The 72,089-nt window shown below is 38.3% G+C and overlaps 1 non-coding gene and 1 pseudogene across 1 annotated transcript; one reads left to right on the top strand and one right to left on the bottom strand.

Annotated features, from left to right (window-relative positions):
- Window positions 1–40,367: 40,367 nt before the first annotated feature.
- Window positions 40,368–41,721, bottom strand: LOC149816865 (auxin response factor 19-like; annotated as a pseudogene).
- A 5,949-nt stretch (window positions 41,722–47,670) lies between these two features.
- LOC149816864 (small nucleolar RNA R71) lies at window positions 47,671–47,773 on the top strand. Its single transcript, XR_016427798.1, has one exon. It is a non-coding gene; the product is annotated as a small nucleolar RNA R71 (small nucleolar RNA).
- The last annotated feature ends 24,316 nt before the right edge of the window (window positions 47,774–72,089 follow it).

Below are 72,089 nucleotides of genomic sequence, written 5' to 3'. Positions count from 1 at the left end.
TCGAAATGGAATTAAAAGTTTCAACTTACATCTAAGTTCCATCTACTAAAGCTTGTGGAATTATCCAAACAACCTAACGCATGCTTTTTCTCACTTTTTGAGCTCATTTTTATGCTTTTGTTCATTTGCTTAGTTTTTCAAAAATAGAAATGTGCATATTCATATTTATGATTTAAAATAAATTCTAACATGTATCTATCATCATTTCTTCGAAATCCGCATAAACAACCATAATTTTTAGATCTATGTCAGAATTTTTTTTTCGTGGGGCTTAAAAATCCTCTAAAAACATCAGATTTGAAATAACATTCATATAAGTTCAAACTTTTTCTTTAAAAATCTACTTTTTATGAGAAATGTGTAAACATGTGCAAGAACGTAAACAGAAATATCAAGGTGTGCAAACTACACCCTCCCCCATGCTTGAATGACACTGTCCCAGTGGCACTCCCCCATGCTTGAATGAAACTAAGTGAATGCACATGAGAGAAATAAATGAGGGAAAAGAGTAGAATGACCTGACATGAATTAAAAATACACGTTCTATGAATGTAATGAATGCAATGTATACATGACAAAACATGAAACTCATGAAAAAGATAGAAAACGAAAAATAAAACCAAATAAAATCTATAAATCCTAACAACAACTGTAAAACTGTACAGAATATGGGTTGCCTCCCATAAAGCGCTAAGTTTCACGTCCCCAGCCAGACGGATCCCTGGAAAAACCTTCATCGTCCATGAGATCAATGGACATGAAGTCAGACTCAACCGAGCTCTATGAAGAAAAGAGTGTCATCTGTGACACTACGCACTGTGTTTCCATCCCTTCTACCTCCAAATGTAGTATCATGACTCTCTTGACATGAAGAATAGAGATTAGTCTCATCTGAGAGACTGGTCAAGGAATGAGAGTCTAGGACCGACCGAGTATCAATGAATGCAACTTCAGACAAGTGGTGAATATGATCAGGCTTGACTTGGTCAAGCACCTTCTGCATCTGCACCTCTTGCTTACTCAAAATGATTGGTGATCCTAAAGGCTGAGCAAATGGGGCTTTATATGATGAAAATGTATGCTGTGAGTAAGGCCCCTTCTGTTGAGGTATCATGGAGATCGACTCATCAGTAGAAATGATATGAGGTTCATGAGTCGATTCCTGAGTAGAGTGACACGCCTTCCCATACTGAAGGAATGTAACAGATTTGACTTGCTCATGATGTGAATCAGTGGGTTGCAAGTCAAATGACATGGAATCCTCTCCCTTTGAGACAACAGACAGACTATGAAGGTTCCCCTGGCTTTGCCTACTCAATGTCTGAGCTAACTATCCCATTTGAGTCTCTAGCTTGGCTATTGACTGCGTATGGGAACAAAGAGTGGCCTTAATATCAGAAAAGGCTTCTAACATCTTCTCTTGAAATGATGAACTTGGAATGGGCTCCTGAGGAGAAGGTAGACAATACTGGGGATGAACCTGTGGAAATATAGGATGCGAGTAACCTTGTGAAGGGTTACTGGGTCTATACTGTGTCTGGGAGGGATGATGAGATGAGGAAATAGACTGGTTTCGCCAACCTGGGTTATATGATGATGTAAACGAATCAGGCATGGGTCTAGCAAAACCTTGGGCAGCATTCACCTGCTCCTGAACGAATTCAGGATATAATGGCGCTGCCGGACAATCCGCAACACAGTGTGCAGAGCTAGCACATATCTCGCACACTCTTTCTACTGGATTTCTCAAAGAATTGGCTAGGAATTGATCTAACTTCCTAGTCAATTGGTCAACCTTGGTACGCAATTCTAATTCGGATCCAACTTCGGAAATCCCAACCTTCTTAGGACCACTAGACAGAGAAGTAGTCCTATCGAGCCGTGAAGACAAAGCATGATGCATCTGGTTTTCACTCAAGGTCTCGAATAGAGACCACGCCTCGTCCTCACTCTTGAGCATAAAAGTGCCCCCACAAGACGAATCAACCATTTGACGATGCTTCTCAGTAAGCCCGTCATAAAAATACTGCACCAACTGCCAACGAGGCACTTGGTGATGGGGACACTTGCGGAGAAGATCTTTCAATCTCTCCCAAGACTCGTGAAATTGTTCTCCCTCAATTTGAGAAAAACTGGTTATAGCTTTACGAAACTGGTTTGTCTTACCAATTGGGAAATATTTTTTTAAAAATTCTTTTTGCATTCCTTCCCAGGTAGTAATACGAACCGTCTCAAGAGATTTTAGCCAGTGCTTGGCTTTATCTTTGAGAGAGAACGGAAACAAAGTCAACCGCATAGCATCATCTCCAAAGTTATTGATTCGCACAGTCGAGCAAATCTCAAGGAATTCGTCGAGATGACGATATGGGTCCTTATTGCTAAGGCCATAAAACGAAGGTAACATTTGAATCACACTGGCCTTAATCTCAAAATGGCTTGCTCCTACATCAGGTCTCGTGATGCAGGAGGTGGGAGTATACGTATTTGGCATGAAGTACTCCCTCAAAGGATGGATCAATTGATGATCGTCAGCCATTGCGTACACCTTGGAGTAGACCGGTGTAGCACATGTCCTAACTTTGGGTTTTCTACCGAACTAACGCACTAAGCGGCCAAACCACGCAAACCACAAAGCGAGTAAACTAAAAACAACAAAAACTAAACAAACACCACGCAGTTACACATAACAGAGATTATGCATAAGAAATATGAAATCTATGTGTACGGTACCAATCGTACACAGTCACCTCTAAGGGAATCCTAATAGGTGGGCTGTGCAGAAAAGTAAACTCGTCTCTAAGATATGCACATACGTGGTTCTAAACCTAAATGCACACAAACACTAGGCAATAAAGTGAATACTAATATTACGTCGTTCCCCGGCAACAGCGCCAAAAATTTGATGTCTTCTTTTAAATCGTTGTAATTTTGAAAAGATTTTTAAATGAAAAACATTTGAAAACCAGACATCAAATAATAAAAACCGGTTCTCACTAATGGATGAGACCGGGTCGAACTCAGGGAACGTGAATATATCGTATTCAAGCACACAAATCTAAACTAATCTTTATTGCCGAATTATTTGAAATGTAAAATGTTCAGAAAAGTAAAAACAACTAACTATTACAACAAATGAATACCCTTCGCAGAGGGCGTAAAGTGCAATATTTACGAACCCAATTTCAAATTTCTAATTCTAAACTAAAAAAGTAAAACGAAGTTTTATTCTTCTATTCTTGCACTTCGTGTCACGTAATCAATTACGCTCCAGTTCTGTGCTATCCTGCACAATTCAAATGAACACGAGCAGTACCAGAGATAGAACATGAAAGAAATGATAAAAGGCATCTAAATGACTAATTACAATTAAAAAAAAAACTAATTCTAATTAAATCTACTAATCAATTAACTAATTAGAAAACAATTAACTAACAATTACTTAACTAATAACTAATGTTTACCGAACCAAAAACAAGAAAATGAACTAAATTTACACTCAACATGAAATCAAAAGAAACTTAAGCAAAACATGAATTTACACTGAATTGAAAGCAAACTGAAATAGCAAAGACATGAAAATTAAAATTTCAGCAACACTAGTTAAAAGAATAAAAAGAAAACAGGAAAAATGTAAAAACAAAACTAAAACTAAACTTGAAAATGAATGTAAAAACAAGCAATATCAAGGAATAAAAACAGGAAATTAACAATTGCAACAATTTGAAATGACTTGAAATAGTAAAAAAAACAGAAAATCAAAGCTGGATACAGTAAAACAAACAAGATATTACCAAGGAAAATGCAGGAAATTCAGAATTTGAAAACAACAGGAAATTCCAGAACTATTCAAACAGGAAATTAATAAACCGAAATGCATAAGTAACTAATGAAAAAGAAAACAACAACAGTAAACAAGAGATTCAAGCTTAGATCTATGCTAAAGATGAAAACAGGATCAAAATAAAAAAAACAACTAATGAATCAAAGTGAAACAGGAAATCAGAAAATCAATTATCAGAATTACGAATCACACACAAAAAATCAAAATTATGCAGTTACAGAAAACTAAAGGAAATTCAAGAAATCAGAAAATTAAACATATTAAGAACAAAATTATGAATGCATCAAAGAAATCTAACTAAATCATAAACTTCAAAATAGAAGATCGGACTCGTTTTTTTTCAGTTTTTTTTTTTTTTTTTTTTTTTTTTCATTTCTCTTTACAGAGTTAATGGAATAAGATTGGAATAAGAAGATGAAGAAAATCTGAAGGAGAAGAAGAAACTGAAAATCGGATCAAGAAGAAATAAAGATGAAAGAAGAAGAAGAAGCTGCAGAAGAAGAAAAAGATGCAGAGGATGAAGAAGAAGATGAACTGAAGAAATCGGAAGAAAAAGTGGCGACAGAAATTGGAAGAAGATGAAATAAAAAAGAAAAAACAAAATATCGGCTGAAGAAAAAGAAGAACTGAAGGAGAAGAGGAAGATTACTCAGCACTCACCGTGAACCTGAGGGATTAGAGAAGTTGGCGACCTCCACCACCACTGCCATCGCCGGAATGAGGAGCTTCCACCACTGCCGCCGGCTGGAAAGAAGAAGAGGAAGAGGAAGAGGAAGAAGGAGAAATTAGGAAAAAGGGTAGCCACCGGCAATGGTGGAGGGAAGAGAGAAGAGAGGGAATAGAGGGGAAAAGGGGAAAGACGGCTTCAGCCGTGAATGAGAGGAGGCGCCCTTTCTTTCCCTGTGTTTGGGGTTTTTAAAAACAACAAACCGGCTGGAACCGGTTTGAAACAAATGCAAACCGGTTCAAGCCGGTTCGGTTATTTATTTTTTTTAAAATTCAAACCGGTTCAGCCGGTTTATTTATTATTTTCTCAATTTTTTTCCAAGAAACCCAAACCATGTAAACGGGTTGGTTATTTTATATATATATATATATTTTTTTTAACAAAAACTATTAAAACAAAAACTATGTAAACTAGTTTATTATAAAGTTTTCAAAAATCTAAACTTATTTATAAAGAAACTAAAAAAAACTATTCTACTAATTTTTTTTTTCTAAACAAAACAAACACTTAAAATGAAAAAATATTTTTCTATATTATTATTTTTTTTTCATTTTTAATTGCAAACTAAAACTAAACTACTTATGAATATAACAAAAACTAAAATATGTATAAAAATGTAAAAATAAAACTATTTTTCATGCATTTTCTATTTTTAAATCATTTTAGCACATTTACTCAAAAACTCACATAAAATTGGGTTTTTGAAACATTATTTTATAAAATCATGCATATTTAAATGTTAATAAACCCTGAATTATATGCATGATCAACATGCCAATGGGAGTCTTGAATGCAGTTCTATATACCCAGAGTGCATCATCTAAGCGATGGGACCAATCCTTACGGTCCAGGCGAACTGTCTTTTCTAAAATTCGCTTAATCTCCCTATTGGACACTTCAATCTGTCAACTAGTCTGCGGATGATACGGCGTGGTGAATCTATGATTGACAGAATATCTTCTCATAAGAGAAGCTATTTGTATATTCCTAAAATGCTTGCCACCATCGCTAATCATCGCATGTGGCACCCCAAAATGACTGAAAATGTTGTGCTTAATGAACTTAAGCACTACTCTATGATCATTGGTTTTGGTTGCCACAACCTCGACCCATTTGGACACATAATCAACCGCCACCAGAATGTATAAATTTTCGAATGAAGGCGGAAATGGTCCCATGAAATCAATGCCCCAAACATCAAAAATCTCGACTATCAAAATCGGAAGCAAGGGCATCATGTCCCTCTTGGACATGTTCCCAATCTGCTGACATCGAAGGCATCGCCTACAGAACTCATGAGCATCCCTGTGGAGTGTGGGCCAATAAAATCCTGACTGCAAAACCTTTGCAGTCGTCTTCCTACTGCTAAAATGCCCTCCACAGGCTAATGAATGGAAAAAATTCAGAATGGGCTGGTACTTGTTATCATCGCAAAAATTTTCCCCTCCCTTGCGAGAGAGAAACGAATTTGCGAGTCAAACTCGACCAAAGTTTTGAAAATGATTTTGAAAATTTACTCGCCTCTGTTTTTAAAATTTGCGGGAAAATTCCGTGGAATGGGATCCGCCTGTCGGTACGAGGTTCAACCGTTCCTGGCGCCTTTACCAGGGGTAATTGAACCAAGGATCAATTACGTGCTTTAATTTGACTCAAATAGCTAAATTATGCTCTATTTTTCCTAGAATGCACAAAGACTCAGGCTTCTGCTATGAAATTTTTAAAAAAATGCAAGTTTGAGAAACTATGATGTTTGCTTTGGAAAATTAAAATGCATTTGGAAAAATGATTGGAAAAGTGCTTGAAATTGGAGTTTTTGGGAAAATCATTGAATTTCATTGGAAATCAGAAATTTGCATTGAAAAGTGATTTCTCAGGAAAGCTTGAAAAACTGAGAAAATTGGTTTTGAGATTGGAAACTTGGAATTGCTTTTATGAGAGAATGGATTTGAGAATCTTGAGAAAATCTAAGAAATTTATTGGAAAATGACTTGAAATAGAAAATGAATTCTCAGGAAAACTGGAAAATATGAGAAAATCAATTTCTGAAAACTTGGGATTTTGAAATTTGAGAATTTGAAAACATAGGAAAATCTTGATTTGAACTTGGGAAATGCTTTGAAATGTCATTTGAAAACTTAGGATTTTGAGAAAATCAGATCCTGAGAAAGACTTGGAAATTCTTGAGAAAATTGAATTTTCTGAAATTGAAATTGGAAAATGAGTTTGAAAATAATGCAATTTGAATGATATGAATGAATGAATATGAATTTGAAAAGGGAATTTCATTGAGGAATTGGGAAATCCTTTTGAAACTTTGAGAAATGCAGTGCATTTTTGAAGTTAGCCTAAGAGTGTAGGCTGAATGTGGCTGATATAAAGATCATAAATCTTGGTTTTCTTCGTATTCTGACTATGGCCATAAATACGAATCCCACCGAGTTTATAAACTCCATAAAATCTTGTGCACGTGCCATTCGTGTAAACCATAGTGGATTTGAAATAAATGCACATGAATCATACATCAAATATCGAAATTTGCATAAATTAAACTATATGCAATGCAACCCTATTCTAAGCAGAAAAGTAACTCTTATTCCAAATTATTACATTTGAGGTTACATTGAATTGAAATAAAAAAATAAAATCTAAGTCTTCTTCTTGAATGTTCCTGCAAAACTAGAAAACAAGGTTAGCACAAAAATGTAGGTTATTCTGAATTTATCCGAAAATATGAGAAATTATCGGATATTATTCAGATATAAACCCAAATTCATACCCCCCTTTGATATAAACATAATAAATAATGAATAAATTTTGAAAATAAACTTGAAAATTCGAAATTGGGGTTCAAAATGACCAAAATACCCCTGATGACCTTGAAATCAGGGTTTTATGAAAGAATTTTTGTAAATTTTGGAATTTTGAAAATCAAATGAAATAAATCAAACATAATATGATAAAATATGATGATATGCATGAAATTTTGGAGAATTAGAAATTGAAATTTCGAAATTTAGGTCAAAATGACCAAAATACCCCTGATAACAAGACTATGGCCTTGAAACCAGGGTTTTCTGAAACAAATTTTGCAAAATTGAAAAATATGAAATGCAAATGAGATTAAAATTAACCCTAATATGATTATACATGCTTATGTACATGATACAAACCCTAACATGGCGAAAATATCATAAAATATCGAATTTAACTCGATTTTCGCTTCTGAATTTAAAGATAAACTAACACATGGAGCAAATGAACTTGGAATTAAACCAAATTTGGCATGGACAACTAAAATAACCCTAGAAACATAATGAATCTCTAAAATATAATTTTTTTGTATTTTTAAATATGGAAATTCAAATAAAAACCCTAAATTTTGTGATTTTTGCCTAAAATGTTGATTCTAAAGGGGATTTAGGATATCAAATTTCCATAAAAATTTCCCAAATTTTATGGGGTGACAGAGGACAGTAATTCAAGGATTTTTGATGTTTTACACTTTCTGGTTTTGACCTATGGTTGGAGCTGTACCACTCCGGCAAGTCGGATCGGAATCCGGCGACTCTAGTAAATGAAGGAAACAGACAGGTTTTGGTAGAAAATGTGGGAAAAATGGTAGACAGATGGGAAAATGGCTGAAATTGTAGAAAATTTTTCCTGACAAACAGAAGAAGATTTGATCTTTTGACATCATTCGAATTAGGGTTACGGTTTGGAAAAGGCCATACTGTTATCAGAGACCTAAATCTCTGGAATTTCTGGACATTGGAATCTGTTAGACAGAAAGAGAAAATCCGAGAAAAATAATGAAACAGATCCAACAATTCCCAAATTTTGGTAAATGATAGGAAATTATGTTAGAAACAACTTTTATGTTGAAAGTTTTTGCAGACAGGTTACAGATTTGGCGGACTTGATGCATTAGGGTCTGTCTATACCCTGACAAAGGAAAATCGAGATTTTCCCAGAGGTCTGGGAAATCCGATTTTTGTAAGAGGGCAAAACTGCTTGGAAAAACATAAAAATTTCCAGATCACAAGTAGATTCAATTATGAATCCACTGTGATTTTTGGAGGACGATTCAGATCTCCCACAAGGGCGATACCGTAGGTTCTTTTCTGCTAAAGCAGAAATTGAAATTTCTGGATGACAGAAAACCCGATTTAGGGTTTGATTTATTTAGAGGGGTTCCGAAACTCGGATTGAATCAAATTTTTGACAGTGAGACAAAGACATATGAACCTAATTACTCTGAAATATACAGAATTTATTGACGAAAACTAAACATACAATGATAACTAGATTATCATATACAAATCAAGAATTTATTAACAAATGGACAAATAGCAACAATCATGAATTGGACATGCTATTTCTATGAAATGAACTAACTATAATGTTTAAAACAAATAAACAATATAAGAATAAAACTTAAAACGAAAAAGAAAACGGAGATATGAACTCTTTTTTTTTTTTATTTCTTTTGACTCTCGAAGTGAGAGGTTCGATCCATCGAATGGATGAACCTCATCACTCGTTTAATCCCCATACATAAGATTATAATCTTTCTACAGTTATTAATTTAAAACCATGGCAAAAAAAAAAAAAACTTTCATGTAGCTGTAGATCTAATCCTTGGTCTGATTCAATATTTCCTATTACGAAAATGAGATTTAAAAACCCATATCAAGAGGCGACAAGGGTGAGTATCATAGAGCTTTAACAAGGACTAATGAAAAGGGTAAACACTCACCTTGGGGTCTTTCTGCAGCAAATGGAGAAGGCTGTCTTGTTGCTGCTGGGAATCGATTTGAGATGGCTGCAAGGTGTTGAAGTGGTGCTGCCAAAGTAAAAGGCTGAAGGAGGTGTCTTGCAGCTGCACCAAAGAAGGAGGATGATGGTGGATGGAATGGAGTTGGTTGCTGCCGGCTGGAGGCTGCTTCAACGTAGACAGATCGGCTGGAAGTGGTCTTGCGTTGTGGCTGCAGCTGCTACAAAGGGAGGATGATGAAGGTATTGATGCTGTAGCAGCAAAGGAAGAGGCAAGAGAAAACCAAAGGGCGTCAATGGGCTGGAGAAGCCAAAAGTGCCCAGCCGTATGACCCTTTTGGTTGAAAACTTAGGAAAAAAAATGATTTTCCTAAGTTTTCATGGAGAGATAACCTTGATGAGGAGGGAGAGAAAGAGAGAGAGAGAGAAAGAGAGAGAGAGAGAGAGAGAGAGAGAGAGAGAGAGAGAGAGAGAGAGAGTTGGCCCGCCGTATGGATCTCTTTCCTCCTTATGACAACTTAGGTTTTGATAAAAATCAAAACCTAAGTTTCTAATATTGTTTCATGAAACAGCCTACGTGAATTGGCTGTAGCCTTCTCCCTTTGAAAAAGATGGAAAGGAGGTAAGGAAGAAAGGGGAAAGAAGGAAGGGAAGAAGAAAAAGAAAAGGAAAGAGGAAGAAGAAGGGAAAAAGAAAGAAAAGAGAAAAGGAAAAGAAGAAAAGGAAAGAAAAAGGGAAGAAAGGAAAGAAGAAGAAAAGAGGGGCTGGAGGTTTGGGTGACCATCTTGTGGGTCCCACCTCTCTAAAATAAAATAAATAACTAAATAAAAATTAATAAAAACAAAAACAAACAAATAAAAAAAATCCTTTTTTTTTAAACAGAAATGTAAATGAATGGGCCATTTCAGAGCGGGTCCAAATTTCAATTTTGAATTTCATTATGAAGATTAGAGGGGTAAAATAGTCTTTTCAGAAAGTTTCCAGACGAAACGAGCTATTTTTGGCAGTTTTTTAAACGAGCTCAGATTTTGAAGTTCAATACCCCATTGCGAAGCAAATCTAGTATAGAATTTGAAAATGTAATTTTGAAAGAAATCCAGATTGTTTTTCTCAAGAAAATGCTTCCAACAAAATGAGTTATTTTTGGCAGTTTTTGAAACGAGCTTGGATTTTGAAGTTCAATACCCCGTTGCGAAGCAGATCCAGTGTAGGATTCAAAAATTTGAGTTTGAAATAAATCCAGATTATTTTTCTTGAGAAAATATTTCCAAATTTAGACTCTTGGGGGTAAAAATGCCAATTTTGGAAACCCAGGGTTTGAAATTGATTTCTGAAAGCTTTTAAAACTCGATCTGGATTGAAATTTATAAAACTGAAGTTCTGGACTTCGAAAATGAAATGAAATGTGATGAAATGTTATGAAATGCTGAGAAATGATATGAAATGATGAGAAATGACATGAAATGCTATGTGAAATGCTAACCTTGAATAAAGAATTTTGGATGTCAGACCCCGATTGACACTTGTATCAGTTTTTAAAAAAACATTAAAATTGATAAAATTTGCAAAATAGCTCAAGAAATGGTTTTTGGGACTCTACTGGGTCAGAGTGACACTGAAAATTGGGGTTCGAGCTGGATTGAACTGAAATGAGCTGGATTGAGTTGAGTTTTAGAGTTTCAGAACTCAAGTGAACTAACCAGACATTCAATTGACCTTTTCGACTGAATTTTCCAGAAAAGTTGCCATTTTTAGAGAAATGGTACGGAATGGTCACTGAAGCAACGTGAATTACGAATCTGAGCTGGGTTTGAGCTATAACAAAGGTCAGTAATACTGACATGAACTAAAATCAAAGCTCGAACACTAGCTCAATTGACTGAACTCAACTCAATTTCAGCTGAAAGAGCTAAAATGGACTAAAATGGGCTCCTAGACACTTGGAAATGGTTTTGAACTGAAACTGGAGCGCTTGAACTTCTGGTGAGCTCAAGTTAGACTCTGGAGAACATGACTGACTGGGAATGACTGACTCGGAGACAATTGGCATGGATTTGAGTGAGAAACAAGCTCATTTATGAAGAAATGATCCCATTTTGGCAGGAATGGTCAGAAATGGAAATGGTCTTCTCACTGTAAGCTCAGATGTGCTTGGAATGAATGATATTCTAAATGTTCTGAATTGACCAGTGAGCTTTGTTGACTCCGATTGATTGAGGTCCGGGATGACCTAGGGGTAAAATGGTAATTTTCCTAATGAAAGTTGTTAAAATGGTGATTTTCTGAAACTAACTCGGGGTTTGACTCCTACACTGACCTAACAGGGTTGGCACTGCACGAGGAGGGTTGTTTGAGAATGGATGAGGAAAATTTGGGGTGTTTACAGATGCCCCTCTTTGCTACTAAGTCGGCTTGAAGACGAGCTTAGTGGCAAAGAAAAACACACCAAATTCGGGTTATAAAAATGCCCCAGTTAGAAGGATCTGACTGGATATGAAGAGATTTAGCCCTGATGAAAATGGTAGATATGAAATGGAGAATAAAGAAGAAAAATTTTGCCTGAAAAGAAGTGAGATTCAGATTTTGCCCTTAACCTGGATGGGACATGAAATACCTCGTGTAGAAACGAAGCTCAGGTTTGACGCTTAATCTGACTGGGAAATGAAATATCTCATCGAAATGAGACTCAGGTTTGTACCCTTAACCTGACCGGGAAATGAAATACCTCATCAAAAGGAGGCTCAGGTTTGTACCCTTATCCTGATTGGGCAGAAAATGAAATACCTCATCAAAGGAGGCTCAGGTTTGTACCCTTATCCTGATTGGGCAGAAAATGAAATACCTCATCAAAGGAGGCTCAGGTTTGTACCCTTATCCTGATTGGGCAGAAAATGAAATGGATTCCTCGAAGGAAGAAACCATGATGGAACTTTCGGATTTCCGCACAATGAATCCGATAGGGGTTTTGCAAAAGGATGAAATTGGTGTCCCTAAAGCTTGAAAAGGGGTTTGATTTTGGGTGCCTCATTGCTGAGACTAAATAACTTTTGAAATTGATGACCTTTTGCGAGAAAATGATTTGTGGCTTAACCTCAAGCCGAAATTGGACTGTCTATGGTGGGACAGTGGGGACACAGGGAAGTGTGCGAATCTGAGAGCCCATGCGCTCAGATTATACCAATAGAAGGGAAGGAATCTTGAAAACTCCCGTTATCAAGTCCTTAAAAGAGATAACAACTGATGTCAGAATGCGCCAAAGATGAACCTCAAGCTCTCGTTTCACGCCAGGATAGCTAGAAAATATTGTCAAAATATTAAAAATTATTGTTGATTCAAAATAATTTAAAATGATGCACATTGGTTTGAAAATATTCCCTCTTTTCTACCTGAAGTATTACCTCTGACTGGGCGTAACTTCGTAGAATCCAAATTCGAATTCAAATTTCTTGCAATCGACTTTCTTTCAAGGAGGCTATCAATTTCCTTGATATGAATAGAAAAGAGAGTATTCTTGATATTGTGAAAGCAATTGGTGAAGGAATATTGATAATAGAATTTCACAAATTTTAAAGAAGATTCTTGACAGATTCGGCAGTCTGATATCCTGGGATTCTTTTCTCATGATGATCTTTCTGCCCACTTTTTTTTTTGACAGAATTAGAGCTCTCTTAGGCTTTTGGGGATTTTATTACATCATCCTTCATTTTGGAGATGTCCTGACTTTTCTCTCTCTCTCTTTTTTTTAGAAGGGTACGTCACAAACTTCTTCATCTCAGAGATGCTCCGATCCTTCTTTTCTCTCAGGGATTATATTGACGGTTATTGGCTCTTTGGTTGGAAATCGCTTGATGATAGCAGAAATTAAATATCCTTTAGGGTTTGTCGGGAGGCCCATCGCAGTCGCCTTCATCTTGACGGTGCTCTGAACTTTCCCTGGAAGGATCCCTCACAAACTCCGTCATCTTGGAGATGATTCGAATCTTCTTTGGCCCCGGGGGTCTACTCGCCTAATTCGCCTTCATCTTGACGACAGTTGAGAGATCCCTTTTGCAGATATTTAATTGCAGCTTTAGGTGATTGAGGAGATATAGGGATTGAATGGATTTTTCTGTATCACCCAGGATATTTCGACTGCTTTATTTTCCAAGAATGATCTTTAAAAATGTGCCATTGACTGCGATCAATATCGATCACTTATGGCTTTGCAACAATATTGAATTTCCTTTGTTGGCCATATCGGGGATTTATTCTTCATCCTTTTGGTTGGCCAATAGAAAAAATTTGAATTTTGAATCCTTCTTCGCGAAAGCTTTGTCCTTTCGAAAGTAATACTGAAGGTATTCTGAAGTAATGTTTTTGTACAATAAAAATTTTGAAATCAACAAATATTTAATGATAAATTGGCAAAATGTTCTTGAAATCCTTGGTGAGAGCAAGCATCTGAAGCACAACGCAACGCACCCATGACAAAAATTTTCTTATCCTTTCCCCAAAGGAGAAGATTCAGAAATTGGAAATAGGAATTACTCCTCTCTTCCCTGAAGAGGAGGTGTTTGCAAAACAAACTTTCGAAGAGAAATTAAGCTTTCGTCAAAACTTCCTAATATTAGGCTTCTCTTATGGAAAGGGGGCCGGTAATGATGAGGTCGGTGAATTGGTCATGAAGGAACGAGTCCATCACACTCTCCCTGAGAAGAGGGTCCTTCATGATGAAATGGCCTAGTTTGAAATTAAGGTCACAAGGAAAGCGAGCTTCCGTCGAAGCTCTCCCTGAATTAAGGGTTCCTTGTATGAAATTGGAAATTTGTTTTGCAAACGGTTCACATAGACACGAGTCCCTTCAAACTCTCCCTGAAAAGGGGTTAGGTGAACAAAGGATAGCATGCAAAAAGAACGAGCTCCCTTGAACTCTCCCTGTACAAAGGGTCTCTCGCAAGAGGAAATGATTGGAATTGGTATGAAATTGGAATTTGGAAAATTTGAAATTTTGAAATTTTGAAATTTGGAATTTGAAATTTGAAATTGGAAATTTGGAAATTGATATTTGAAAACTGGAAATTGATTGACTCGAAGGTCAAAATTGGTTGACCCAAAAGTCGGAATTGGAAATTTGGAATTTAAAAATTGGAAATTGGAAATTGGGAAATTGATTGACCCGAAGGTCGAAATTGGAAATTTTGGAAATTGCTTGGCCCAAAAGTCGAAATTGGAAATTGAGTGACCCGAAGATCGAATTTGAAAATTGGTTGACCCGGAGGTCGAAATTGGAAATTTGGAAATTGGGTGGCTCGAGGGCCGAATTGGTAATTGGAATTTGAACTTTGATGAATGATCAGCACAAAGACTGAACCCGAGAGGTTGACTGATACGACCCACCAGTGAGACACTAACACAAGTGCTCAATCTTGAAAGAACACCAGCATGAATACCGGGTTTTGAAAATATGTCAACATAGACATTGGATTTTAAAAATATATCAGTTCGAGCACTGGATTTTGGAAGTGTACCAGTTTGAGCACTGGATTTCAAAATTATACCAGTTCAAGCACTGAGTTTTAAAAATATACCTTGTTTTTAATTTGAAATTTGAATTTTTAAAAGAGACCTATGCTCTTAAAGTATTTGGGAATTGTAACGAGAATGATTGTCGGGGTCTCAGGATTATCCCTTATCCTGAATGGGTAGCGAACTTGATGCAAATGCATGCCAATGAATGCAGATGTATGCAAATATGAAAATGATATAAATGAATGCACATGCGTGCAAAATGAGAGATTTGTTTATCCTGCCTGCATACAGGATATTTGTAGATAAAAACAAAATTTAAAAAAAAAATGCCCCAGTATAACTGGGAAAGGAGAATTTAACCATTATTGAACAAAATTTGGAGGAATTACAAAGAATAAGACATGGTTTAAGTATAGAATTTTTTTAAATGCCGAGCATTGATGAGATCTGGTAATTCCACTCCGTCGGCATTTATGAGCCGATATGAATTACGAGGTAATGCCTCTTTGACAACATAGGGACCTTCCCAATTTGGTGACCACTTGCCACCTGGGCGGTGCTTGAGATAAGCCGTTGATCTGAGCACTAGATCATTGACACAAAATTTTCTTTCAATGACTGATTTTGCATATTGTCTGGCTATCCTCTGACGATATGATTGAGCGTACTCTGCTGCTCTGAGTCTTCTTTCATCTAGCAAATCAAGTTGTACTAGCCGCTGTTGCTGATACTGATCAAGAGGTAATTCGAGAAGTGATGCAAATTTCAGAGCAGGTTTCTGAACATGTAGAGGCAATACTACTTCGGTTCCGTAGACAAGTTCTGACGGAGTAGCATTAGTTGGAGTTCGAATGGTGGTTCGATACGCCCACAATGCATCATGAATCTTCTCATGCCAGTCACGGCCTGTTTCCAAAGTTCGCTCCAGGATTCGAATCAAAATCTTATTGGTGGCCTCTGCTTGGCCATTTCCTTGAGGATAATAAGGAGCGGAGAAATGATGATGAATTTTGAACTTCAAACAAAAAGTCCTCATTCTCTCATTATTGAAATGACTGCCATTATCTGACACAATATCATGTGGTATGCCGAAACGACATAGGATATTCTTATGGATGAATGAGACCATATGTCGACCTTCTACTGTGCGTAGAGTGACTGCTTCTACCCATTTAGTAAAATATTCTGTTGCAGCAAGAAAATATTTATGGCCATTTGAAGCAGAAGGAGTAATGGGGCCAACAACATCAAAAGCCCACATAGAAAATGGCCATGGCGAGACGACAGATTGCAAATATGTCACTGGCGCATGAATGGAAGGTGCATGCATCTGGCATTGAACACACTTCTTCATAAAACGATAACAATCTTGTTGCATAGTTCTCCAGTAATAGCCTGCTCGGATGATTTGTTTGATAAGAGTTTGGTAGCCAACATGACCACCGCAGATACCTTCATGTGCTTCTTGCACAACTTCTTTGGCTTCTTATTCGTCCAAACATCTGGAATATTCAGAGCTGAATCCACGACGATAAAGGACGTCAGCAAGAATAAAATATCGAGCAGACATGCGTTGAATTGCTCGCCGCTCTTTCTTTGAGAGTTCTGGAGGAAATTCGCCAGTTTCAATGAAATTCTTGATGTCATGATACCAGGGCTTCTTCTTTTGCTCAGCCTGGTTTACTTGCTCTACTGGGACGAAAGCAGGTTGATCAAGTCTGCCAATTTCAAAGGAGCGACAAGATTCTTCGTTCCTGAAAGACATGATGGATCCCAGATTGGCTAAACTGTCTGCAATTTGATTGAAGTCTCTTTTGACATGGAAAAGTTGGAATTCTTCGAAATTGCTAACAAGAGCTGAGACGATCTTCTGATAAGGAAGTAACTTCTGATCCTTCACTTGCCATTCAGCTAAGACTTGATTGACGACGAGCAAAGAGTCGCCATAAGCATGCACTCTTTTGACATTGAAGTCTTGTAGAATTTTCAGACCTTGTATCAAAGCTTCATACTCGGCCATATTATGAGTGCACTGAAAATCTAATTTGAGAGAAAAGGGGATCATCTCCTTCTCAGGTGTGATCAACAGAATCCCGATTCCTATGCCTACCATATTCTTGGAACCGTCAAAGAATAAATTCCAAATTGGGGATTGTTGAATATTGCAGATCCGCTCATCGGGGAAATCATCCTCGACTTTAACATCCTCTGCTAAAGGAAAATCTGCTAATTGATCTGCAATTGCTTGGCCCTTGATAGATTGCTGAGAGACATATTCCAAATCGTATTGCATCAATAAAACCTGCCATTTGGCAATCTGTCCACTGAGGAAGGGTTGCTCTAGAATATACTTGAGAGGATTTAATTTGGATAGGATCTTGACTTCAGATGTCAACAGATAGTGTCTCAATTTCTGACACATCCAAACCAGAGCTAGACATGTCTTCTCTATCTGAGAGTATTTCTTCTCATAATCAATGAAGGTTTTGCTCACATAGTAAATGGCATGCTCTATCAGACTGCCTTCTTCGTATTGCGCCAAGAATCCGCCACAAGCCACTTGATTAACTGAAATGTATAGCAGTAGGGGTTTCCCTAATTCTGGCGGCTTTAACACAGGAGGATTGAGCAAATATTTCTTGATGCGTTCGAACGATTGCTGACACTCTGGTCCCCATTCGAATTTCACTCCTTTTCTGAGCAAATGATTGAAAGGCTCATGATGTCTTCTTTTAAATCGTTGTAATTTTGAAAAGATTTTTAAATGAAAAACATGTGAAAACCAGACATCAAATAATAAAAACCGGTTCTCACTAGTGGATGAGACCGGGTCGAACTCAGGGAACGGGAATATATCGTATTCAAGTACACAAATCTAAACTAATCTTTATTGCCGAATTATTTGAAATGTAAAATATTCAAGAAAAGTAAAAACAACTAACTATTACAACAAATGAATACCCTTCGCAGAGGGCGTAAAGTGCAATATTTACAAACCCAATTAAAATTCCTAATTCTAAAAATAAAAGCAAAAAGAAGCTTTATTCTTCGTACTTCGTGTCACGTAATCGCTTCCGCTCCACTCCTGTGCTATCCTGCACAATTCAAAGGAACACGAGCAGTACCAGAGATAAAAGGAAAACTATACTAAACTAACTAAATGCTAAAAATACAAAAAAAATTAAGCAAGAAATCTAAATAACAAAATGCACTTGATTTCTAATTAAATCTAACTAACTAATTACCAACTACAAACTAATTAACAATGCTAATTATCCAACTAACAACTAATTACAACTCAATTAACTAGTATCTAACAATAGAGTAAACTAATCATTTAACTAATAGTAGAATACTCTAATTAGCATAGGAAAGCAAAACAGAAAATTAATGAAGGAAAAATCATGCAATTAATGAATAACAAAGACAAGAATTTCAACCTGAAAAAAATTGAACACACATGAGTTCGGTATTAAAAAAAACAAGAAAACAACAGGTGAAAACTAAAAAAAATGAATGCAAAACAGAAATTCAACCGATCGAATGCTATATGCGTAAACAGGAAAATTGCATAACTGAAGAAAAGCAGAAAATGATTTTTAGTAAATGAACAAACAGGGAAAACAAAGAACAAAAAAACAAAGAAATGAAAGAATCGAAAATTTAATGTGATTATGAAATGAAAATGCTATGCTGTAACAAACAAATAGAACAATGAATGAATCAACGAAAACTAACTAAAGAATCAACTAAAGAATAGCAGATCGGACAATGAAAAACAAAAATCTGAAACAACAACAATCTATATAATTTTTTTTTTAGTTTTTCTGAAACAAACACCTCACGACAGAATCGATTGAAAAGAATGTGGAAAAAGAAGAAGAAGAATGTGGAAGAATAAATGCTGAAGATGTAGATTAGAAGAAGAAGAAGAATAAGAAGTGGAAGAAGATGAAATCAGAAGAAGAGGAGAACAGATCGGCTGAAGAAGTGAAAGAAGAAAAATCAGAGGAATAAGATGAAGAGGAGGAAGAAGTAGAAGAAGAAGAAGTTCTGAACTTACCGTAACTGGAGAGAATCGGGGGAAGAAATGGCGGTCATCCACCGTGCGCCGTCGCCGGACTGGAGAGTCACCACCACCACCGGCTGGAATATCATTAGAGGAAAAGGGAGAAGGGGAAGGTAGGGTAAGGAAGGGCCGGTGATGGTGGAGAAGGGTGAGAAGATAGGGAAGAGAAGGAAAAGAGGGGAAAAAGGGAAATGGTTCAGGCGTACAGGGGAGGCGCCCGATTTTTCCTGTGTTTGGGGTTTTTAAAAGTAACGAACCGGCTGGAACCGGTTTGAAACAAATGCAAACCGGTTCCAGCCGGTTTGTTTATTTATTTTTTTAAAAGCAAACCGGGTGAACCGGTTTGTGTTTATTTTTGCAATTTTCAAAAATCAAAAACTATATAAAATTTTCAAAGATTTAAAAACAAAACTTATTTATGAAGAACTAAAAAAAAACTATTCTAAAAATTTTTTTCTCTTTTAAAAAAAACAAACACTTAAAATGAAAAAAATATTTTTCTATATTATTATTTTTTTTATTTTATTTTTAATTGCAAACTAAAACTAAACTACTATGAATATAACAAAAACTAAAATATGTATAAAAATGCAAAAATAAAACTATTTTTCATGCATTTTCTATTTTTAAATCATTTTAGCACATTTACTCAAAAACTAACATAAAATTGGGTTTTTGAAACATTATTTTATAAAATCATGCATATTTTAATGTTAATAAACTCTGAATTATATGCATGATCAAATACCCCCATGCTTATGTTTTGCTAGTCCTCGAGCAAACTAGAAAAATGCAAGAAATCAAACTATCACCTAACTCACTTTCGTAGGAATCACGTTGCATTTAGCTTATGCAACAAGCCCTTTCAACCCCTGGGTTACCCCAGTGGACGAGTAAGGTCTCGTGAGGGTTTGCAGTGATGCTACCCACAAACATCTCTGTCATGTATGCATAATATTACACATTCTCATAAGCAGTAGGTAATTAAAGACTTTGTTTTCACAAATATTTCATGTTACAAAAAAAATCAAACATAATTAGAGTCTTTTATATACCACCACAGAAAAAGAATTTCTTTCACTTTTCTAAATATCACAATTATTTATGTTTTATTCTTAGAAAATCCAATAAAAACAAGTTATCATTTACTTATCCTCACTCATATGTTTTCTGCACAGGTTTTCTCAATCACACTTCTAAGCACTGAACTTTTCTTTCTTTTTCAGCTCTTTTCTCGATCTTTTTCATTTTTTTCACGCTTTTTCTTTTTGCGCACTTATTCTTCTCTTATAGCTTGCGTGTGATCTGCTTTTATGCCTTGTGCAATGTCAATATCTTCTATACTTTTTCAATACATATCAAAAGATATAAACTAAAACATAAAAGTGACTTCCTTCATTCACCTTTATAACGTGAGAGTCAAACATTTCAACTTGTATCTGTTCTCAGTTACTTAGGATCACGAAGTTTTCCACTCTCCTTTTCGAAATGGAATTAAAAGTTTCAACTTACATCTAAGTTCCATCTACTAAGGATTATGGAATTATCCAAACAACCTAACGCATGCTATTTTTTCTCTTCTTGAGCTCATTTTTATGCTTTTGTTCATTTACTTAGTTTTTCAAAAATATAACTGTGCATATTCATATTTATGATTTTAACATGTATCTATCATCATTTCTTCGAAATCCGCATAAACAACCATAATTTTTAGATCTATGTCAGAAAATTTTTTTCGTGGGGCTTAAAAATCCTCTAAAAACATCAGATTTGAAATAACATTCATATAAGTTCAAACTTTTTCTTTAAAAATCTACTTTTTATGAGAAATGTGTAAACATGTGCAAGAACGTAAACAGAAATATCAAGGTGTGCAAACTACACCCTCCCCCATGCTTGAATGACACTGTCCCAGTGGCACTCCCCCATGCTTGAATGAAACTAAGTGAATGCACATGAGAGAAATAAATGAGGGAAAAGAGTAGAATGACCTGACATGAATTAAAAATACACGTTCTATGAATGTAATGAATGCAATGTATACATGACAAAACATAAAACTCATATAATTCAGGCATATAACCAATGACAAAACATAAAACTCATAGAATGAAACAAAAAGCACATGAAAAACTCATGAATAAAACGAAAAAGTAAAAACAAAATAAAATCTATAAATTCTAAGCAAATCTAATAATATACAAGATATGGGTTGCCTCCCATAAAGCGCTAAGTTTCACGTCCCCAGCCAGACGGATCCCTGGAAAAATCCTTCATCGTCCATGAGATCAATGGACATGAAGTCAGACTCAATCGGGCTCTCTATGAAAAATAATGTCATCAGTGACATTGCGCAGTGTTTTCCCATCCTGTCTACCTCTGAATGGCTCGAAGTGCCTGATCCAACTCAACTCACCTATCTGATTTTCACGTAATTCTAGGTGATCCTCTTCTAGTGATTCCTTATCCTCCTCATGAGGTGGATCACTCAATAACCAAGCATATTCTGCTTCTACGAGGTCTTGAATGACATCAACCTCGAAAGAAGCCTCCTCAACAGCAGGCCCCATAGTAGCACGAAAAATGTTTAGCCGCATCTTCCTATTTCCGAATGACACATCCATCGCACCAGTGCGGCAATTGATGCGCGCATTGGCGGTAGCTAGGAAGGGGCGACCGAGAATAATAGGAGTCTGCTGCGGGCTATCAACTCCCTCCATATCTAATATCATGAAGTCTACAGGGAAATAACAATCCTCCACCTTGACTAAAACATCTTCAAGTATCCCTCTTGGGACCTTGATAGATCTATCTGCGAGCTGAAGAGTCATAGGTGTAGGTTTCATCTCGTTCAATCCAAATTGGTCATAAAAGAAACCCGGCAATATGTTAACACTTGCCCCAAGGTCGAGCAACGCACGCCCAACAGTGATGTTTCCTATGACGCAAGAGATGATAGGAGTCCCTGGGTCCTTGAGCTTAGGTGGGGTTTGATGTTGCAATACTGCGCTCACCTGCCCAGTTAAATAAATCTTTTTCTGCACATGGGACATCGACTTCCTTTTCTGCGTACAAAGTTCTTTGAGGAACTTTGCATATGCAGGGACCTGTTGAATAGCATCTAGTAAGGGGAGGTTTATCTGAACGTGCTTGAATATCTCAAGCATCTCTTGCATGTTCACTCCGGACTTACCTAATGCTCTTGGCCTTTCTAACGCCTCAGGAAAGGGGGCTTTGGGAATGTAGGATGGTGAAGGCTCAGATGGAAGAACCTTCTCGCTTTTCTGAGGTAAAATATTAGGGACAGACTGCTTCTCGCTTATCTTCTCTCTTTCTTCTGCAGCCTCCCTCGCTTGGTTCTGCTTCCCACTCCTAAGGGTTACTACTTGAGCTTGCTCTTTATGTGCATCAGCCATATGCAAGCTACGCATGGGTTCCTTTCCCTTAGGGTTGACAATAGGCTGGCTAGGCAATGTTCCCTCACTTCGCCTGCTAAGTGCTTCGGCAAGCTGCCCCATTTGAGTCTCTAATTTTGCAATAGACTGGGTATGTGAGCTCAAAGCTTGCAAAATCTTATCCTCAAAAGATTGACTATGTAAAGGCTCATGAGACTGGGGTTGAGTATAAACAGGTTGGACTGGGGGATAACTGGATCTTTGAAATCCAGGCACATAACCGCCTTGACTTGGTTGACTCTGGGAAGGGTTGGGTGGGTGGATCTGTGAGTTGCGCCATGAGAAATTGGGATGATTTCGCCAGCCCGGGTTATAAGTGTTTGAAAATAGATTGGGTGCGGGCCTAGCGAAGTTTTGAGCCATCTGAGCTTGCTCTTGGACAAACTCAGGATACTGTGGCGCAACTGGGCACTGTAAAATATGGTGTGCAGGACTCGCACACAACGCTCACACCTGCATGGCAGGAGAGGGACCCAACAAAAACTGATCTATGTTCTGGGATAGTTGGTCTACCTTGTTGCTTAACTCAAGGTTTATCCCTATTTCAAAAATACCTGCCTTCTTAGTACTATCCTGTGCAGGTGCAGCCCTATCGAACCGTGAAGTTGTCGCATGGTGCATCGAATTTTCGCTCAATGTCTCAAAAAGCGACCACGCTTCATCCTCATTTTTTAGCATAAAAGTGCCCCCACATGATGAATCCACTATTTGCCTGTCCTTCTCGGTCAGGCCATCGTAAAAATACTGCACCAGTTGCCAACGAGGCACCTGGTGGTGGGGACACTTGCGGAGAAGATCTTTCATTCTCTCCCAAGTCTCGTAGAATTGTTCTCCCTCAATCTGCGAGAAACTGATTATGGCTTTACGAAACTGATTCGTCTTACCAATTGGGAAGTACTTTTTAAGAAATTCGCGTTGCATTCCTTCCCAAGTGGTAATTTGAACTGTGTCGAGAGCCTTTAGCCAATGTTTAGCTTTATTTTTGAGAGAGAATGGAAACAACGTCAACCTCAATGCGTCATCTCCAAAATTGTTGATCCGCACTGTCGAGCAGATCTCCAGAAAATCATCAATATGACTATATGGGTCTTCGTTGCTTAGGCCATGAAATGATGGTAACATTTGAATGATACTAGCCTTTATTTCAAATTGATTGGCTCCTACATCAGGTCTCGTGATGCAGGAGGTGGGAGTGTATATGGTGGGCATGAAGTACTCCTTAAGGGTACGGAACAACGACCGAGTTTCGGCCATGGTGATAAGATGAGGAGTTCTCCTAACAAGAAACTCAGAACTCAATTAGCTCGGGTCAAGTGATCGTTGCCTGTGCATACACCTTGAAGTAGACCGGTGTAACACTCATCCTAATTTTGGATTTTCTACCTAACTAACGCACCAAGTGGCCAAACCACGCAAACCACAAAGCGAGTAAACTAAAAACAACAAAAACTAAACAAACACCACGCAGTTACACATAGCAGAGATTATGCATAAAAAATATCAAATATATGTGTACGGTACCAATCGTACACAGTCACCTCTAAGGGGATCCTAGTAGGTGGGCTGTGCAGAAAAGTAAGCTTGTCTCTAAGATATGCACATACGTGGTTCTAAACCTAAATGCACACAAACACTAGGCAATAAAGTGAATACTAATATTATGCCGTTCCCCGGCAACAGCGCCAAAAATTTGATGTCCTCTTTTAAATCGTTGTAATTTTGAAAAGATTTTTAAATGAAAAACATGTGAAAACCAGACATCAAATAATAAAAACCGGTTCTCACTAGTGGATGAGACCGGGTCGAACTCAGGGAACGGGAATATATCGTATTCAAGTACACAAATCTAAACTAATCTTTATTGCCAAATTATTTGAAATGTAAAATATTCAAGAAAAGTAAAAACAACTAACTATTACAACAAATGAATACCCTTCGTAGAGGGCGTAAAGTGCAATATTTACAAACCCAATTAAAATTCCTAATTCTAAAAATAAAACCAAAAAGAAGCTTTATTCTTCGTACTTCGTGTCACGTAATCGCTTCCACTCCACTCCTGTGCTATCCTGCACAATTCAAAGGAACACGAGCAGTACCAGAGATAAAAGGAAAACTATACTAAACTAACTAAATGCTAAAAATACAAAAGAAATTAAGCTAGAAATCTAAATAACAAAATGCACTTGATTTCTAATTAAATCTAACTAACTAATTATCAACTACAAACTAATTAACAATGCTAATTATCCAACTAACAACTAATTACAACTCAATTAACTAGTATCTAACAATAGAGTAAACTAATCATTTAACTAATAGTAGAATACTCTAATTAGCATAGGAAAGCAAAACAGAAAATTAATGAAGGAAAAATCATGCAATTAATGAATAACAAAGACAAGAATTTCAACCTGAAAAAAATTGAACACACATGAGTTCGGTATTAAAAAAAACAAGAAAACAACAGGTGAAAACTAAAAAAAATGAATGCAAAACAGAAATTCAACCGATCGAATGCTATATGCGTAAACAGAAAAATTGCATAACTGAAGAAAAGCAGAAAATGATTTTTAGTAAATGAACAAACAGGGAAAACAAAGAACAGAAAAACAAAGAAATGAAAGAATCGAAAATTTAATGTGATTATGAAATAAAAATGCTATGCTGTAACAAACAAATAGAACAATGAATGAATCAACGAAAACTAACTAAAGAATCAACTAAAGAATAACAGATCGGACAATGAAAAACAAAAATCTGAAACAACAACAATCTATATAATTTTTTTTTTAGTTTTTCTGAAACAAACACCTCACGACAGAATCGATTGAAAAGAATGTGGAAAAAGAAGAAGAAGAATGTGGAAGAATAAATGCTGAAGATGTAGATTAGAAGAAGAAGAAGAATAAGAAGTGGAAGAAGATGAAATCAGAAGAAGAGGAGAACAGATCGGCTGAAGAAGTGGAAGAAGAAAAATCAGAGGAATAAGATGAAGAGGAGGAAGAAGTAGAAGAAGAAGAAGTTCTGAACTTACCGTAACTGGAGAGAATCGGGGGAAGAAATGGCGGTCATCCACCGTGCGTCATCGCCGGACTGAAGAGTCACCACCACCACCGGCTGGAATATCATTAGAGGAAAAGGGAGAAGGGGAAGGTAGGGTAAGGAAGGGCCGGTGATGGTAGAGAAGGGTGAGAAGATAGGGAAGAGAAGGAAAAGAGGGGAAAAAGGGAAATGGTTCAGGCGTACAGGGGAGGCGCCCGATTTTTCCTGTGTTTGGGGTTTTTAAAAGTAATGAACCGGCTGGAACCGGTTTGAAACAAATGCAAACCGGTTCCAGCCGGTCATCTTGTTTCTGAATTGCTGCAAATTCTGGTAATTCTTGAAGAGCTGAATCAAATTCTGCAGGTTCTTCTGACTGCTTTGTAATCTGACTACATTCTGCTCTTATTTTAACCTGATGAATCACTGTTGGCTTTAAAAAGGCCTCTGGATTAAGAACGAGCTTCTTGATAGATTGGGAAGACATTCTGAAAATTGGAGAATAAATCGATTCAGGAAAATCTCCTATCATAAAACAAATTACTTTTGTTAAGAAAATAATTTGAAAGATAAAAGAGAAGAATAATGGCAAATTTTCAAAGATTTGATAACGAGAAGTAAAGAGACAAATGGCATCCAGATAGACAAAGGAAATTTGCAACTTTATTGAAAGATTGAATTGAGGACAATGATTGAAATGAAACGGGATATCATCCTAAATGTGAAAACAAAAGAATAGAAATGAAAGACAAGCAGATGCCCTTAGTGCGTCCCTTTGATAAAGATAGTGCCCTTCTGAGATCTTCTGCCACTAAAGCCCAATCCGGCCCTCCGAGGATAGTGCTGAGGAATTACTGGCTCGAGACGACCATTCCCATTTTTTCCCAGGCCTTGAAAAGGCTGATAACCATGCTTTACTAACAGATCAAATCCCTTTTTGGCCTTCATAAATTGGGAGAACAGTGGATGATCTTTGAATGTACTATAGTCAATTCGTCCTCCAATCTTGAAAAACTGTGGGCCTCTCCATCGAGTCATGGCCACTGTATGTGCTGGTTGTTCAGCCGTCTGCAGTATTCCCGAATTTTCTTCAAAGCTGACCTCATCAATGCCCCTAATGCTCGGGATATCAGTAGTGAAAGTGGGCCTAGGAACCATAGGTTGTGCAAGCCTCTTCTCCGGATCCTCGCCCAAGACTGTTGTGATCATTCCACCTTTTGACCACTTGACACACTGATGCAAAGTAGACGGCACCGCGTTTGTGTTGTGAATCCACGGTCGTCCCAACAACAGATTATACGTTGGGGGTACATTGACCACATGAAAGAGGACAGAGTGGACCGAGTAGTCAATGAAAATTTCCAAGAAAATTTTTCCTTTAGCTGTCTGGCCATGATTATCAAACCCGTAGATGGTGATCGGGTCCGGGATATATTCCTCTTCTCTGATGCCCAAAGCTTTGGCTGTCATTTCTGGGCATATATTGAGGCTGCTGCCTCCATCTATCAGCACATGAGGAACAATCATTCCTCTGGCTCGAATCACAACATACAAAGCGTTGTTGTGAAACACATGCGGCTTAGAAAGATCTTCATCTGAGAAAGTGATTGGAGCATTTGTCATGGCCTGATTGACTATTTGGGCCATGTCTTCAGGAGTTATGCTCGGTTTTACTTTGATTTTCCGCAACAGATCATTCAACACCTGCTGGTGTTTGGTGGAGGCTTGAGCTAAGTCCAAAATTGAGACATCGGATAATGCAGTTATCGGCTGTGGTGTGGATGTCTCATTTTTCTCCGGGGCGGGCTTAATAAAGTGTTTGGGGAGCCATGGCATTTTTTTAGCCACCTCAGGAGATACCCCAGCGGATTTGTCAGATACTTTCATTTTTCCAAAGGCTGCAATGAGGTCCATCTTCTGAGCTTTGGACTGAGCCTGCTGCAGCACAAGGACCTGATGTTGGACTTGTATATCCTTTTTAGAGCATGGCCTGATATGCTCCTGTGGCTGAAAAGGCTGTTCAGAAATGACCGTTGTAGAATGATGGGGAAAGGGTTTCTTCAGAATATCCATATTTTCATCTTCGACACCCTCTACCAGAAGATTCTTATCGATGAGATCCTGAACAATATTCTTGAGAACGAAGCAGTTCTCAGTATTGTGCCCCACTGTTCTGTGAAATTTACAAAATTGATCTTTGAATTTCCCCATGGGAATAGGGGGATCAACCAACCTAGGCAGTTTGACCATCTCCTTGGTCAACATATACTCGAGCACAGTCTCGAGAGATTGGTCTAGTGGAGTGAATTTCCTGTCATAACTCCACCCTTCATGCTTTACTTTTTCTCGGGGCTTCGGTCCCTGTTCTAATTGAAGTGGCTTATTGAATTGAGGGACTGACTTGCCTTTCTGATCGTTCTTGTTGAAACTTCCTGCCCCATAACAGAAATCTTTGTTCTGCCCCTTACAGTGGTTCCAATTATTATTTTTGACAGAATGAGTGAAGTGAGTCTTCTTCTTCTGCTCATTCTGGCCGTTGTTCTTGGTGAAAGTGAAGCCTTCGTAGAAACCATTTTTCATGCTCAACTCGATCCATTCGGCTCGCTCTGTCAGTTCAATGAATGTCCTTGATGGTGCAGTAGAGATGAGGCCTCTTAGAGGCTGTGAGAAGTTACTCAGAATTAGGGACAAAGCATGTCCCTCTGATATGGGGTCCCTCATCTTGTTGCAAGCTGACCTCCATCGGTGGATAAAATCTCTGGCCTTCTCATTTTCTCTCTGTTTAAGGCCGCAAAGATGGCTGAGGGTGGGAAGTGCCTCAGCATTGAAGAGAAATCGCTCAATGAACATGTTTACCACTTTGTCAAATTCTTTCAACTCAATTGGATTTACATGCTCCGAGTACCATTTAGCTGCGGTTCCCTCCAGACTGCGAGGGAAACATAGGAAAAGTGCACGGTTGTCTCGCTTGAATCTGGAGCATTCAGCGAAGAACATGGCGAGATGAGCTTTAGGATCGTCAGAACCATCGAATTTGATAAACTTTCTTGGGAGATTCTCGAGATTGTCGTCCCCATCCAAACCATCATAGAAGTCTTCGCTGGTGAAGACTTTCTTGCCCTTGTCGCGGGCCTGCAGGTCTCGAAGCATTCTGACCATATCTTTGAACTGCGGCTGGTCAGAGTCATTGACAGACTGCTCTTTGAATTTGTGGGCTGACCCCTGCCCCTGGGTAGGCTTGCGGAATGCCTGATGGGTCTCAAACTCTTCATCTGAATCTTCTGCTGATTCCTCTTCATCAGTTGCATCAACATGCTGAGCGGGCTTCTTGGATATCTTCAAGGCTTTATTGACTGCCCCGCCTTTTGTCTTTTGCTTCACCTGTGCTTTCTCTGTACTGGCTTCAGCTTGTTCTGCCAGCATCTTAGTCATCATCTTCTTAAACATGGCATACATTTGAGGATCAATGTCATCCTCAACCTGTTGCCCCTGATTTTTGCCTGAGCACGGGGAATCCATTTCTTCGTCCGAAGCTGTTGAATATGCGATGCCTTCAACTGATGCAGTTTTCTTCCCTGACCTTGTCTGAACCATTGAATGTCACGAATGCTCTCTGCAGGGCAAAATTGAGGGTTAAGCTTTCGAAAGAGCTTTTGATTGGAAGAAAGATATTTGCTGAGAATTTTGGTAGACAATTGAAAGAATATCCCATTACTAGAGATTGAGTCGTCGCTGGAATTACGACAATTGCGTTGTCATTCCTTTGCAAAGAAAATAAACAACTGAAAATTAAGCCTTGTTACCTAGGCGAGGTCGTCAAACCAAGAATTGAAGAATTTGCAAGATTTTTATTTATTGAAAGAAAATATGATTGCATCAATAATAAACTTGAGAAAGAGGGGGCGGACAGACAATTTGCCACCACTCTTTATAACTAGTAGAGACACGAGGACCGGGAAAAAGCGGAAGAGTAACAAAAGAGTCCTAGCCATATCTGGCAGAATGGTATGCTCCGGACCACTGTGCTGATGTAAGGTCGAACTCTGGCACGACTCCTGATAGCAGCCGCATCTCTATGTGCTTTTGTCTCTGAGAAAACTGTCGAACACACAGCTCCGGATGATAGTAAGCACAGAAGAATGGACCAAGCAACTTGAATATCTTGCCATATGCATAGGTGTATCTGGGAGGCGATAATTCTCGATCAAAATAGTCCCACACCACTTCTTCTTCCTGCAGATAGTCGATCAGGAATCGGTACCGCGCAACTGGAAGGAGCTCCTTGCCGTTGTATCTGAATGAACTAGCTCTGGTCGGTACATGCTGAAGGAACCAAGATTGAAGAGCATAAGTACATCCCTCGACTATGATGGACTCTCCAAGTGTGAAGCGGGTCAGTCCTCTGTATAGAAAAGCAAGCGCGGCCATGGCTATCGAGAGACGGCTGGTCTGTCGACTTCCCCATCTTCTCAAAAGTTGAACTATTCTGACATCCACATAATTCTGTCCATCTGGAAAGAAAGCAAGTCCCACAGTACACAAAACCATCGCATGCTCAATTCTCTCTCGAGCTGTCTTGGACAACGAGCTGACTTCTGCGAATTCTCCATACTGTCGGTAGATCTCGATCAGACTCACATACTCATTCCCATTTTCTTCAATCAGTGGCCAAGACTTGCGCCCTGTCATGCGAGCTACGGCATCTTTGGGGTCCAGACCCTTGACATTGATCAGAAACTGCTGCTCTAACGGATCTCCAGGCTGACCGGCTGGCTCAGGCAGTCCCATAATCTCTGAAAATTCATCCATCAGTAGTGTCATCTCGCCCCACGGGAACCAGAACGTGCAAGTGCGCGGATTCCACCGCTCTGCCAGTGCATGAATCAGATTGCCGTTGACTGTCAACTTTCCCACTGCAGATGCCAATTCCAACCCACAATCGCTCAAGTGGTCCAGAAACATACGAAAGAAATTTTTGAACCATACATAGTACCACCAGGGAAAGAAGGGTCCGGTGCTAAGAGATCGATGCTCAGGAAGACTTTGTCGCACCTCATAGGAGATGTGACCCTCAGGAAAAACAGAATCGAGCTGACTGGATGCCATTGGACTGAAAGATAAGAAGACTGAAATTAGACTTTGGAAAAATACAAGAAATTTGAAAATTGCAAGCAGGATAAAATGAAAGCTGGAAATTCGAAGTCCAGCGGAACGAAAGAATGGAAAATCTCCTGGAGTTTTGAAGAAAAGGTGGATGATTTGGAAAAATTGCCTAGGGTTTTTGAGAAAAAGGAGATATTTCATAAAAGATAAAAAATGAGGTATTTTTGGAAAATTGTTCGGTATTTTGAAAAAACTGAAAAAATAAGGCGAAAATGAATATCATACATTCAATTACAAACAATTATGCACATACAGCAATCCCTAAGAAGCCAACTCTAAATGCATTGATTTTGAAAGAGCTTTAGGACCCTAATCCTGACTCTAGGCTCAGATCAACTGTGTCCAATCATGCTATGCCGATATACTCTAGCCGAGGCTCGATGTACGTGGCATAAAACTCATCTCCGGGTCTAGGCTTGTGTTTTCCCAACATCCTTGAGCGTCTGCCGATATACATTGGACTATGGCCCTTGGTACGTGGCAGGGGGGCGTTAGCCCAAATAAGTGGCCCAGTTGTGAGGCTCTGTCCTGAACTATGGTTCTGGAAGAGAGCCCAGCAACGTGAAGACCGGGTAGACATAGGTGGGGTGGTTTTTGAAATATGATCACATGCAGGCAAACAAAGGGCTCTAAGTCCTAAAGAGATAGAATTTTGAAATTTTTTGAAGAAGCAAACATTATTTTCATACAAGTCCTAGATTGAGGAGTGTTGTATTTCAGACCTAAGTCTAAGTGAGCATGCATAATTCTCCTCAATATGGTCCTATCAAACCATGCCTAGTCTACATGCAATCCATGTCAGCTGGGTTCAAGTCTAGGCTCCTAGGTTCACATGATATCAGAAATTAAAAGCTGACAGTTCAAAGAGCATGATTTTGATAATTGAGCTAAGTCAAAGCACATAATTGATCAGACGAAGACAGGTCCCATCACGGTCGCCAAACCTGTTATCATCGCAAAATTTTTCCCCTCCCTTGCGAGAGAGAAACGAATTTGCGAGTCAAACTCGACCAAAGTTTTGAAAATGATTTTGAAAATTTACTCGCCTCCGTTTTTAAAATTTGCGGGAAAATTCCGTGGAATGGGATCCGCCTGTCGGTACGAGGTTCAACCGTTCCTGGCGCCTTTACCAGGGGTAATTGAACCAAGGATCAATTACGTGCTTTAATTTGACTCAAATAGCTAAATTATGCTCTATTTTTCCTAGAATGCACAAAGAATCAGGCTTGTGCTATGAAATTTTTAAAAAATGCAAGTTTGAGAAACTATGATGTTTGCTTTGGAAAATTGAAATGCATTTGGAAAAATGATTGGAAAAGTGCTTGAAATTGGAGTTTTTGGGAAAATCATTGAATTTCATTGGAAATCAGAAATTTGGATTGAAAAGTGATTTCTCAGGAAAGCTTGAAAAACTGAGAAAATTGGTTTTGAGATTGGAAACTTGGAATTGCTTTTATGAGAAAATGGATTTGAGAATCTTGAGAAAATCTAAGAAATTTATTGGAAAATGACTTTTGAAATGGAAAATGAATTCTCAGGAAAACTGGAAAATATGAGAAAATCGATTTCTAAAAACTTGGGATTTTGAAATTTGAGAATTTGAAAACATAGGAAAATCTTGATTTGAACTTGGGAAATGCTTTGAAATGTCATTTGAAAACTTAGGATTTTGAGAAAATCAGATCCTGAGAAAGACTTGGAAATTCTTGAGAAAATTGAATTTTCTGAAATTGAAATTGGAAAATGAGTTTGAATGATATGAATGAATGAATATGAATTTGAAAAGGGAATTTCATTGAGGAATTGGGAAATCCTTTTGAAACTTTGAGAAATGCAGTGCATTTTTGAAGTTAGCCTAAGAGTGCAGGCTGAATGTGGCTGATATAAAGATCATAAATCTTGGTTTTCTTCGTATTCTAACTATAGCCATAAATACGAATCCCACCGAGTTTATAAACTCCATAAAAGATTGTGCACGTGTCATTCGTGTAAACCATAGTGGATTTGAAATAAATGCACATGAATCATACATCAAATATCGAAATTTGCATAAATTAAACTATATGCAATGCAGCCCTATTCTAAGCAGAAAAGTAACTCTTATTCCAAATTATTACATTTGAGGTTACATTGAATTGAAATAAAAAAATAAAATCTAAGTCTTCTTCTTGAATGTTCCTGCAAAACTAGAAAACAAGGTTAGCACAAAAATGTAGGTTATTCTGAATTTATCCGAAAATATGAGAAATTATCGGATATTATTCAGATATAAACCCAAATTCATACCCCCCTTTGATATAAACATAATAAATAATGAATAAAATTTGAAAATAAACTTGAAAATTCGAAATTGGGGTTCAAAATGACCAAAATACCCCTGATGACCTTGAAATCAGGGTTTTATGAAAGAATTTTTGTAAATTTTGGAATTTTGAAAATCAAATGAAATAAATCAAACATAATATGATAAAATATGATGATATGCATGAAATTTTGGAGAATTAAAAATTGAAATTTCGAAATTTAGGTCAAAATGACCAAAATACCCCTGATAACAAGACTATGGCCTTGAAACCAGGGTTTTCTGAAACAAATTTTGCAAAATTGAAAAATATGAAATGCAAATGAGATTAAAATTAACCCTAATATGATTATACATGCTTATGTACATGATACAAACCCTAACATGGCGAAAATATCATAAAATATCGAATTTAACTCGATTTTCGCTTCTGAATTTAAAGATAAACTAACACATGGAGCAAATGAACTTGGAATTAAACCAAATTTGGCATGGACAACTAAAATAACCCTAGAAACATAATGAATCTCTAAAATATAATTTTTTTGTATTTTTAAATATGGAAATTCAAATAAAAACCCTAAATTTTGTGATTTTTGCCTAAAATGTTGATTCTAAAGGGGATTTAGGATATCAAATTTCCATAAAAATTTCCCAAATTTTATGGGGTGACAGAGGACAGTAATTCAAGGATTTTTGATGTTTTACACTTTCTGGTTTTGACCTATGTTCGGAGCTGTACCACTCCGGCAAGTCGGATCGGAATCCGGCGACTCTAGTAAATGAAGGAAACAGACAGGTTTTGGTAGAAAATGTGGGAAAAATGGTAGACAGATGGGAAAATGGCTGAAATTGTAGAAAATTTTTCCTGACAAACAGAAGAAGATTTGATCTTTTGACATCATTCGAATTAGGGTTACGGTTTGGAAAAGGCCACACTGTTATCAGAGACCTAAATCTCTGGAATTTCTGGACATTGGAATCTGTTAGACAGAAAGAGAAAATTCGGGAAAAATAATGAAAAAGATCCAACAATTCCCAAATTTTGGTAAATGATAGGAAATTATGTTAGAAACAACTTTCATGTTGAAAGTTTTTGCAGACAGGTTACAGATTTGGCGGACTTGATGCATTAGGGTCTGTCTATACCCTGACAAAGGAAAATCGAGATTTTCCCAGGGGTCTGGGAAATCCGATTTTTGTAAGAGGGCAAAACTGCTTGGAAAAACATAAAAATTTCCAGATCACAAGTAGATTCAATTATGAATCCACTGTGATTTTTGGAGGACGATTTGGATCTCCCACAAGGGTAGTACCGTAGGTTCTTTTTTGCTAAAGCAGAAATTGAAATTTCTGGATGACAGAAAACCCGATTTAGGGTTTGATTTATTTAGAGGGGTTCCAAAACTCGGATTGAATCAAATTTTCGACAGTGAGACAAAGACATATGAACCTAATTACTCTAAAATATACAGAATTTATTGACGAAAACTAAACATACAATGATAACTAGACTATCATATACAAATCAAGAATTTATTAACAAATGGACAAATAGCAACAATCATGAATTGGACATGCTATTTCTATGAAATGAACTAACTATAATGTTTAAAACAAATAAACAATATAAAAATAAAACTTAAAACGAAAAAGAAAAGGGAGATATGAACTCTTTTTTTTTTTTTTTTTGACTCTCGAAGTGAGAGGTTCGATCCATCGAATGGATGAACCTCATCACTCGTTTAGTCCCCATACATAAGATTATAATCTTTCTACAGTTATTAATTTAAAACCATGGCAAAAAAAAAAAACTTTCATGTAGCTGTAGATCTAATCCTTGGTCTGATTCAATATTTCCTATTACGAAAATGAGATTTAAAAACCCATATCAAGAGGCGACAAGGGTGAGTATCATAGAGCTTTAACAAGGACTAATGAAAAGGGTAAACACTCACCTTGGGGTCTTTCTGCAGCAAATGGAGATGGCTGTCTTGTTGCTGCTGGGAATCGATTTGAGATGGCTGCAAGGTGTTGAAGTGGTGCTGCCAAAGTAAAAGGCTGAAGGAGGTGTCTTGCAGCTGCACCAAAGAAGGAGGATGATGGTGGCTGGAATGGAGTTGGTTGCTGACGGTTGGAGGCTGCTTCAACGTAGACAGATCGGCTGGAAGTGGTCTTGCGTTGTGGCTGCAGCTGCTACAAAGGGAGGGAGGATGATGAAGGTATTGGTGCTGTAGCAGCAAAGGAAGAGGCAAGAGAAAACCAAAGGGCGTCAATGGGCTGGAGAAGCCAAAAGTGCCCAGCCGTATGACCCTTTTGGTTGAAAACTTAGGAAAAAAAAATGATTTTCCTAAGTTTTCATGGAGAGATAACCTTGATGAGGAGGGAGAGAAAGAGAGAGAGAGAGAGAGAGAGAGAGAGAGAGAGAGAGAGAGAGAGAGAGTTGGCCCGCCGTATGGATCTCTTTCCTCCTTATGACAACTTAGGTTTTGATAAAAATCAAAACCTAAGTTTCTAATATTGTTTCATGAAACAGCCTACGTGAATTGGCTGTAGCCTTTTCTCTTTGAAAAAGATGGAAAGGAGGTAAGGAAGAAAGGGGAAAGAAGGAAGGGAAGAAGAAAAAGAAAAGGAAAGAGGAAGAAGAAGGGAAAAAGAAAGAAAAGAGAAAAGGAAAAGAAGAAAAGGAAAGAAAAAGGAAAGAAAGGAAAGAAGAAGAAAAGAGGGGCTGGAGGTTTGGGTGACCATCTTGTGGGTCCCACCTCTCTAAAATAAATAAATAAATAAATAAAAATTAATAAAAACAAAAACAAACAAATAAAAAAAAATCCTTTTTTTTTAAACAGAAATGTAAATGAATGGGCCATCTCAGAGCGGGTCCAAATTTCAATTTTGAATTTCATTATGAAGATTAGAGGGGTAAAATAGTCTTTTCAGAAAGTTTTTAGACGAAACGAGCTATTTTTGGCAGTTTTTTAAACGAGCTCAGATTTTGAAGTTCAATACCCCGTTGCGAAGCAAATCTAGTGTAGAATTTGAAAATGCAAATTTGAAAGAAATCCAGATTATTTTTCTCAAGAAAATGCTTCCAACAAAATGAGTTATTTTTGGCAGTTTTTGAAACGAGCTTGGATTTTGAAGTTCAATACCCCGTTGCGAAGCAGATCCAGTGTAGGATTCAAAAATTTGAGTTTGAAATAAATCCAGATTATTTTTCTTGAGAAAATATTTCCAAATTTAGACTCTTGGGGGTAAAATGTCAATTTTGGAAACCCAGGGTTTGAAATTGATTTCTGAAAGCTTTTAAAACTCGATCTGGATTGAAATTTATAAAACTGGAGTTCTGGACTTCGAAAATGAAATGAAATGTGATGAAATGTTATGAAATGCTGAGAAATGATATGAAATGATGAGAAATGATATGAAATGCTATGTGAAATGCTAACCTTGAATAAAGAATTTTGGATGTCAGACCCCGATTGACACTTGTATCAGTTTTTAAAAAAATATTAAAATTGATAAAATTTGCAAAATAGCTCAAGAAATGGTTTTCGGGACTCTACTGGGTCAGAGTGACACTGAAAATTGGGGTTCGAGCTGGATTGAACTGAAATGAGTTGGATTGAGTTGAGTTTTAGAGTTTCAGAACTCAAGTGAACTAACCAGACATTGACTCAACTGACTTTTCCGACTGAATTTTCCAGAAAAGTTGCCATTTTTAGAGAAATGGTACGGAATGGTCACTGAAGCAAAGTGAATTATGAATCTGAGCTGGGTTTGAGCTATAACAAAGGTCAGTAATACTGACATGAACTAAAATCAAAGCTCGAACACTAGCTCAATTGACTGAACTCAACTCAATTTCAGCTGAAAGAGCTAAAATGGACTAAAATGGGCTCTTAGACACTTGGAAATGGTTTTGAACTGAAACTGGAGCGCTTGAACTCTTGGTGAGCTCAAGTTAGACTCTGGGGAACATGACTGACTGGGAATGACTGACTCGGAGACAATTGGCATGGATTTGAGTGAGAAACAAGCTCATTTCTGAAGAAATGATCCCATTTTGGCAGGAATGGTCAGAAATGAAAATGGTCTTCTCACTGTAAGCTCAGATGTGCTTGGAATGACTGATATTCTAAATGTTCTTAATTGACCAGTGAGCTTTGTTGACTCCGATTGACTGAGGTCCGGGATGACCTAGGGGTAAAATGGTAATTTTTCTAATGAAAGTTGGTAAAATGGTGATTTTCTGAAACTAACTCAGGGTTTGACTCCTACACTGACCTAACAGGGTTGGCACTGCACGAGGAGGGTTTTTTGAGAATGGATGAGGAAAATTTGGGGTGTTTACAGTACTCTGTGATCATCGCAAAATTTTTCCTCTTTTTATGGGTTTCTCTCTCTTCCTTCTCTTTTCCTTTTCTAACCTCTATTTTCCTCCTTTTTGAAGGAAGAAGAATAAAAGAAAGAAAAGAGAGAGAGAAGAGAAAAGAAAGAGAGAAGAGGAGAGGAACTATTTTGCGCGGTTTTCACTTGACCTTGATTTGAAAAATATTTAGCAAACAACTCGCCTCCGTTTTGAAAATTTGCGGGAAAAAGATGGAGAGACGGGATTCGCTCGTCGGTACGAGGTTCGACCGTTTCTAGCGCCTTTACCAGGGGTAATCGAACCAAGGATCAAATCTATGCCTTTTGCTTTGCCTAAATATAATTTAAGAATTTATTCTAACTTTAAATGCACAAAGAGTCATGCTTGTGCTATGCAAAGATGTATGCTTCTTTTAAAAAGATGTTTTGAAAATTTCCAAGTATTCTGAGATGAATTTGATAAGGGAATGAAGAAATGATTGAATCTAACTTAGAACTTGAGATAGATTAGAGAAGTTCTAAGTTTTTGAAGTAAATCAGAGTTAGAAGAATAAATCTTGATTTTGAGAAAGAGAATGATTTGAAGGTGAGATAAAAGGAAAAAGAAAGGAAATTTCAAAATCTGAAATGGACTTTGAATTTTGGACTTGGATTTAGGAGGGATAAATCTGTGGAAAGAGAAATTTAGAATTGAGACTTTAAAAGTCATAATGGACTTTTTGAATTAGAATCGATTTTTAAGGGTCGATTTTGAATTCAATATAAGAATTTGAATTTTGAATTTAGACTTGAGAAAAAATATTGGCTTTTGAGAAAGAATATTGGCTTTTGAGAATAGAAGATGAATTTAAATTTGAAATGGAATCTTGATCTAATATTTGAGATGAAACTGGATCTGGGATTTGAAATAGAATTTGGATGTAAAATTTGAAATCCAGGATGGAATTGAATTCTGGATCTTAAAGAAAATTTGGATCTGAAGTCTGAGATCCAGTATGTAGAGTTGGACTCTGGATCCTAAAATAGATTCGGATCTGAAGTCTGAGATCCAAGGTGAAATTGGATTCTGAATCCTAAGATGGATTTTGATTTGAAGTCTAGATCCAAAGTAGAATTAGGTTATGGATCCTAAAGGGAAATTGGATCTGAAGTCTGAGATCCAATGTAGACTTGGGTTCTGGATCCTAGAATGGAATTGGATCTGTAATCTGAGATCCAAATGTAGAGTTGGACTCTGGATCCTAAAATGGATTTGGAGTTTAAATTCAGAAGATGAATCAAGAACTTCCAAGTTTAAATTGAACTTAAAAAATGAAATTTAGAATTTGAATATACAAACGAATTTCAAAGTCAAATTAGACTTTGAATTTTTGAAGTTTGAATTTGGAATTTAGAAGATGAATCAAGAGTCTCAAAGTTAAATTGAACTCTGATTTTGATTGGAGTTTTGAATATAAAATGAATTTGGAATTTCAAAGTCAATTTGAACTTTGAAATCTGATTTGAATTTAAATAAAAATGACTTTGAAATCTCAAAGTTTAGATTGAACTTTGAGATTGAAAATGAAGTTGAATTTGAAAATGAAAAGGATGTATTGGTTTTTATAAAAATTGAAAATAGATTGAGGAAGATATTTACATTACTTGGAAATTTTGGAAAGGGAATTTTGAAAATATGATGCAATTCTATCCTAAATGATGAATGAATTTAAATTTTTGAAATTGGATTTTGAAAAAGCTATTCCATTCTTTAAATGAATTAAAATAAGATTTAAAAATATAATACATCCTTGTCTATGTTCATTGAATGTATTATATGATAATCTATATTTAAATTCAGGGAAAGAATGAAATACACTTGGTGCTTTTTATAGAATTTAAAATGAAATTAACTCTCAATATACCCTGACTATGGCCATTGGTATATATTTTGAATTAATTCTAAGTTAAATTCTGATAAAAGAAGAAGATATTTAAGGAAAATATGATGAATTTTGAAAATGGATCTAGTGTGGATCCAGTGTTATTTCGTAAAAGATAAAAATACTAAGTTTTGTCCACTCTCTAACTATGGCCATTGATATGGATCATCAACTTAGGATTAATTTACCTCTTACGAAATGGTGCACGTGCCATTCGTGTTTCACCATTTGTGAATTTTGAGAAATAAAGGAGAAAATATGAGAAGAAGTAATTCATGGTATTTATAATGTTCATTCATTCTATCTAAAGCTGGAAATGTAAATTTTCATTAAGATCTGACTGTTACAATACATGAAGTTGAATTTATAACTCCAAACAATGATATTTTCCACATGTTCCCTGCAAAAGGACTTGATTAGTAAGATACTACATGTAGAAAAGGATGAAGACACAATCTTAGAAATAAAAGGTGGATGTACTCGGTTATGTTCTAATGAGGACATCGATACAAAATTTCCCATGCTTATATTAACAAGTGAAATGCCCACATATATCTCTATATATATATATATGTATATATGAGTATAGCTAATAAGACAATGGATTCTCAAACCAATGAAAACCTATGTGTGAGGATAGCCGGTGGCATCAACAAAGAAGGACACCTCATTTATATTTACAGCAGGGGATGAAATACATAGATGCAGGAAATCAAAAGTAAGTGAAGCATGCAGCAGAGTAGAAGTGTCAGACTGTGGTAAGTGGGTGTTATGTAAAATTGAGTGCTGGCAGGTGGTAAGTGTTTGCAGAAATATACATGTGCAGCAGCTGTGTAACATACAATATACAAGAAATGGGGTGGTGCTGAACGAGCACTTGATACAGTAGAAATAGAATAATAGGTTTATTGAGAGATTTACCTCCAGTTTCTTGATTACCTCCTGTTTCTTGATTTGCAGAGGGATAGAAATTCCTCACAGTTTTGTTGGCTATGAACATTAATTTGTTGTTGAACTTGTTGCTGCTGATTTTGAAGAAGACTAGGTATGTCTTGGTGGGTCTGAAAAAGCAACTGTTGTGAATGTTGTAATTGAGGCTGTAAAAGTTGTGTTTGGATTGAATTTTGCATGAAAGTTTGGCCAGCTAGGCATTGTTGCTTCTGCTGCTGTTGTTGACTAATTTCTTCAATCTATTGTTTTTTATGCTGTGGAGGTCGATTTACCAAGCTGGCTTATCGTGGGTGGCAGCTTCTGCAATTGATCAATCTGTTGCGGTTGCTGCAGCTTTGGAGGGTTGAACTGGAAATTATTCTGTTTCCATATCTGATATTGCAGACCCAACTGTCTTGACATATCAGTGGTACTCCCTAGGCTCTGTAATACAAGTGAGAGAGGTGTGGCCAATGGCCTTACATAGTCAGGCTGAACTGCCATATTTGTTAGCTGGGAATTATGTTGCATGCTCATCCACTGAACCAGGCTTAGGCCAGAGATTTATAGAGTTCTGTGTCTGAGAGTCTTTGATGCAATTTTCATCACTAAGCCATGGCATGGTCCTCTTGAGAAGGCTCTCCATATCAGACTCATCATCTGGCATCCTTGGTTGTCTAGGACGTTTTGATTTAAAGAATGGAGGAGGGCAGATGAAGAAAGGAGCAGCAACAAGTTCAATTTTTCAAAATTGAAACCCGGGTATGCCTTTCACCTGAAGTTGACTTGTCCCAGGCAACCTGCAGATTTCTCCACTTTGAATTTTTTTACCTAACAGGGTCTATATCATTGATACCTGTAATAACCCATGTATCTCCGTGTCCCAGATTCCTCGATTTCAAACATCATCCTGGAGCACATTCCTAAAGACATTTGATTACTGTATAGTGCCTTAATTGTACTTTGCCAATGGAACAACAAATTCAAAAGGGGTTGCCCTTGGGTTGTAGAAAACAGTGAAGGGGCTATTGTTAGCAGCAGCATGAGCTGCTGCAGCAAGAATTCCAATGTGCATGCTATCACTTGACAAAACTGATGAAGATATATTTGTAGGCTGCCTGTTAGCCCTTCTTATTCCCAAGAGAAGTTGCTTCTCATCCCGTATGAATAAAATAGAGTCGCCAGCAAGGAGCCTCTTGCCACTCACGAACAAACTCCAACCTGTTGTCAGAAGATGCCGCTTTGGTTGACCCCTGTAGATGTGGTGAAATGTCCATGCATTATCATGCAGATCTCTGACCACCAGCTCTTGTGCAGGTGGTTGCATTGTGTAATCAAGAGGAGGAAAGATCTTCTCTGCTGCACGACGTGGAACAGAAAATCCACCATGAGTGCTTGTATCACTTGCTGTCAATGTCTTACAGAAAAATCTGGTTTGTGGCTTGTTTGTCCTGAGTGTTAGATCAGACACCAATATTGCCTCCTTGTCATATGTATTGACAGGCTGAAGAGTCATTTGTGCACACACTTCATCTGTTTCTACATCAACATGCAATGTCACATTACGAAGCAAGCAGATCAACTTTGATGGTAGAGTTTGGTATTTGGGCATCATAACTTTCATCTTTACACGGAGAGATCCTTGGTTATCATGCCTAGTATCACAAACAACTTATCACGCAGTTATGTCAAGGTACACATCATAAAGAGTTTACAGGGGCCCCTCTCTCTTTCTTGCATGATTATCGAGACATTTTCAAGTAGGGTGATAGAGAGAGGCATGGACCTAAAATTCGAAGCACCCCTAATCGATACCCATCACCATGATCCAAGAACCAGAATATCGGAAATAACTTCATCAAACAGTGAAAAGCCATTAATAAACCAACAAGCAAGCCATTAACACAAAAGATAGGCATATTCTCAAACTAACATCGAAGGAAATGGAGACATATAAAGATCGATTCATAGAAAGCGATAGTAAGACAAACACAGCAAGAGAAAAGGATATGCCAAAGTGAGATCGATGATCTCTTTAGATGAGACCATGAAAAATAACTTAATGATGCCAGAAGATGAAATACACGCGCTCGTGCCAAGGCATAGTCATATATGGTAATAAGAAGTCAGGGAATTATCATGTTAGCAAAACCTCAAAGGGTCAATTGAAAATGGAGAACCAAATTCTCAAAACGAAGATAATAACCTAAACAAACACTTGAAATTTTATAGGAACATCAAAAACAGAAACGATATTGAGAATCAGCAGAAAGATCAAACTGAGATTCAGATGAATCGTGTATGGTTATTGAATCTGATGGCATAAAAAATAAGAACAAGTAGGTTACAAAACAGAGAAAAGAAAGAAAAAAAATGAAATAAAAGAAAATTAATTAGTGTAAAAGGGAAATGTCAGAATCCATGTTCTGTTGCTATCGCACATGGGCTGGTTGATGTTGCACAAGCAACTCAACGCCTCCGGAAGTGCATCAATGGGGGGCCAGATTTGAAAATTAAGAGGAAAAGCCAGAGGGATAACATGAAAAAAAGGAAAACAGAGAAAAGGAGGGGGTTTCACCGTGGCTCTGCAGAAATTCTGAAGGATGGGATGGACCTTCCCTTTTGCCTACGGTGGGAACTCTCCACTTTAGAAAGACCAGGAGGAGACTTAGAGGGGGGGGGGGGAGTCCTTGTAACTCGGCAAATGAGAGATCAATCTTTGATTTCCTGAAGGAAAATGCACCAGAGGGAGGGAAAACGGGTGCTGCTAACAATGGACGTAATTAATGATGGCATTCCTGGGATCCCCCCCCCCCTTTTCTGCCTCTCCCTTGCTTTCTCTTATAGAGTAGGGAAGAAGAACCGAGAACTTGGAAGCTGTTAGAGATTGACGAATGAGTGAAAAAAAGAAGTAAGCGGTTGGTGATGGAGGGTGGAAATGAAGGTTGTTGCGGATGGGTGGCTCGGGAAGGTGATCGGGCGGCTGGGCGATGAAAATGGAGAGGGTTGAGGAGAGGAGCCATGGAGGAGTGCGGCTGAGTGAAAAAGAGGGGCGTGAGGCGTTGTCTTCCTCATTTGAAAACCCTAAAGAAGTTTTACAATGGCCCCCTTTCTATTTTTAAGATTTTACAAGGAGGGGCTCGATTTTTAAAAAAAAAAGTGTTTTCAAAAAAGATTGTTTTGCAAAATGATGGTTTTCAAAGAGGTTTTTCAAAAACTAATTTTTTTGTTTCTTTTACATTTTCTAATTTTTTTTGTATTTTTGGAATGAAAATCTGAGAAAACAAAGACTAAACCCTAATGTTTTTTGTATTTTTCTAAAAAAGAATATTTACAAAAGTATTTTCCTGAAAATTTCAGACCATTTCGGGAAAATTTCTTCAAAAAAAAGGGGGTTGGACCCAGTTTTTTAAAAAAATGTTCGAGTTTTGACACTTGAATTGAGAAATACAATGTGATGGATCCAAACGGATGTCGAATGGACTGTCCGAGCTATTTAAAGGCTATTTTTGGTATTTTCTATAATTTAATTTAAAATTTGAACAAGGAGACTCAGATTTGGATCTGGACAATGGATCCAGATCCAAAATCAATTTAAACATATGAAATGACTTTAATTTCAATAAAACTAGAGAAATGAACTGGAATTTAGATTTGAAATGACTCACTTGCTCAAAAAAATGAATTTAGGGGCAAAAGGGAATATTTAAAAGATTTTGAAAAATTTGGGGTGTTCACATACTCCTCCTCCGGAACACATCTCCTAATGATCTGATCTGCACAGTATTTGAACAACTCTGGTTCATCCCAATAATAGTGCCTCACCTGAGATAGGAATCTCTCACGCTCATTCTTGTTCCAATGCTCAGGTATCTGCCTCGAGACCAGATAGTTCACAATATCTTCAAACCAGGGTAACTGCGATGTACTAACTGTCATGATCTGCTCGTCGAGGAAAGAATCACTGATCGGTCTCTGATCCTGCGTGGTCTCCACGATCAGTCTGAAAAGGTGGTCTGCGACTACATTCTCGCTTCCCTTCTTATCTCGAATCTCGAGATCAAACTCTTGTAATAGTAGAACCCAACGAATCAATCTCGGTTTGGTGTCTTTCTTATTTAACAAATATTTCAATGCAGCATGGTCAGAATAGACAACCACATTCGAACCGAGTAAATAGGACCTAAACTTGTCCAATGCGAAAACTACTGCAAGTAGCTCCTTCTCTGTCGTAGTATAATTCATCTGAGCATTAGACAGAGTTCTACTAGCATAGTAGATCACATAGGGTTTCCTATCAATGCGTTGTCCTAAAATAGCCCCCATAGCATAATCGGATGCATCGCACATAATCTCAAATGGGAGAGTCCAATCCGGAGGTCTCAAAATAGGTGCAGTAATCAAGGCCTCTTTGAGAATCTCAAAGGCCTTCATTCAATCCTCACCGAAAACAAAGGGCTGATCTTTCTCCAATAAAGTACATAGCGGTCGTGAGATTTTACTGAAATCTTTTATGAACCGCCTATAAAATCCCGCATGCCCTAAGAATGACCGAATCTGCCTCACAGAGGTGGGTGGAGTCAAACGGGAAATGGATTCCACCTTCGCTCTGTCAACCTCAATACCACGCTTGGACACAATGTGTCCAAGCACAATCCCCTCCTGGATCATAAAATGGCTCTTTTCCCAACTCAGGACGAGATTTGTATCCGCACACCTACTCAGTACTCGAGTAAGTTTTTGGAGGCAATCTTCAAAAGAAGAGCCATAAACTGAAAAGTCGTCCATGAAAACTTCCATCACATCATCAATCATGTCTGAGAAGATAGCAAGCATACACCTCTGAAAAGTAGTCGGGGCATTACAGAGCCCATACGGCATACATCTAAACGCGAAGGTGCCATAAGGACATGTAAACGTGGTCTTCTCTTGGTCGTGAGGATGGACAACTACCTGATTGTATCCTGAATATCCATCTAGAAAGCAGTAGTAGCTCTGCCCTGCGAGTCTCTCTAAGATCTGATCAATGAATGGCAATGGGAAATGATCTTTCCTAGTTGCCGCATTCAGCTTCCGATAATCGATACAAACTCGCCATCCTGTGGTAGTTCTCATCGGAATTCTCTCACTCTTCTCGTTCTCAACTACAGTGAGTCCTGACTTCTTCGGCACAACCTGAATCGGACTGACCCAATGGCTATCAGAAATAGGGTAAATGATTCTGGCATCCAACCACTTCACCACCTCGTTCTTCACCACTTCTTTCATGTTGGGATTTAGCCTTCTCTGCATATCCCTAACTGGCTTGACTTCCTCATCACAATGGATTCTATGCATACAGAATGAAGGATCAATCCCCTTCAGATCAGCAACTCCCCAGCCAATCGCTGCCTTGTGCTCTCGAAGAATAGTCAACAATCTCTGCTCCTGCTCCTCAGTGAGCAGGGACGAGATGATCACAGACAGAGTCTCATCATCTTCGAGGTATGCATACTTGAGTGAATCCGGTAAGGGTTTCAACTCAAGTTTCAGAGGTGACTCAATCGAGGATTTGGCGGGGGTCTCCGCAAGTGGTGGAAGAGGCTCACTGACAGCTCCCCAAGGTGGTTTCTCTGACGATACTCTAGACACATCTACACTATCTACACCACTATTCTTCTCTATATGGTACAAATCTAACGAATCTTCAGTAATATACAACTCGGGCTGCTCTTCCACTAACTCATGTGCAATATCTACATGAAAGCAGTCCATGTCTCCCGCTGGTCCCATCGCGGCATTGAAAATATTCAGCTTGACTTTCCGATTGCCGAATGAGAGATCCATGGCTCCGGTCCTACAGTTGATGCACGCATTGGCAGTCGTCAAGAATGGTCTGCCTAAAATGATCGGAGTCTGGTGCTGGCTATCCACTCCTTCCATATCCAGAATAATGAAATCGACTGGAAAATAAAAGTCATCCACCTTAACTAGCACGTCCTCCAAGACACCTCTCGGTACCTTGACAGAATGATCTGCCAGCTGCAGTGTAATAGGAGTCGATCTCATCTCTTCTAGCCCGAAAGAATCAAAGAAATACCCGGGCAGAATGTTTACGCTTGCTCCAAGATCGAGCAATGCGCATTCTATCCGGATGTTTCCTATGGTACACGCAATGATCGGAGCTCCAGGGTCCTTGAGCTTTGGTGGTGTCTGATGCTGAAGTACAGAACTCACCTACTCAGTAAGATGGACCCTGTTAGGAACTCTCTCTCTAGATTTCCGCTTCTGCGTACATAGTTCCTTTAGGAATTTGGCATATGCTGGCACCTGCTGAATCGCATCAAGCAAAGGTAGGTTGATCTGCACATGCTTGAATATGTCAAGCATGTCCTGGATCTTCGCACCTTGCTTCCCTCTATATCCAGAAGACTCTAATGCTTTGGGATAGGGTGGTGGGGGAATATACTCGGGTGGTTCCTTCTCTTTGTGAGAAGTCTCACTCCTATCCTTCTTCTGCACTGAAAATGAAGATGATGATGATGAAGATAATGAAGATGAAGATGAAGATGGGGATGGGGATGATAATGATGGCTGAGCTGACGTAGATGAAACAATGGTCTTTGGTTCCTCTATCCTCTCTCTACTCTCTCGCTCTCTGCTCTCAACGTGATACTCACGTCCACTCCTTAGGGCCATAACAGATTTGGCCTGCTGTTGTGTCTTAGTATGAAACAGGCCTCCAGTCATCTGATCCTTGCCCTTCGGGTTCATGACAGCCTGACTCGGCAATGTACCCTCAGGTCTCCTACTAATAGCCTCAGCTAACTGTCCCATTTGCGACTCTAACTTCGCAATGGACTGCGTGTGTGAGCTCAATATCTGGCTACACTTCTCGAAGGCGTTCTGATTAGAGGTTTTCACCTCTTGAAATGCCTGGAGAAGTCTCTCCTCAAAAGATGTCTGCGGGGCAGACTCCTGCTGAATCGGGGGAGTGACTGAAAAAGAAGAAGGCTGAGAATAGCTCGGTCTTTGGAATGGCTGAGTAAAAGATGGTTGCCGAACTGGCTGAGAGGATGTAGGCATCTGCATGGAAGACTGTGGATTCTTCCATGAAAAATTGGGATGGTTACGCCAACCCGGATTATATGTCGATGAAAATGGGTTATTCCGCGGTCTGACATAACCCTGAGCTGCCTGAACTTGTTCTTGAAAAAATTCAGGATACTGAGCTGCCGAAGGGCACTCAGTGATATCGTGTGCTGGACTAGCACAAAGAGTACACACCTGCTGTGTAGTGGATGGTCCTGAGAGAAGTTGGTCCAGCTTCTGAGCAATCATGTCTACCTTGCACTGTAGTGCAGTAGATGGACCAATCTCAAGAACACCAGCTTTCTTCTGAATGCTGGGTGTGGCTCTATCTGAATGAGAGCTCGAAGCATGGTGAAGGGAATTCTCGGCCAATGTATCAAATATCCTCCATGCTTCGTCCTCGCTTTTTTGCATGAATGTCCCTCCACATGAAGAGTCGATCATCTGACGATTCTTGTCAGACAATCCATCATAGAAGCTCTGCACCAGTTGCCATTTCGGCACCTGATGATGGGGACATTTTCTGAGGAGATCCTTCATTCTCTCCCAGGTCTCATGAAAGCGCTCACCATCTAGCTCTGAGAAGCTAGTGATGGCTCTACGGTATTGGTTCGTACGACCAATGGGAAAGTATTTCCGAAGAAACTCCTGTTGCAATTGATCCCAAGACTCTATTTCTACAGAATCTAAGGACTTTAGCCATTACTTGGCTTTGTCATTCAATGAAAAGGGGAATAGAGTCAACCTCAAAGCATCATTATCAAAATTCTGTATCTTGATAGTAGAACAGATTTCGAGAAATTCATCTAAATGTCGGTAGGGATCCTCGTGACTAAGGCCATAAAAAGATGGGAGCATCTGAATAATGTTGGCCTTAATCTCATAATGTGGCGCTCCTACATCGGGTCTCCGAATGCAGGATGCCTGAACATAATCTGTGGTAATGAAGTATTCCCGCAGAGGGCGTGGATGAACTGGGGGTGGAGGAGGAGGATCCATGTCAGCCATTGTGGTCGAACTTTGATGAGAATGTAAAATTCTCTCTGGGTTGTCCACAAATGGGTGTAATGGGGTTCCTAAACCTCGTCGCCCCTGCATACACTGGTACTAAGACCAGATGTAAGCAAATGACCTAAATCTAAATCTAAACTAACACAAGTACTAAAATGTAAATAAAATAAATAACAGTACTAAGAAAGAGATATGCTATCTAGCTATGTCAGAATGCTATAACTAAATAAAGAAATAACAAAGTAAACTATTCTAAAATACTGAAACAAATAAATACAGGAAATCACAAACCAAGTTTTTCTAAAACCCACCTGTCTAATCGCTCCTTGCAGAATGATAATTAAGTGAATCCTTGAAAGAACAGTACGTGAATCCTATATTTACTAACTATGTTAATCCTATATTCACTTACTAATCCTACTAACTAAAAAGAAAACAACTAATTAACTAACTAAAACAAATTAATAAATCAAACTCTAAGAAATAAAGTAATTAATTCGCCGTTCCCTGGCAACGGCGCCAAAATTTGGTTGATATTTTGAAATGATCTTTTTAAAACAATTATTTTCAATAAAACTTTGGAAAATCGTCAACCAAAACTATAAAAACCGACTTTCCACAAAGTGGTAAGTACGGGTCGAATCCTCAGGGAACAGGAAATAATCAGAGTATTTCTTAAAATTTAATTTTTTAATTCCAAATGTCAATCTACAATTATAAAGCTAATACAACTACAATTTATCACTAAAATGAAAATGAAAAAGCAACTAAGTCTTTTGCTCCATGCCAAGGGTATTTCCGTCTTTTCGCCAATTATTCGCTCTCCGCACTTGGACAATGACCCTGGAAACTAAAGATGCTTTTCAACCTAAAAATGAAGGAAATACCAAGTTAGTATTTTTGATCTAAGAATGAAAAATATAAATAAAACTAAGTCTAATTTTACGAAATTAATAAAATAATGCTACTTATCAAACAATAATTAAATAAAATACTAAACTAATTCTAAAATTAGCTAAACTAATTCTAATAATGCTGTATGATGATTATGCATCTCCTAAAAGGCAGAAACTACTGAAAACAGGTCTAAAATGCCGAAACTGTGGATTTTACGAAAATGCCCCTAACTAGTGTAAAATAGATTTCTAACAGGTTATCGGAAAACCATTGTTTGATAGGGCAAACGAGGTCCAATTTTCCCGAAATTTGTTCTGTTCTGCAACTGACAGATTAAACAATCTGACAGTTTTTACAGAATGAAAAAAAAATATCTGGAACTCCAGATATAAGCATTTCAAATCTGGGAAAAATCAGAATATCGAAAGTCCTGTAATTTAAAAACCAGAAAAAGCAGTTTTCGCAAAACGCTTAAAAATCAGACCAAATCAACTCCGAAAGAGCTGAAATTTGGTCTGCAGTCAGATAACACGTCAATAAAGTCAATAGAACAAAAAATTGCTAAAAACTCAAAATTTTTGCCTATAAAATTACGACAGTGCGATGCAGCAAAAATCAGTATTTTCTTTCAATGCACTATTCACTCTATGAAGCTATTTTACACACTAAGAATATAATCTAAATGCAATGCAGACTTAATTAATCCTATATGACTGATTATATGCTGATATTAACTATGATAAAGCTAAATGAACTCTAAATGAAGTATGACATGCGTTTTATGACTATAAGCTAAATGAAATAATAATGCAATTACAACTAAAACACTAAATCATGCAATTAACTATATGACTAAGTGCTGCACCAAATATAAACTAACTACACTATTCTAACTAAATTATTAACAAACGACAAACTAACAAGCACACATCAAATCAACAAATGTAAATTTTAACTAAAACAATTAAATCAATAACTATACTAGCTAATCTAAAATCACTATGAATTAAATCTAAAAAAAGAATGGGACTAATAGGGAACAATAAGACACGGGGTTGACTAGGACTAGGGTCGACTCGACTAGGCTCGGTTGACTTAGGTGGAATCGGTTTTGACTTAGCTAAGGTTGGGTTAACTTGGCTAAGGTTGACTCGGACTAGGTTCGGTCTTGACTCACCATGGGTTGAACTAAGACTCGACTAGGGTTAGGTCTTGACTTGGTTAGGTTTATTAAGACTAGGTTGGACTCGGTTTAGGGTTGACTTAGTCAACTAAGGTTGGTTTGGGTTAGGTGGGCTCGGTTTGGGTTAGGTTGGGTGAGATAGGCTCAGGATAAGGTTGACTCGACTAGGCTTGACTTGGATTAGATTAGGTAGACTCGGTTAACCTAAACTTACGTTAGGTTTGACTAAGACTTGACTAGAGTTAGATCTTGGTCTTTGACTTGACTTAGACTAACTGGGTTTGATTTTGGGTTGACTAAGCTCGAGTTGGGTTAAGTAGGGATTAGGTTTGACTCAACTAGGCTTGACCTAGGGTTTTGACTTGGGCTAGGGTTGACTCGACCTAGGTTTGGTCTATGCTTTGACTTAGGCTAGGATCGGTTTTGACTAGGTTAGGTAGACTCGGTTTTGACTAGACTCAAGGGGGTTTAGACTAGGGTTTGACTCACTTAAATGGATTGACTAAATTAGTAACTTAGTAATTATACTAAGTTAAATTCAAGGCTAACGATTTTAATGGAGAAGGTTGGGCAAATAAAGTAATAATTACCAATGTTCAAACTTTGAAATGATTTGGATTCTCAAAAATTGCCCCACTTAATGAGGGAGTTACATTCCTTAATTGTCTTTAAAGCTCACTTTGGAAAAATGAAAAGTCCAATCTAGAAATCCACGATTTTTGCTTTTCAAGATGGAATTGAATTGCTTTTAATTCTTTATGGAAATCGTGGAGCCTAGATTGGAGGATTAATTAAATTCAAAAACTCTTTCCAAAACTAAATTGTAACTCCTTTAATGCACACTCAAAATTTAAATCTCCCTTAAATGCCTCACACGATTTTTGAAGAAACTACTCTTTCCAAAAACTTTTCAAATTCAATTACTTTAATTACCCTCCTCAAAAATCGTCAACCCAAATGGTGCTACTTTCTAAACTAATGCAATCAAAACTACCTAAGGAATAAAAGGAATTAAATAGAAAAACGATTTTCTAGGATTAAATGCTACCCTAATTCCCAAAATTTCCTTAAATGACCACTAAAAACGCCTTAAGCAATAAACCCTAATACATTGAACCTAGACACCTTCCCTACCTACCTAATTACAATTAAGTCTTTCTAAAAGAATCGACCTAGAGCTCAATTGGAGTTCTAATGGCTGCTGCCCCTCCTTGGGGAAGAAGAAGACCAACAAAAATAAAAATGCAAACTAAAAAAAAATATGATTAAACTAAGTAACAAATTTGATAAAACTAAATTAATAATATAATAAGAAAACTCCTAATTACACAAATGCAAACATGAACAACACTATGCTGGAATTCATTAAAAACATAAAAATAAAACTCAATTTTTTTTAATTTTTTCAAAAGACACAAAACACAAAAACACAAAATGCTTAAAACAATTATTTAGAACAATCCTAAAATGCTAAATTCAACCACAACACACTTTGCACACTGTAAAATCAATAAAAAATTGCAGATATGCAGCATGAAGTAGAATATTACACACACACGTACTTCCTAAACACAAGGATCGGCTAGAAGTAGTCTAGTCGATATTTAAAAAAAATGTATTGATTAAAGCAATACTCAATCACAACCAATGACTAAACGAAATCAACATGAACTTTTTTTGACATTTTTTTTCTGCAAAACAACTCACTACAACACGCTGGACAGAAAAGAAAAAAAATCGAAACAAAAATATTTTTGTAAAACCAAGAATCGGCTAGAAATAGTCTAGCCGATTTTTGTATTTAGCTTTTCAATTAAAAAAAAATCACAACACACAACCAAACGATTAAGATGAATCAAAATGGAAATTTTTTATTGGATTTTCTGTAAAACACCACAATGAACCACGTTGGAAACAAAAACCCAAATCGGCTAGAAAAACCTTTAGCCGATTTACATATTTTTAGATAAAAACGATGGAAAAACACAAATCAAATGCATAATCAATGAAAGAAAACCTAGTCTATCGTGCTGGCCTATGCACAAACTCTATTCTAAGGTTGAAAACAAAAAGAAAACAAGAAACACTCAGAAAATAAGAAAATAAAATCAACACTCAATTTGGTTTTAGCTAAAAGAGAAGAAAGAAGAAGACCTACCTCTTGGAAGATCTGACGACCAGGGGGATGAAGAAGAGCTGACCGTGGCTTGATCTTGACGTCCCAAACAGTTCGAGAATGCTGGACTTCACCAAAAAAAACAGCACCTTTGTAGCTGCTACACGTTGGAGATCCACCGAAGATGGAGTATGCGCCGATTCTCGATCGGAGGGTGTAGAAAGCGGGATGGAGGTAGGGCCGGCTCACCTTGTTGGTGTGTTTCGCACTCCCACACAAGGTTAATGTTCTCCACCTCTGCTACACTTGCAAAAGTACAGAAAAATGGTGAAAATACAGCAAGGAGAAAGAAAGAAATAGAGAGAAATCGCAAAAGAGGTCGAAATATGCTTGGAAACCAAGCATGAACCGATCTTCAATGGCCAACACTTGGGAGAATGGAGGGGAAGGAGCTGCTGGAGTTAGAAGCACTGTAGGGGGCGTCCAAACAAAGCCAAAGACGCCTAGGGTTTGCTGGAAAAAACTATTTATACTTTTGATAATTTTCAGAAACACTTTTATAAAAAAAATATTTTCTATGCGCCTCTTTCTGGGGGGTTTTCTGCAAAACTTTTTGTAATGGATCTGGATAGGCGTGTGGGTTGGGTTTTGGGCTTTCTAAGGGTTGATCCAAAGTCCAAATAACCTAATTGGGTCGGATATGGATCTGATTCACCTCGAAATCCGTGCCCAAACACTCAAATAGCCATAACTCTCTAATTTTAACTCCGATTTTTCTGAAATTCGAACCATAACCCCTTACTATCAAAATACATCTAAACATGGGTTTAAAACCTTAAACTTGTTACAAAATGCATGAAAAACCTATTAACATGATGTGCATTTCATGCATCATCAAGCTCCTCCCAGTGTGGGTAGCATCATTCAACTTGAAGAGTTATGGAGTCTGATTCAGAGTTTTTACCCTTACAGAAGGGGGGTCTGAGGGCTTCTCCCAGCGTGTTCATGGCCTTTTGCCCTTACAGGAGGGGTGTTCGGGGGCTCATCAACCCTCTCACTCTCTCTCTCCCTTCTATTTCTGCTTCTGTGCACATCCATCAGAAGATCCTACATTGCTCCATCAAGCACCGACTGACCTGCACATTGACTGTTGTGGGTCCTTACTGATGAGCTGCCTCTAAATTTATTCGACTCTGGGTCCTTACTGCACTTGAAGTTGAGTCGTTGTATTTTTTGTTGTTCGTTGGGTGGTGAAGCCCTCCTCTACTCTCTCAAGACTCTTAGCTTGGGCAATCTTTCTTTTGATGATTGTGGTTGTAATGTATTGTTGAAGTTAAAATGAGGAATGAAATGATAATAGAAACACTACAACAAAGCAGTAGATTAGCGACGACCACATTCCATCGCTAATCCGTCGCTAACATGGTTAGCGACGGATTAGCGACAACGAGGCGACAGTATGCTTACGTCGCGAATATTTCGACGCTAACTGGCGACGGAATTATTCCGTCGCCAGGTCCGTCGCTAATTGCGACGGAATAACGAGCGCTATATTCCGTCGCCAATCCGCCGGTACTAAACGGCGACCACGGCTTGGCGACGGATTTACTTCCGTCGCTATGTCGTCGCTAGATTAATATGAATAGCGACGGATTGTTCCGTCGCAAACACGAAAAAAAATTAAAAAAAAATTATTTGAAAATTAAATACCGAGCAATTTCTATTTCCTGTACAATTTATATTTCCTGTAAATAAAAAACAAACCACACAAAAAATTTCATATAACAAGAATCTACAACAATTAATCGTTCCACCTTAAAATTAAGAAGTTTAATTATTTACAATTCAACAATTACAATTAGGAAACATAAAAAAAATAGAACTTCTTCAACACAGTCCTCTAATCATCGCCAAGATTTTGTGCGTCTTCTTGTTCATTGTCTTTATCTGTCCCTTCAGCTCCACTACGCTGATTATCGCTAGCAGCCTACACAAGAAAAGAACAGTCAGTATTGATAAACAAAATATAATGAAATAAATTACACACTATATGTGATTCTATCATGTGCTCATATGTGATCTAAGGCAATAAAAAAACTCTATATGTGATTCTATCATGCTCATATGTGCTCTAAGGCAGACAAAAAGTTATATATATATATGTGATTCTATCATGCTCATATGTGTGCTAAGGCAGTCAAAAAATTGAATATGTGATTATAGCATGTTCATATGTGTTCTAAGGCATCTAGAAAAACTCTATATGTGATTCTACCATGCTCAGATGTGCTTTAAGGCAGGCAAAAAACTATATATGTGATTCGATCATGCTCGTATGTGTGCTAAGGCAGTCAAAAAATTGAATATGTGAATATAGCATGCTCATATGTGCTCTAAGGCAGGCAAAGCAAAAAAATTTATATGTGATTCTATCATAAATGATATATAGCATGTTCATATGTGTTCTAAGGCAGTAAAAAAACTCTATATGTTATTATAGCATGCTCATATGTGTGTTAAGGCAGTCAAAAAACTGAATATGTGATTATAACATGCTCATATGTGTTCTTAGGCAGTCAAAAAACTGAATATGTGATTATAGCATGCTCATATGTGTTCTAATGCAGTCAAAAAAACTTTATATGTGATTCTATCATGCTCATATGTGTTCTTAGGCAGGCAAAAAAACTTTATATGTGATTATAGCATGCTCATATGTGCTCTAATGCAATAAAAAAACTCTATATGTTATTATAGCATGCTCATATGTGCTTTAAGGCAGTCAAAAAACTGAATATGTGATTATAACATGCTCATATGTGTTCTTAGGCAGTCAAAAAACTGAATATGTGATTATATCATGCTCATATGTGTTCTAATGCAGTCAAAAAAACTTTATATGTGATTCTATCATGCTCATATGTGTTCTTAGGCAGGCAAAAAAACTTTATATGTGATTATAGCATGCTCATATGTGCTCTAATGCAATAAAAAAACTCTATATATTATTATAGCATGCTCATATGTGCTTTAAGGCAGTCAAAAAACTGAATATGTGATTATAACATGCTCATATGTGTTCTTCGGCAGGCAAAAAGTTATATATGTGATTCGATTATGCTCATATGTGTTCTAAGGCAGACAAAAAACTGAATATGTGATTATACCTGAGAGGGACCTGTAATCGAAGATCCCCTATCCTGAACAGCGGCCTTGATCTCATTTCGGAAAAAGGGGGCGACGGTGTATTGAAAGTAGTTATTCAGTGATTCATTAATGATCTGGCGTACATCATCACCAGAAAGAATAGTCGGCTGCTTGGAGCTTATGTCGGCGCAAGAAGTCGGTGAGCCGTAACTGGAAGAACCAATAACTGGTGAAGTGTTCATATTACTCCCAAACCCGAACACGCGACCTTTTTTGGGTTCACCTGCTGCAGTCACCCCTGCTGTAGGATCAAATGATGGATGCTGAGTAGCGTCATCGCTCTACCATCTGTTGCTCATATACCTCCTACAAAATAATGTTTAAAGTATTCATTAATAATTAATGATAACTTGCATATATATTGCAATGATTATTAATAGAATTAATACATACCGTTGTCGTTCTCGCCTTCTCTGATACGAAGACTCCCGTGGTCTTCCGTTTATGTGTTTCTACAAACACATCCTTATATGGTACACTGCCTCCTTGTTCTGCTTCCTGCGAAGTTAAATGACAAAAGATTTAGTACACAAGTTTGCAACAATACTTATAAAATTAATATTATATATTGATGAGTTACCATTTTCTTTAGGTGGCTCCCAAATGTCTTAGATCCACCTGTGTGTAGATGGGCTTCGGGCATCTTCGATCGATTTTGTGCAGCCTTCGCAGAGCAATTTCTAAATGCATCTCCCGCCCACTTATCGCACATTTCATCCCAGTAATCTCTCCTGATAGTAATAGGACCATGGCCCTTCCACAGTAATTGATCATCTACTACGCCAGATGCTTTTTTTGCTGCAGTCTTCATAGTGTGCAGCATGTCTGCAAATCGATTGGCAGCCACCTTCTGCCACACCTTCCTTGCATCATTTTCTTCCACCGTAATTGCGAAGCAATTCGAAGCCTATAAATATTTTTAGAAAGTTAGAAGACATTGCTTAAATAAATTAAATATGAAACACATTAACTATGAGGAACAACTGTATACCATGAATGAGGACCATAATCTGTCTAACACCTCCTTTGGGTACTCTTTCCATTGAGCAACTGGTCCTGGTAGATGTTGAAGAAGTGAATTCCTAATCTCCCGTACTACTTCTTGTGGCTCAAACCTCGTGCTGCACATGAATTGTTACACAGTAAATATCAATATAAAATATTTAAAAGATATGCAATAATTGAAAACAAAATACTTACGGTCGATTATCGATATACACTATTCGAATGAGTCTTCTTGTGCCAGCCTGAGAAGACCCTGTTTCCTGTGTTGGTTGTTGACTTGTGTGATCAACTGGTGTAGGTGGGTCGTGTACAGGCGCAACATCATCTGTAAAAAAATACATTAGAAATTCTCAGAATGCGCATTTGAACTAATCAAGCATCCAATTAGTTATATGATATACCTATCACAGGCGCTCGTGAAGATGAAGGCTGAGCCTGGCTACTACTAGATGAGCGACCACTATAACCTCCACGAACCATATTCTAACAAATAACATATGTCATACAATACATTCAAATAATTCACATCAAGTATTACAATGCATTCAAGTCATTCACATCAAGCATTGCAATGCATTCAAATAATTCAAATCATTCACATCAAGTATTGCACTAATTCAAATCATTCGTTGCATAAATTATAATACATTCAGATAATTGAAATCATTCACATCAAGTATTACAATGCATTCGAATCATTCATATCAAGTATTACAATACATTCAAATAAAATTTTTAATCATTCACACCAAGTATTGCAATACAACTCACATCAAGTATTACAATGCATTTAAATAGAGGTTTGTAGTATAAGATTTTGCTCACTAGCTTGAGAATTCTTCCTCGTCACTAGTTTGACTTTCTTCTTCTTCTTCTTCTTCTTCTTCTTCTTCTTCTTCATTGTTTGCCCATTCACTTGGTACATCATTTGGATCACATTCCTCTATGAATGTTTCATCGGCCAATAGAGATATGACATGCATATCATGCGCAACATCGTGACCATAAGCGAAGTCATAGACATCATCTGATTGATAGTAATCACTGTCTTCAGCTAACTCATCTTCCTGTAACTGATCATACTCGGGGTATAGTTTGGATTTCACCTTACAAACTGCCCACTATTCATTTCTATCTGACTTTTTCATACTCGGATATGAAATATAATAAAATTGTTGAGCTTGCGAGGCTAATATGAATGGTTCATATGTTCCAAACCTGGATTTATGATTCACCTTCACAATGCTTGAAGCTTTGTCGAGTCTTGTTGCAGTTGGATCAAACCAATGACACTTGAATATCGTAACCCTGTTATTCATGCCTAAGTAAGTCAACTCCATTATTTCCTCTATAACACCGTAGTAATCATGTTCATTTTCACCGTAGCTGCTACCCTTGACACACACGCCACTATTTATCGTTGATTTGTTTATACCGTAGTCTTTTGTATGGAATTGATAACCATTTACGATATACCCGTTGCAGCATTGCACAACTTTGGTCGGACCATTTTCTAAATCACATATTCCTTGATCTTTAACATCACCATGGCGAACCTACGCACAGACATAAACAATGATTGTGATCACGATCAATTAAGTAACTTAGTGTTGTTTATAAGTACAAAATTTATGTTAGCTTCTTTACCAACTGTTTCAACCACTCCACAAACTTAGTTTCACGTTCTTTTTGTACTTCTGCATCAGTGAGATGTGAAACTTCGCTTTGCAACTCCAGATCAAATCGTCTGCAAACCACAAATACTTATATTACCGAGCCATGTATCCACATATAGAACATAAAAGGATTTATAATTGAGTTGCATATACATATACTTACTCGATGTATGGGTCGATCGCTGAGCAATTAAAAAGAATATAGATGTGTGTTGCATCTTGCTCTCGATCTGTCAATAGCCTTGATCGGCAACTACCAAATGCATGCCCAAGTGGTTGAAATATCGATAGCTTGTCAGCTACAGTTACTTGTTCTCCATCATCGTTACGGGGCGGGCATGTGTAACGTGTTGGAATATGAGGTTCGAAGTACATAGATGAGAAATTTGAAATCTCTTCTAAAGTGTACGCCTCACAAATAGAGCCTTCTACTCTTGCTTTATTACGAACCTTTTTTTTAGGTCGAACATGCATCTGACAAGAATATACATTTCAAATTTTAAATATCTGTCATTAAAGAGACAAATATAAAAAAACATATACCTTTCAAATGGGTACATCCATCAATATTGCATAGGGCCACCAACCCTTAGTTCATATGGCAGATGTATGATCAAATGTTCCATAACATCGAAAAATGCTGGCGGAAATATCTTTTCTAACAGACAAATAGTGGTGATGACAGAGTCCTCGAGATTCTTTACATCTGATACAACGACCTCCGATGCGCACAATGTTCTAAAAAATCCGCTCAACTCAGACAATACCCCCCATATAGGTTTGTCTAACATATCATGGAATGCTAGGGGTATCAATCGTTGCATAAAGATATGACAATCATGGCTCTTCAACCCATATAACTGTCCATCGTCAATCTTCACAGCCCGAGCAATGTTAGAGACATGTCCATCTGGAAATCTCAGTTGTTTCAACCATTAACATACATGTTTTATTTGATCAGGTCCGAGCACGTACTTCGCCTTTGGTTTCTGTACTTTGCCATTATACTCTTTGAGTTCCAATTCTGGTCTTTTACATATTAATTTTAAATCCATACGGGCCTTCGGATTATCTTTCATTTTTCCTTTAATATTCATTACTGTATTGAACACATTATCAAACACATTTTTCTCTACATGCATCACATCCAAATTATGTCGTATCAATAGGGTCGGCCAATACGGTAGTTCCCAAAAAATAGATTTTTTCGTCCAATTGTGATCCTTCCCAAATCCACGGAAGGGTGTAGGACTGCGGGCATCTGTTAATACATCTGGAAAGTATCGCAATCTTCTTAGAATCTCTATGCCGGACAATCTTGAGGATGGACCTTCCGTTTCAGTTGTGCCTGCTTTAAATGCATTCTTTTGATGTCGGAACGGATGATCGCTGGGTAGAAATCGACGATGGCACTCAAACCAGCAAGGCTTCCTTCCATGCCTCAATCTAAAAGCTTTGGAATCCTCCATGCAGTACGGACAAGACAACCTCCCATGTGTGATCCAACCAGATAACATACCATATGCAGGGAAGTCACTGATTGTCCATAGAACAGCGGCCTTCATGTTGAAATTTTGTTTTTTGTGGGCATCATACGTGGTAACACCGTCATCCCACAGTACTTTTAGTTCATCAATCAATGGCCTTAGATATACATCAAGATTTTGGTCAGGTGAGGTCGGACCAGGGATCAACAGAGACAAGAAAAGATTTGGACGTTTCATACACAAGCTTGGTGGAAGGTTGTATGGAGTTACAAATACTGGCCAGCATGAGTATGGAGTTGATCTACCCCCAAATGGATTAAATTCATCTGTACATAGACCGAGTCTAACATTTCGCACTTCCATTGCGAAGTTCTGATGAGTACGATCAAAGTGCTTCCAAGCTTCAGCATCAACAGGATGCGTGATCTTGTTTTCATCGTGTTGAACTTTATTTGCATGCCATCTCATGTGTTTAGCTGTTCTTGAAGACATATACAATCGCTGCAATCTAGGAGTGATAGGAAAGTAGCGGAGCGACATGTATGAAACTTCTTTTGATCTCGTGCTACCATTGCCTCTTGTCTTTGGCTTGAACCGAGGATGCCCACATGACGAGCATGATATGTCGTTTTCCTGATCCTTGAAATACAATATGCAGTGATTTGGACAAGCATCAATCTTTTTGTAACCCATACCTAGAGCGTTGACCATAACTTTCGCACGATAGAAATTTTGTAGTAATTTCTCATCTTTGGGCAACATACTCTTCACAATCATGCACAAACAGTCAAAACATGATTGATTCAAATTATACTCGGACTTCAAATTCATTAGTTGAAGAACTGCAGACAAAATAGTGTGACTCTCACAACCGTTCCAAAGTGGCTCATCAGCATCTCTAAGTAAATCATAAAATCTACTAGCTGCATCGTTTGGTGATTCTTCATCTACGACAGTTCTTACATCACTAGAACTCATAGCATAACCTAGTTCTATTCTTGCGGCATCAAATATCAAATCCGTATATGGATTATCGTGCACCACATTCACCCGTGCATCAAAATCGTTTCTAAATTCTTCTCCATGAAACATCCAGTTCTGATAATCACTCACAAAACCCTTCCTGTATAGGTGATGTCTAACGCTATGAGGTTCTACAAATCGATTATTCTTATAAATCTTGCAGGGACACCTAATCTGACCTGTAGGATCCACTGTACTGACACTTGCCGTTGCAAATTCAATAAAACTGTCAACACCATCCATATTGTGATGCCCCAAAATCCCAACTTAGAAAATCCTTAAATTTTCAGAGTAATTTTTTTTTTGAAAGCATTGCGCAAAAAAGGAAAACTGGCAAGGGAAGACAGTTGGAAATTCTGAGCGGGTCACAAGAAGAAACAACAAGAAGAAACATTTTATTTATTACAAATTGATACGTGAGCAATATACATCATTTCCCTTTTTCCAAAGACCACTGTCAGGATCTTCAAGTTCTAGAGTGTGGGTTCAGTCCTCCGCCGCACATCGAGCTCCATCGCACCACTAGAAGCCAAACACCTGTATCCCCATAAAACAGGGTCAGTACTATTGCGAGCTGGTGAGATAAACCATCCATACATTTATCATTTCTAAGGAAACGCATAAGGTATAAAGCATGAAACAGGATACAGATATGTCATGCTTGAAAACTACAAGTAACAGGCTACTGCTAACATGATGGAACAGTTAGAGACATTTAAACCAAAGTACAAGTGCGTGTGTCAAGCAAGTGTACGTGTTACAAGTCTAAGCAACAGTGAAAGTAGCAAGTACAACTACTACAACGAACTGAACAAGGAAAAACAAAACACGCAACTACTGAACAATGAGACGAGGGAACTAAGCAAAACAAAGAGTTGAGCCAAACAACTGCTGAACAACAAGCAACTAAGGAACCAAGCACGAGACAAGTGCAAGAACGATACTAACATGAGTAGTGAAGTAAAAATAATACTAAGTGATGAGCGACAAAGTCAAGCCTTAAAACATCTAGACAGTAACGTCAAATATCTGAGTAAGTAAGCAAGGTAGCGAATACTGCTAAGTGATAAGTGACAGTGTCGAACACAAACAACATAGACAGTGACGGCAACCATCTAAGCGAGTAAGCAAAGAAGCTACAACTCTAGCATCACGAACAAGGATGAGCAGCGCTATCATGACCAAACGGTTAGCATTCACATTCCAGGGCAACAATGAATGTTCATTAATTATATATCCAAGGCACACAGGATATACTATAAGGGAAAAATACGTGTAACCACACGTCCTTAGCACAGGTGAGCTCAACTCACGAGATGGGTCTATCGCCCACAAGAACTTGCCACGGAGTTCATCACCTCTAAAAACCCGTCTCAAACAAGCATATATTTCTAAAATACGTAACAAGTCCCTTTTGTACTTACGAGATGGATCACTAGGTAAGTCGTATGCCCAAAGAAAATGCATACAAAACTAATCAGACATTTAAGCAGTAAAGTACTTAATTAAAGGAGCCATTACGATGATGAAAATTATCGTGTACACCAAACCATAATTAGGCATAATTATGCGTATCCAGTCACAATTCCTCCTTCCGAGGTACTTAGGCCCATCCGGCCTGGTGTTCCCCGTAGGGCAACAAGGGCAGAAATGTCGAGATCACACTCAGACATTTACGTGCTCCAGCACTACTAGCATAGTAAAGGGCCTTGCCAACGCAGGCGATAACCATATATGACACTCAGAGATGTGACAAGCATTAGCTCAATGCCAAGGATGAATCACCGCATACGTACGCGTACAGACGTCGCATACAATCCATATGACATACATGTCGATAACTACGAGGTATAATTGCCCAACCATCAACCGTAAATGTTAATATTTACATATCTCACTCCTAGTCATGTGTGAACACATGCAAGGGCTAAGTGGCATTCCACCCGACAGTAACAAGTGATCGTATTTCGATATTTACAATTATAACATTACAAGCGTACCCAATACGTGCCTTCTTGCACGAATTTAAACTTTCCAAATGCCTCGCTGTCCCCGTGGGGTACGAAGCGAGGTCTTAGCCATGTCACCCACGTGCTCGGCTTCACCCGACCCAAGAAGAGCACGTTGCCGGTGAAAGCGATCTCACATCACTACCATTTCCATTCTAGGGTATCACAGTACGTGAGCTCTCTCACGATCGTGGGCCACTACCCAAAGACTCCAACCGAGTCCCAAACCTCAACGGGTCAAACTGTGTTAATATCCAGATGGTGTTTCAACTTTCAAGTGTATGTTACGGCGAGTGTGAAGCACGCCTCTGGTACGTAAGACAATCATTAATACACGAACATGAATCAAACAACAAGTAACACTCGACAAACCATAGCCAGTGACAGACGGACAAGATGTGTCAACGTGCATGTGCGAAACAAGAAAAGTCACGAAGTCACAATTAATCGCACGAGTATCGATCCGAAACAATATATTTAAAATGGCATAATTCATTATTTTTGAGTTGCACGAGGTTAAAAAAAAATGCATATACTATAGCCATTGTATATGCGAGTTGTGTCCAGACCCTGAAATACGTATTTTCCCAAATACGCGTACTCCAACCCCCACAGTGCGGCGAACCTCGCATAACGAAGCCTTCGACGAAGAACTGTCATGGAATCGACACCCAAGTGTGTCGAGAGCGAGATCCAACTCAATCCCATCCGAATGGGAATTACATTTGCACATCCACGATGTGTCACCGTGCTTGCAAAACTCAAAAATACCAAAATGATGGGGTTTGATGAAACGATCGAAAAACCCATCATGTAGGAGTCATGTATCGACACGTGGGCAGCGTACCGCTCACCACGCTATACCCTTTAATACTGCCATGACGAGGCAAAGAAGGCCATGGTGATCACTCTGGACCGACCAAGCGCTAGGCAAAATCCAAACGGCAACCAAAGTGCCAAAGTGTCCAAAACACTAACCGCGGCCCATAAGGCCACATTTGCAGATCTGTATCATGCACCATCAGTGCCAAGAGTACTCCCCGGGACTGCTAGACAGCGCACATGGTGTCCCAAAAATTTCCTTTTTGCCTTTCCTTGCTTTTCCCTCATTTCTTCCTTGATTTTTCGCGTTTTGTAGGTTGGCGGCAAAAATGGGAGGCAAACGGGCTGGACCACTTGGTCTGGTCTGTCAAACCAGACCGCAAGGGTCACCTAGGGCTCTGGTCTAAGACCAGGACACTGTACTCTTGGTGCAGCTCAGCCCGTGGCCAAGTGTGGCCTGCTTGAGTCACCCGCAGCCCACTATTGTGCCAGAGCGAAGGCCAAAGGGGCGGGGTCTGGTCCTTCGGATCAGACCTCGAGATCAATGAAACCCCTGGTCTGAGCCCACAAGGCTCAGACCAGGCACTGCACTCAGTGTGCAGGGTGGCCCGAGTCAATGGAGACGGGGCCGGCTAGGCTACTCAGGTGCACTAGCACCCGACACCCACCACCGTGCCAAGGCCAAAAGGAGAAACGGGTTGGGGTCTGGTCCGTTGGACCAGACCACCAGGCCAAGTCGACACACTGGTCTGAACTTATGGTTCAGACCAGTTCGAACTAGGGGCAACCAGCTCACAGCCAGGCGCCCAGGCCGGCTGGGCTAGCCGGGTAAGGCTAGCGCCCATCGGCCGCGCCAAAGGTTCCAGCTGGGTGCACTTGGTCGAGCTTGTGCTCAGACCAAGGTGCACCTAGTTGGGTCTGCTCTATGTGGGTGCAGACCGAACGGGTAGCTCGGTCCTAAAAAAAAAAGTGAAGGAAGCGTTAGAAACAACGAACTAAATCAAAACAAAGTAGTTATATATATTTATTTTTTTTCAAAAATGCAGTCGAAAGGCTGACATTTTCTGGAAGTCTACACACTGTTCTGTAAAACACACCAAACACAAAACTCGTAGAGATTTTTGTTATCTTTCTAAAGAATGAAATAAATCAGAAATCCGACATACGGTTCAGGAGATATCGCCAAAAAACCAGACGTCACTCAGGACGTTCCTGGGTTGCTGATGGAACAACATGTCAGCCAAAGATGCTGATTTTAGTCGGCTGTGAAAGCCAAACCAGAAAAAATGAATAACTACCAAGTTGTGGGAATTTGTCTGGGATTTCCGAAATGCCTAAGAACTTTTCGATTCGACATGTATCCAGGGAGATACGCTTATTTTACCGGAGGGTTCTTTGACAACTCGTAAAAACGAGAAACGAAATCAATCAACTAGTTACGTTTTCAAGGGCAACCCATAAAAAAAATGTTTTGCATATCATATGGCTTCAAATGCAATCCTAGTGCTTGCTTAGCACAACCATGGCATGAAATCACCATGGATCGGTTTGCACTTCGCAAGTGCAAACCGGATTCCATACCTAAACCATTCACATTTTACCAAAGAAAGGAACACGTAAGGAGGGCTTTACTCACCTTGAGGAAGACAATGGAGGTTTTTCTTCAGCTGGGGCTGAGCCACTCTTACACACACAGCACAGCCACACAACAAAAAAAATAAAATAGAAAAGGGGGAAGAATAAGAGAGAGAGAAGAAAGGGTGTCGCCCCTTTTTTGTTTCTCTCTCATCCCCCTCCTCTACCCCTTTTAAAAAAAAGAAGGCAAGGGAGATGGAGGGCTGGGAGTAAATGGGGGAGGAGAGATGGGAGACTCTCCAGCCCCACGCCCCACTCTTCTCACCTTGGTCAAAAACTACCCCTCAAGGCCTAGCCTTGAGGGGCCAACCACTCTCAACAACTCCCCTTGATTCAAGGGGAGTTGTCTCCTTTGACTTGTCAAAGGAGGCTCCATTAAAATTTCATTTTTTTTTTTTTTGAATTCATTAAATGCAGCTCAAGGCTACACCCTAAGGGTTTCCCAGCAACATGGAAAAGACGTTGGCTTTTAGCCAACTACTTTTCAAAATGCCAAAAACCACCCTTTCAAAGAGTTTTTTGCATACTTTTCAAAAACACTTAACAAAGTGCACTTTTTTGAAATTCTTTTTAATTTAAATCAAGGTAGCATGGGCTGAGGTGGGCCCCATGCTAACCATTTTCTAATAATGCCAAAGACAAGCTCTCCTTTAAACTTTTTGAAAAACCTCAATTAGGTTTTATAAAAATTGCTATTTAGTTATTTAAAACCCCTAATTGCTTTCTTATTTAAAAGTTAGATTTAAATAATTTAAATGCTTTATTTCCAAATTATATTTCATAATTTTAAGACCTAAATTTCAATATTACGTATTTAGATCTCCAGTTCCAACGAATTCGGGCCTCGATCCGACTCGTATTTACTGATATACCCCTTTCACCAAAATACATGAAATAACGAGATATTTTTTTTTTGTTTAGGTTCCAAATTCGAGGTAAGTCTAATTAGATACATTATAGATCTAATCTAGTAATATCGAGGTTTGATTCATCGTGGTTTGCCCTGAATCGCCTCGTAAGGCAAGTTTACAGGATTCAAAACCTCAGAAAGCAATAAATACATAAATTACGAGCAATTCTCTCAATAATACAAGGATTTACCAACACTGAAACATATTTCATATCAAATTTTCTCAGAAATATCGAGGGTCTTACATCCTACCCTCCTTAAAAAGGATTTCGTCCGCGAAATCATAAACACAAAAGTTGGGGTAGCCTTCCTCGTTCATCATCACGTCCTTTTTTGTCGATGGAGTCTAATCTGCATAAGCACGATCTCCAATAGACCCCTTCGGACAAAACTTGGCAATATGCCCGGGTTGTTCACACTTGAAACACTTGCCGTCATAGAGAGGGCAAACTCCAAAAGCATGATCCTTGTTGCACCGTCTACACTTTCGTTGAACACTTTGTTGTCGAGATCGACTTCGTTGCTGGCGGTTCTGGTAGTCTTCCTGACGCTTTTGCTTCTTTGCAGGCAGTGTGGACTCATCTCCACTGAGATCCTTCTCACTGGTACACGCGAGAATCTTGGTCTGTGATCTGGCTCCCTTCCACTGGTTCTTCTGCTCATCACAAGAGAATCATTATTCAAATGACATTGTTGAAGAATCATTACTTCAACAACCTTCATCAGAGAATCACCACTCTAATGGCATCGCTAGAGAATCACCACTCTAGTGGAATTACTGGAGAGTCACCACCCCAGTAGCATCACTAGGGAATCACCACCCTAATGGCATCGTCAGAGAGTCACCACTCCGACAACATCGTTAGGGAGTCACCACTCTAACGGCAATACTGAGGAATCACCACCTCAGTAGCATCACTAGGGAATCACCACCCTAATGGCATCGTTAGAGAGTCACGACTCTAACGGCAATACTGAGGAATCACCACCTCGGTAGCATCACTAGGGAATCACCACCTGTGAACACCCGAAACTTTTCAAAATGTTGTAAATATCCCCTTTCTGCCCTTTGCCCCCATTTTCTGGGTAATTGAGTCAGTTTTAAATCTAAATTCCATTCTGTTTCTCAAAATTTGGTTGAAATTAAATTCATTTTCCATATCTGACTCAATTTCGGATCCGGAACCATTATCCAAATCCAAATCTGAGCTTCGTTGTCCAAATGTTTATCAAATTCTCGGAATTTCCAAAATAACTTTTGAAAAGCTCAGACAGTTCGCTCGGTATCCGTATGGATCCATCAAATTGTATTTCTCGATTCGAGGTTTAAAACTTGAATATTTTCTCAACACCTAGGTCCCAACCCATTTTCTAAAGAAATCAAACCCAAACTTTCAAAAACTTTTCTTTTTGTAAATTTTTATTAAGAAAATGCAAAAAAAAAAAAAAAATAGTTTTCATCTCTCATGCTGCTTAGGTTTTATTTTCAAAAGTAACAAAAAAAAAATCAGAAAATATAGAAAAGAAAGATATATATATATATAGTCTTTTTTTTTTTTGAAAGGCCTCTTTCTGAAGAACCTTTTTTTAGAAAATCGGGTAAGGACCCCCCCCCCCCCGCTTTATTTAAAATCTTGAAACTAAGGGGCCCTTTGGCGGAAATTTTCTTTTAGGGTTTTCAAGGAAACCCTTGGCAAAAAAAAAAATGGGGAAGGACGGATGCGGCACCTCTCGCCTCTCCCACAAAAACCCGCCACAAACCCTCCAATCGCCCGAGCTCCTCCTCCGTCGTTCATCACCAACGAACTCGCATGCTTCCATCACCCGAGCTCATCCACCCTCCGATGACTGGCCTCTCACGTGAACCATCGATCGGCAACAAAATCCTTCCCTCTCGAAGTTTCTCCTTTCCTCTATAAAGGAAGGCCAACAAGAAGCAAAAAGGGGGATCCACTGGCCAGATAACCATTTCTCTTTCAGTATCATTCGTTTTTTTTCTTCCATTTTCTTGGTAAACAATCATCCATCTCCTTTCAGCTGGACTCCCTCGGTAAAGCGCCAAAGCTTCAAGCAATCTGGGGGGGAGGAGGTTTGATCCGATCGATTTCCTATTCCGGAGTCTACACAGTATGAAGAGAGGAAAAGTTTCCTTTCTTCTTGAGGCCATCGCAGCCGCCCGCTGCACGCATCGTTCCCCCCCCCCCCCCCCATTTCGGGTTTCTGCAGAGTTGATGGGATCAGTCAAGTATCGGCAGAATCACCAAACTTCGGTGGGCAAGGAGTTTTAGGCAAATCGGTAAGACCCCTTTTCTACATTTTCTTTTGATTTTCTTGCCTTCCCTTCGTTTTTTTGATCGATTGTCCCATTATAGCATCCACGCGGCATCGATCTTGCATATAGCAAGTACCGATCTGTGTAAGTATGCAAGAACAAAAGGAATGAAAATGTTCCAACACGTCCTTTTTTTTTTCTTTTCTCTTTCTCTTTTTCTCTCCATATTATATCGATTTAGTTTCCATCTCTCGGTTCAGTGTAGTATCATCGATGCTTCGTCTGATTTTGGCTTTGTCAGGCCCTTCCTGCTTCAATGGATGGAAGTAGTGTCATCTTTTATCATATTTTAGGTTTCGTCTGTTACATAATGAATGATTTCTCTAGTTGAATACTGATTTGTCGCTGTTTTCTTCAATCTCTGATTTGCTTTGAAATATGATTATTTCCTATGATGTTTGTTATTTCATATCACCTCAGATTATCAATCTAGTCTCGTGATCGCATCGGTAGCTAATGGTCTTTTTCTCTCCCTCTCTCGGTGACGTGATTCTGTGGCTACATTATATCTGAGCCTGATACTCTCCGATTTGTCGTATGTTTTGATCTGTATTTCATTAAGATATTAAACATCTCGTATATGATAAATCTTGCGCATGGACCCACATTTGTGCATCATAGCAAGGACCCCAAAAATTTTTTTCCTCAAAATCGCATGATCAGGGGATATTCGAAAAACCAGGCCTCTTGGTGACCTGTCTCAGCTATTTGTTGAGGGGTCTCAAAGAGATGCTATCTGCTGGAAGGAAGTGGACACACAGCTCTGTCCGATCCAAGTTTAGCCCTTCGGCGTTTCTGAGCTTCCCATTCGTGATTTAGCGAGGCACAGTTGTTTGATCTCAGGTAAGCTTGCAGATGATTCCTACTTTGGATCCCTTCTGTTGGGCTTCTACATCGGATTTCGCGAGTTCAACAAAGATGCCCAGCCCTTGAATCGACTGATGAGGGAGAATCTTCTTTGATTCAACATGGTGGTTTTATTTACGAATGGTGAAAGTTTTTTTTTTTATGATCTGTCCTATGATATTTATCAGAATTAGTTATGCTCATCGTAGATAGAATTTTATTGTCAGCATCTTATTCATGTTTAGCACCAGCACATTCCCCATGGTCAAGCATTTGGGATCATCAATTCCATTAATAAATTTAGTTACGTTTTTTTTTTACCAGCTGGTGTCACACTCCATTGAAAATTCCTACACAGCGAGATATTTTGCATCTGCTTTTCAAGAAGAGGGAAAGATATGTGTAATCCTGCGAAATCCGATTGGGGTTTAACACTCCAGTTTGGAAATCACAAATATTCTGTTCAAGAAGTTTATGGATTAAGTGGGGTATTTTATTAATAGCCAAAATGTATTTTGAATGGCTGATACTGGTTGCTCTTGGAGGATCGTATGATCTGTTGCTTCTAAGGGATATTCCCTTCACTAGAAGCTTATGTCATTTTGTAACCATGGCCATTGGGTCCTTTGCCAAGTCGACCAAAAGGGAATCGATTCTCATCAGATCTGTGGAGGTCCTGTACAGAACGCGGCCTCTGTGAGTGATAAAGTAGTGAGCCACTGCAGGATATATATATATATTTTTTAGCATTCTGTTAATAATGCCTTGCTAAATTTTTTTTTCTAGCGTTCGCTATACTTGTTATATTGCTACAATTTCATTTGCTCACTCATCTTATTCTTTCCTCATCGTCATGCTTACCACTAACCTGTATGCACACCCACCATGTCATCCTTCACATGATTAAGGGTATATTGCTGAAATCATTACCAATGTCGCTTTGCTTATTTTCTGTCACGTATATTGCTCAGCTGGAGAGCAAAGTTGGGGCAAAAGGGGACTGAGATTCTTAGTAATCATTCACTTGATATTTTTATCGTACACATAACCGCACCTCCCACAGGACGAACTCTGCCTCAATTTTTTTTTTTTTACAGAAACAGTGAAGTTCTAGCATTGACCTAATAACAAAGCCAAATCATTGCAGGAGAGATACGTTACTGTCAGAAGCTAATCAAAGAAGAATTCGGGGGTGCCTCAATACAGAATTTTCTTATTGATTGTCACATATAAATTCTTGAATCCAGAAGCCCTGACTCCCAATAGGATTGGAAGTCTCCAGTAAAATTCAGTCCACCCAGACTTAGCGGCCACAGGATGATCACCTCGACAACTGCTGTCGCTAGTCTGTTATGACCACAGCTGAATTATGACCCATGATTGACGATTATATATCCTGATTTTGAAAATGGTACATCCTCATTTTTTTTTTTTTTCTTTTTAGGTATAATCTTACTGGCCTCCGCCCATCTACACACTGCCCAGCTACCTGATCATCAGTGTCACCACCTACCAGTAAGGTATGTTGAGTAGTTATGTTTCTACATCTGTGTTCGGGATCATGATAATCGGTCACTCTTGAGCCCCATACCTAAGTCATACCATGTTATTTTAATCTGCTCTTTCATTAAGATTTCTATACATAAATGTTAAACACTATTCCTGCTGATAATCATACTGACAGATCAATTTAATGCTTAAACTCAGCTTGGACCAAGTGCCATGTTTTAAAATAATTGTCATTAATTGGCTTGATGGATATTAGATTAAATGGTGCATATTGCTTGTTTAGGTAGCCAATAAAGTTTGCAGGATCTGTTTTAGCGAGTCAACGATAAAATTGAATTCTAGAAGGTGTCAAACAGTAGATATGTCAATCCTTGCCAAATGGACTGTAGGTTGATAGGTGTTGACGGCTCAATACCAGTAAATATCAGTGTCGTCAACTTTGTGGAGATCAAAAGTTATCAGATATAGCATGGGCATTAATGATTGAATAAGGGCATATCTAAGCATATGGCATGTATCATAATCACCCCATACCACTTACTGTGAATGTCTCAACAACATCCTTTTGTTTCCACCAACAGCACTCCAAAGTACAACAGAACTGGACTTCTTCTTTTTGCAAAGGAACATTGTGGTCTCTTCTTCCTACCTTTACAGGACCTGCCAACATATTAATGACTATTGTAGACCCCCTGGGTTCCCAGTTGAGCTCTCAAGTATTTGAATTTGAAAGCTCAAGGAATGTTAAACGGGTAGTCTATCCTGTAAAACAATAAGTGATTATTAGATGTTTGGGCTGTCACATTACAAATTGGCCCTTTTTCATGGAACACTCTCAAATGTCTTAGAGATGGGCATAAAGATTAGGAGATCTTTGCATTTTACCACTATGATCATAATAAGCTCAACACATTGCTACATTCCTGTGTGATCTCAAGGGTCAACGGCTAGGAAATCATGGTAATTTTTTTTTTTTTTTTTTTTAGACCTACATGTCACCATGTATCATATTCCCCATGCTCACTGCTATATCTACAATGGCATTTGCATACTATAAATACCAAACAGCATATCTCCTGTACATTTGAATATCATGATTAGTATCTCACTTATTACAATAGCTTTATTTCCTTTACTCTATTTTCTGACATGTTCATATGATTTAGCCTATCACAGTGTAACATATTCTTCATATTTTTCTATTGTTTTATATCTTACTTGTGTTAACTTAAAATTTTGCAGAAATCAGGTAG

The sequence above is a fragment of the Nuphar pumila genome, chromosome 14 (genome assembly GCF_984573655.1).
Source record: "Nuphar pumila chromosome 14, dmNupPumi1.hap1.1, whole genome shotgun sequence".
Lineage (NCBI taxonomy): Eukaryota > Viridiplantae > Streptophyta > Magnoliopsida > Nymphaeales > Nymphaeaceae > Nuphar > Nuphar pumila.
The sequence above is the reverse complement of the archived record's forward strand: the minus strand, read 5'-3'. Positions and strand labels throughout refer to the sequence as shown.